The sequence below is a fragment of the Carcharodon carcharias genome, chromosome 27 (assembly GCF_017639515.1).
Source record: "Carcharodon carcharias isolate sCarCar2 chromosome 27, sCarCar2.pri, whole genome shotgun sequence".
NCBI lineage: Eukaryota > Metazoa > Chordata > Chondrichthyes > Lamniformes > Lamnidae > Carcharodon > Carcharodon carcharias.
In genome coordinates this window covers 12,951,148-13,023,236 of record NC_054493.1, presented here as the reverse complement: position 1 = coordinate 13,023,236, position 72,089 = coordinate 12,951,148, and the positions used below count along the sequence as shown (strand labels likewise).

General features: G+C 44.8%; 1 protein-coding gene and 1 pseudogene across 1 annotated transcript; both read right to left on the bottom strand.

Moving 5' to 3' along the window:
* Positions 1-13,621: 13,621 nt before the first annotated feature.
* LOC121270425 (oocyte zinc finger protein XlCOF19-like) lies at positions 13,622-17,725 on the bottom strand. Its single transcript, XM_041175749.1, has 2 exons — positions 17,676-17,725; positions 13,622-14,928 (listed from the first exon to the last, which is right to left on the bottom strand). Exon 2 carries the CDS (start codon positions 14,582-14,584, stop codon positions 13,691-13,693), a length of 894 nt encoding a protein of 297 aa, XP_041031683.1. The 5' UTR covers positions 14,585-14,928; positions 17,676-17,725; the 3' UTR covers positions 13,622-13,690.
* Positions 17,726-30,492: 12,767 nt separating this feature from the next.
* Positions 30,493-55,974, bottom strand: LOC121270392 (annotated as a pseudogene).
* Between the last annotated feature and the right edge of the window lie 16,115 nt (positions 55,975-72,089).

Sequence of the window (72,089 nt, the reverse complement as noted above, 5' to 3'; positions counted from 1 at the left end):
ATTATGAATAATGGTGTTGGATCACCACTTTGAACCTTCTTCCAATCTGAAATTGCGGGTGGATATGGTGGTGATGATTGCGTAGATTGCATCAGGGAGGAGGGTCCAGACATTCGGGTTTCCACATAATAAAGTGTTTATTTTATGCATGGTGCCTCTAGAACTGATCTTAATTGGGATGCCGAAACATTACATTCTCTGCCCGCAATGCATGCCTCAATGGCGGCTTATTTACCCAGAAGAGCCCGCGCTTCAGAAAGTCCCCTATCAATGAATATAGGAGTACAGTGCGCAGGTGCAGTGTGGGTGTGCGCTCTGAGCATGCTCAGTGTCAGTCATGGTGACAGACTGAGGAGGAGCGGACGGTTCGGGAGGAGATTGTGAGCACAGGGTAGGAATGGAAACCGTGGCTGGACTGGAAACTGGATCAACATCTAGGGTAGGCCTGAGGCCCCAAGCCCTATGTTTACCTCACGGTGACAGGCCCGGGGTCAGCGGGCTCAATGGCCACCATCTTGCGAGTCAGGGCGGATCCGGGAGGCGGGGCTTCCTCCCCAGTGACAGACCCGGGTTATTAAAACAAAAATTGCTGGGAAAACTCGGCACGTCTGGCAGCATCTGTGGAGAGAGACAGAGTTAACATTTCGAGTCCACATGACCCTTCTTCAGAACTGAAGAGAAGCAGAAATGTGGTGAAATATATATTGTTTAAGGGGGGTGTGGGACTGGTGAAGCGGGATAGGAGGCCAGTGATAGGTGAAGGCAAAGAAGAATCTGGTTACCCGGGCAACAGGCCGCAGCCATCTTGGTGAGGTACGAGGCAGTGGGCGGGGCCTCAGGGACCCATTGGCCTGTGCAGCATTTTAAGATGGAATTCACTTCCCCAGAGATCAGTGAAGACTGGGTCATTGCACATTTTCAAGGCTGAGTTAACTGCATTAATTTTTGATCCACAAGGCAGTCATGGGTTATGGGTGCGAGGAGAAATGTGGCATGAAGGCCAGAATCAAATCAGCCATGATCTTACCGAGCAGGCTTGATGGGCCGAATGGCCTCTGCTGCTGCTATTTCTCACAATCTTATGAAGGTGGGGCTGCTTCAGCAAGCGGAGTGCATGTTTGGTCAGCTTGTTGGGGAACAGAGAATTGGTGGAACTTGAGCATCCCAGTCATCAGGAGATAAGGAGGGAAAGTATGTGAGACAGGGAGTTAAACCTTCGGGGAACCAAGAGAGAAAAAATGCTTCATAGAAACTAGAATTTTTCACTCTGAATTTCTGGTCTTTCCTGACAGCGCTAACTTTTGTAAATTCCATTTACAGCATATCAGAAAGGGAGGATTTGAAAATGGAAATCTCAAACCAAACATCGCATCAAGATCTGACAGAGCCACTTATTTCATCAGGACCTGAATATTATCCGCCTTTGAGTGTAGAAGGAGAAATGTTTGTCTGTTTACCTGTGAGAAAAGATTTCAAGCATCAGTGTGACTGGAAAAGCACCAAGACACACTCACTCGTGTGAACATGTTCCAGTGAATTGACTGTGGAAAGAGTCTTAACCAGTTAAACAACCTGTAAAACATTAGCCCATTCACAGTGGAGAGAAACCACACAAATATTCTGTATGTGGATGAGGCTTCAACTGATCATCCAATCTGGAGAGACATAAAGGCACCCGCACTATGGAGAAACCGTGGAAATGTGGGGACTGTGGGAAGGGTTTCAGTTACCCTTCTGAGCTGGAAATTCATCGACGCACTCACACTGGGGAGAGACCATTTACCTGCTCCAGTTGTGGGAAGGGATTCACTCAGTCATCCAGCCTGCTGACACACCAGTATGTTCACACTGATCAGAGACCTTTTGAATGTTCTGACTGTGAGAAGAAATTTAAAAGCAAAAAATATCTTCTCAGGCACCAACACATTCACAGTGGGGAGAAGTCATTCACCTGTTCCATGTGTGGGAAGGGATTCACTGCTACATCTAACCTGCAGAAACATCAGCGAGTTCACACTGATGAAAGACCTTTTAAATGTCCAGACTGTGGGAAGTGCTTTAAAAGTTCTGGGGAAGTGACATGCCATCAACGTGTTCACACAGACGAGAGACCGTTCAGGTGCTCTCACTGTGGGACTGGGTTCAGGCGATCATCTGAACTCACTGTACACCAGCGAATTCACACTGGGGAGAGGCCATTCACCTGCTCTGCATGTGGGAAGGGATTTACTCAGTCATACAACCTGCTGAAACACCAGCGTATTCACTCTGCAATGAAACCCTTTAAATGTTCTGACTGTGAGGAGAGCTTCAAAAGCAGCAATGATTTGCTGAGACACCAGCAAATTCACACTGTGGAGAGCCCATTCACCTGCTCCGAGTGTGGGAATGGATTCACTGACTTAAAATGTCTGCTGAGACACCAGAGAATTCATGAATGTCTGCAGGAGTTGGATTCTGCTGTTTTTGCTACTGTTAGTCACATCCAGTATTAATCACTCTATTAACCTCTATTTTAATCCTGAGGTGTGTAAGAAATGTGTCCCAGCCACTCTTTTCCATAGTTCAGAGCTCCAGGCATGGAACAGAAGGCTCCTTTACAATTGTATTTGGAGTCAAGAAGAGCAATTGTGAATGCTGGAAAGTGTAAGATTTTGGTCCAGAAGTCACAGATTACCCAAAAAGGGAGCTGTTGAAGTCATTGGTGATTTTTCAGCATTTTATTAAGAGGCAACATTTAAATATGATACATCAGTTAAATATTCAGAAAAGATGCACAACCTGTAACAGCTGAGAATGGTTTACCAATCCTGATCTCTGTGGCTGGAGGTGGCAGTCTCCTCGGAATGGTTTACTGGTCCCGGATTAGGGGGATGCTGATCTCCGTGGCTGGAGGTGACAATCTCCTTGGAATGGTTTACTGGTCCTGGATTGGATGATCGGACAGATGAAGCTGATCTCTGCAGCTGGATGTGGCAGCCTTTTCTGTCCTCATTCTTCTGGATCTAGTCCAAGTGTTTGGTGTTAATCTGAAGCCAGATCATTATGGATCAGTTTGAAAAAATCTTTAATGTCCAAAGTGATGTTCCCTTTTGAGCCTGTTTAAACTTCACTCAGATAGTTGGTTTACATGTGGGTCAATAGCTGTTTCTACTAATGTTCAATGAATTTCTTCACATCTCATGAAGATTATTAGATGGTGATATTTTACCAAACAAGATGTTAAATCAGAGATTGGTGTGAAACTGTGACCTGTTACTGACTGAAAGTGAAGTTTCTAGTCTGAAAATTTCCAAGTGTTTATGTGACATTCTGGAGTCTCCCAATGCAAGGCAGTGACAACAACAACTTGGATTTACCCTTGAACAGATTAAAATGTCCTGAGACCCTTCACAGAGGATCAAAAGCTGGGTCAAAAAGGTTTAGTGAGGGAATTCAAGCCCTGAGGACCTCAGCAGGTGAAAGCGCCTCTGCCAATGGTGGAGTGATGTAGGTGTGGGGAGCTGAAGGGGTCAGAATTTTATTTTTGTTCTTTCATGGGATGTGGGGGGGTCACTGGAAAGACCAGTATTTGTTGCACATTCCTTGTTGCCCTTGAACTGATGGGTTGCTCAGCACGAGAGTCAACTACGATGCTGTGGGAGTCTGGAGTCACATGTAGGCCAGACCGGGTAAGGATGGTAGATTTCCTTCCCTAAAGGGCATTAGTGAACCAGATGGATTTTTACAACTATCGGTTACTGAGACTAGCTTTCAATTCCAGATTCATTAATTGAATTTAAACTCCACCAAATGCTGTGATGGGATTCAAACCCATGCCCCCAGAGGATTAGCCTGAATCTCAGGATTACTGATGCAGTGATATTAGCACCACACCACAGCATTGCCCCCAGCCCCTTAATTGCAGGAGCACAGGGAGGGTCGTAGGGCTGGGGGAGGTTCCAGAGACTGTTTGTCATGGAGAGAGTGGCTGCCTCCATGGAGCTTCAAGCTGAAATGGGTCCATGCAGGTCATGACCACGGCCGTGCAGGAGATGTCTGCTGCCATAAACAGGATGACAGACACTTTATATGTGACCTTACAACACGTCACTGATCTCTACCAAGCTGGTCTGCAGCAGAATGGGAGGAATGATGCGACGCTGGTCCAGGAGAGGGACGATGGAGAAAGGAGCCATGGAAGTGGGAAATCCAATCAAGGCATTCCCACTTCTCACTCTTTATCCAACTTCAAAGCCCATCACCCCCAGGCAGTACCCAACAGGCTGTCTCACCTCCCACTCGCGGAGTCTGCCCCCTCCTCCTCCATTCTGCTGTGCAATGTTCTACAGTTTGCAGTACATCACTATTATTCTGGAGTCCCTGGCTGCTGAGTATTGAAAGTCACCTCCAGACCGACCCAGACACCTGAAAACACATCATCAACATTGTGATGGTTTGCTCAATGGCATATCTGGTGGTCATGTGACCCTGGTTGCATCATTCCTGAACCTCATTGATGCAGTTCCTCACATGAGTCCAATTTGAAGGGGGTTTCCCTGATCTCTAATGATCCTTCCCTTAAACCTGGTTCCTGGAACAGACACATCTGGAATATTGGAATTTCGCAGTCCCAATCCATCAAGACAGCTCCCGACCAGTGGGCAATGTTCACTGTTTTATATTCGGGTCTGGGGGATAATGTTCACTGTTTTATATTCGGGTCTGGGGGATAACGTTCACTGTTTTATATTCGGGTCTGGGGGATAATGTTCACTGTTTTATATTCGGGTCTGGGGGATAATGTTCACTGTTTTATATTCGGGTCTGGGGGATAATGTTCACTGTTTTATATTCGGGTCCAGGGGATAATGTTCACTGTTTTATATTCGGGTCTGGGGGATAACGTTCACTGTTTTATATTCGGGTCTGGGGATAATGTTCACTGTTTTATATTCAGGTCTGGGAGATAATGTTCACCGTTTTATATTTGGATCTGGGGTATAATGTTCACAAAACAGTGTTTTACAAAAAGCTTCAACAGCGTGTCTCCTTTTTGAGCAATATTCCCTGGACAGAATTTTAAGTTCCTCCGCCGATGGGTTTGTAGTCAGGAGTGACCATCAAGTTTCTGAGATAGTCTTCCCACCGGGCTCTCGCCCAATCCGACCTCTCCACAATTTTACACTTGGACCGGCGAGGCCCAGGACGTCCTGCCTGCCCTTACATCTATTGAGGCCCTTAAATGGCCAATTATTGAACATTTGAGAGCCTTTTCCTGCACAGCATCAATTATCAGGCTGGTGGGTGGAGTTCGGGGGTGAGGCGCAAGCCTGAAAATGAACCATTTTCGGTTCTTGGGTGGGAAGTTGCAGGGGTTCACGTCCATCAGCAGCCCACTTCTAACATTGGCTTCCTCTACATTGGAGAGACCAAACGCAGACTGGGTGACTGCTTTGCAGAACACCTTCGGTCTGTCTGCAAGCATGACCCAGACCTCCCTGTCTCTTGCCATTTTAACATTCCACCCTGCTCTCATACCCACATGTCAGTCCTTGGCTTGCTGCATTGTTCCAGTGAAGCTTAACGCAAACTGGAGGAACCGCACCTCATCTTCCGACTAGGCATTTTACAGCCTTCTGGACTGAATATTGATTTCAACAACTTTTGATCTTGAACTCCCTCCTCCACCCCCACCCCCTTTCCGTTTCTTCCCCCTCCCTTTTGTTTTTTCCAATAATTTATATAGATTTTTCTTTTCCCACCTATTTCCATTATTTTTAAATGTATTCCACCCGTGGTTTATTTCACCCCACCCCCACTAGAGCTACCTTGCTTGTCCTGCTCTCCACTCTTAATTAGCACATTCTTTTAGATAATATCATCACCTTCAACACGTCTTTGTTCTTTTGTCTGTGACATCTTTTGGTTATCTCCTCCTATCGCTGCTTGCTTGTCCCAACAACCGCCCCACCACCGCCCCCCTCTCTCCCCCACCCCCTTAAACCAGCTTATATTTCACCCCTTTTCTATCTCTGCTTAGTTCTGTTGAAGGGTCATGAGGACTCGAAACGTCAACTTTGCTCTTCTCTGTCGATGCTGCCAGACCTGCTGAGTTTTTCCAGGTAATTCTGTTTCTGTTTTGGATTTCCAGCATCCGCAGTTTTTTGTTTTTATATTTATGGTTGGAGGACCTGTCGCTGCCTCTCGGGCCTCCAGACCCGCCCCCTCTTCCGATTGGTCCGAAACTGCCATCAATCACGGGCTTTGTGAGTTGAAACATGCGCAGTGCTGATGCTGGAGTGAGGCTTGTCGGCCCCAAACCTGAATAAGAAGCTTCTGGTCCCGCGTTTGTATCGAGAGGGGGAAACAGCTGCGGCTTCTCCCGGCGACAGGCCCGAGTTAACGGTCACCATCTTTATAGAGGCCGCAAACCCGCGGGAGGCAAAAAATCAGAGAGAGAGTTTGTTGTGAAATCAATGGGTTGTTGTAAATCAGGAGGTCAGGGTTACAGTCAACAACAACTTCTATTTATATAGAGCCTTTAGCATCAGGAACCATCCCAGTGCATTTCACAGGAAAATTATAAAATACAGTGTGACACCGAGACACATGAGATATGAGGGCAGATAAACAAAAGCTTGGTCAAAGAGGTAGGTTTTAAAAAGTGTCTGAAAGGAGGAAAGTGAGGTAGAGACGGAGAGACGTAGGGAGGGAATTCCAGAGCTTGAGGCTGAGGGAACTGAAGACACAGCGACCAGAGTTGAAGTTATTATAATTGGGAATGTACAAAAGGTCAGATTTAGAGCAGCACAGACATCTCACAGGGCTGTGGGACTGGAGGAGTTTATAGAGATAGGGAGGGAAGAGGCCATGGAGGGATTCAAATATAAGGTTGAGCATTTTAAAATCAAGACATTGCTCGACTGGGAGCTAATGCAAGTCAGGGGTGCATTGTACAGGGATGATAGGGGAATGGAACTTTCTGCGAGTTCAGACTCGGGCAGCAGACTTTTGGATGGCCTCAAGTTTACAGAGGGTACAATGTGGGAGACCAGCCAGTGAATTGGAACAGTCGAGTCTGGAGGTCACGAAGGTGCGGATGAGTGTTTCAGTAGCAGATATGCTGAGACAGGTCAGGCAGTTACAGACCGAGAAATGGACAGTCTTAGTGATGGCACAGATATGAGATCAGAAATTCATCTCGGGATCAATTGTGACACCAAAGTTGTGAACAGACTGGTTTAATCTCAGAGTATTGCCAGGGAGAGGATGGAGTTGGTCAGTGGGAAATGGAAGTTGGAGCAGGGACCAAAAACAGTGGCTTCAATCTTCTCAATATTTAACTGCAGTTAAGTAGTCAGCAGGGAGAGAACCAGGAGCCAGAATGGGCCCTGAGACTGATACCAGTTTTAACTTAGTTAGTGTGGGAGAGAAAGATGGAAGGAAACCCTGGGAGGTTTGGAGGGACCTCATGATTGCTCATTAAATCTCCATACAGTAAGTTCTGGACACAAGGTTAATATCTGCTATTCTGTGTGGTCGGTCAGGGTTTTTCAGATTAATGTTTTGTTCTAAGTCATGAATGAAGTGAGTTATTAAATATATAGTTATCTCTAGTTGTACAAATTTGTTGAAAGGATATGGAAAGAATTATCTAACAATTTATTCGGATTTCAGCACAGGGAGGAGGGAGAGGATGTGGGATGGAGATCTGTGGCTTTGGGAGAACATGAGAGAAAAAATGTTCCACCGGAATTAGAATTGTCTGTTCTGAGTTTTTGTCTTGGACTTACAGTGATGACTTTTGTAAACGCCTTTTACAGGATATTGGGAGAGGATTTGCAGACGGGAAACTCAAACCAAACATCACAATACCTGACAGAGTCATTTGATTCACCAGGAACTGAATATCATTGGCCTTTGACTGTGGAAGGAGAAATGTTTGATCTGTCTGTGGGAAAAGATTTCAAACGTTAGTGTGACTGGTAAATCACCGAGACGCACACACACCCAAGTGAGAGTGTTCCAGTGCACTGACTGTGGAAAGAACCTTAACCAGTTTCATAGCCTGAAAGACATCACACCATTCGGGGTGAAATTGTACACGTGTCCTGTGTGTGGATGAGGCTTCAATTGATTGTCCAACCTGGAGAGACATGAAGACACCGACACTACGGAGAAACCGTGGAAATGTGGGGACTGTGGAAAGGCATTCACTTGCCCGTCCAAGCTGGAAACTCATCGACGCATCCACACTGGGGAGAGACCATTCACCTGCTTCGTGTGTGGGAAGGAATTTACTCAGTCATCCAACCTAGCAATACACCAGCGAGTTCACACTGGGGAGACGCCATTCACCTGTTCAGTGTGTGGGAAAGGATTCATTCAGCCATACAACCTAGCTTTACACCGGTGAGTTCACACTGGGGAGAGGCCATTCACCTGCTCCATGTGTGGGAAGGGAATTCATCAATTCATCTAACCTAGTGTCACACCAGCGAGTTCACACTGAGGTGAAACCATTCAGCTGCACTTCCTGTGGAATGAATTTTAGGCTTTCATCCACCCTGCTGAAACATCAACGAGTTCACACTGGGGAGAAACCATTCAGCTACACTGACTGTGGAAAGAGCTTCAGGCATTCAGGCAGTCTCATTGTACATCAGTGAGTTCACAATGGGAAGAGGCTGTTCACCTGCTCCATGTGTGGGAAGGGATTCACTGATTCATGCCAACTGCTGAGACACGAACGAGTTCACACTGGGGAGAGACTGTTTACCTGCTCCGAGTGTGGGAAGAGATTCATTGATTCATCCCAATTGCTAAAGCACCAGCAAGGTCACAGATGACTGCAGGGACTGGATTCTGCTGTTATTGCTGTTGTTAATCACAACCAGGACTGAACCATGTTCATTCTGACAGTTGGGGTTTGTTTCTGCTGATGTTAATAATCCCTGTAACTGGACTGCAGTTTAATATTCTGGATCTATAACTAATTGGGCTGCAGTGTCCCTTTAAGAACCACTGTCTGTGATCTTTCTCCATAATTTAGGAATTCTCATCAGAAATTAGCTCACAAAAAGATCATGAACTTTTACTTCAACCCTAAATTGATCTTTGGTATGAACTGTACAATTCAGTGTCTGGAAGGTTCCACTGATTAACATCTCCAATCAGAAAGTGATGATTAATCCTTGCTGACAATTCTTACTGACTTGCACATTACTCACAGTGACACCTCCATTATCCACCAGAAAGAAGTGGAATGGGAATTGGAGAATTGAGAGTCCCCAAATGTTACCTGTCCAGTCTGGCACAGAAATCCCCTCAGCATGGGAATGGAGACAAGCCCAATCCAAGTACCAGACTGTAAGAAATTGCTATCTAATAAATGTATAAAATCTTAAGAAATTTATGGAATATTGCAGAAATCGCTCACTCTTTATGAAGAAAGCTTCCACAGCAACTTGCTGGGTAACAAACAAACAAAAGACAGGCCTATTATCTCTGCCAAGGACATTTCTCTTGCACAGGCCCTTAAAAAGATATTTCTAACCCTGATACAATTGGATCTCATGAACCAGACATAAACTGTCTGTTGTAGCAGATATCTAGTTCATGGTTCATGTGTTTTAGAGCATAGCTTTTGGTTTTTGGAATTAAAGTCTTAACTGTAGAAAATGGCATAAGTTGAATTCAAGCATGCTTGGACTCCATTACGCTTAAAAAAATAGGGGGCCATGTTGACATAAGAGGTTAACAGCTAGAAAGGTAAGATCATAAAGTAGCAGGTGGGCTTACTTAGCTAAAGAGCTGGAGACATGATGTCAGCAATGCTTGCAAGAACCAAGGCAGTCAAGTGAGTTGTTTTTGTTTTCGGGATTAGAATTAGATTAGTTTAAAAGCATTCAGTAAAGCCTGGAACTGAAAACTCATTTACTTCATCAGATCAAAGAAGAAATTGTATATGAGGGATAATTAACATAAAGGTCAGTTTCAGAACATCCCAGAAAAGGCTATGTTGTCATGGAGTTGGATGATTTTCTGGTTTCAATTTATCTGGGTGTTTGCAAAGCTAGTTACAGTTTGAACCTCATGTGGTTTGTAGCACACCAAGAAAAGATAGCCAAAGGAAATAACAGTTAAATAGACATTTGCTGTAAACAGAGTTTAAAAAGAAACTAACAATGATTCACCATGTGGAATACAGGTAAGACTTCATCTCAGTTTGAGTTTCGTGAGGGAACGGAAGCCAGAAAGTCTCATTGTTTAAAGCTAGTGGGAGAATCTACAGTGATCCTCACAGAGACTTGCGGTAAAGAAAGCAACAAGCAGATTAGCTTATCAGGACAAGGGACTGAGGCATCCACAGTCAAGAGATGGTCAATGAAAGTTTTAACTCTGAGAATAGCAGGAGTTGAAGAAAATTCTCCAGAGGACTGTGGCATGTTTATGGGTGGTCCTGATAAAAGTCAATAACTTTAAGTTTGATGTGTCTTATAAGAGAATTCTTGGGGGGGTCGTAAAAAGTAAACCTGAGTGCTTAACATGCACTCTTCAGAAAGGGCTCCAGCTGTTAGTCCGTAGTGCATTGGTCATTTTTAACACTTAAACAATGCCCTAGGATGAGTTGCACCCCCATCCCCATATAATCTGGGATCAGATCCATGGACCTGAGCACCCAGGAAGGTGACGGTAGTGGCCATCATAGGCCCATAGCCCAATCAGAAACCTGGACTATCCAGGAACTCGTTGCCAGGAAGGGATGCCTCGGTGCATTGTTATAATCATAACCGCTTGGGCCACTATGTCCGTCACTGTCACAATAGGTGCAATGTGGAGGCTGACAGTAACGGTGAGCCCTGCTTTCTCTCTGCTCCTGTACAACTGAGTCCTGACCCTGTTGAGCAGCAGCTAGAGGCAATGATAGAGGCCATGTGAATTAGGAACAGATCGGCTGGTTGCTGCAGTGAATCAGGTACCCGGACTAGCAGCTCCAGACACCCAGTGACTTCAGCTATTGGCCCTTTCAACTGACAATGTGGTTACAAATTGAACTAAAGACTTTGCCTTTTCAGGATTTGCCTTTATCCCATTTGTTACCTACCAAGACAGTGGTAGAGAAGGGGAGATATCGAAGTCACCTCGAAATTAGCACATCTGTCTCTGTTGCAAAAGCACCAGATTATGCAAATATTGAATTGGACAGTAAAGTTACTCCAGGGCTCCTGAATTAGATAGAATGGTAATTAATGGGATGTCCCATTTAGAATAAAAGATAGAGAAAATCGCATGGGAATTGGAATAATTCACCCTGGGTATAATTCAATACAATAGATCAATCTGGTATCCAGGTACACTCCAGTGAAAGTCAGAAAAATGTAGATGAGACTTGTAAATTAGTAGCTTTCTCTTGCAGATGTTTATATCCTTGCCTCTGAACCTTTTCAAAAAACTGAATTTGATAAACTGGCCACTATCTGAGACATCGCACCGTGCAGGGCGAGATAAACAAAGATCTTCAGATAGACAGCCCCACCCTGGGCTTTGGTAAGATTACCTTAAAACCCAAGAATGACCTGTATCAGCTGGCACAGGGAGCATGATTTTGGGATACCAGTGTGAGTGTGCAGATGTGATTTGTTATGTATGGAGTAACTAAAATGAAGAAATGCATGGTGAAGACTGGGTCCCAGACATGCTCAGCTACTCGACAACAGAACAATATGTGGCCATAGACTGAGTTAACATTTTAAATTATCAAAGTATTGACACAAACTCCATAGAGAATTTGACTTTAAAACAATCTGGAAAGAATTAAACACACTGGTATCTATCAGAGGGAGTAAAATTAAAGTGAAGAGGGATATAGAATCTGGATTTAGAAAATATCCACAAGGTGGGTGCCAGTGAACAAAGAGCTGGAGAATCTTTAAACTCCATGCATGAGCTTTTGTTTGAACCATATGTATTTACATTATGTCAATAATTTAGAATTGTGTGAAATGATCTGCAGGTGGGGAGGATGAATCCAAGTCGATAGTTATCACATTTCACTGAGCAGCTTTTACATCAATTCTTGGTGGCAGCTCAAAGATTTTGTGTTGCTGATTTTGCAATCAACAAATTAGGAGAACAAGCTCATAGCTTAGAAATAGCTGGGTGAGCCAGAAATAAGATGTGAGAAGTCAATAAGGATATTCACTTCTTAAGGCTGGGAGATGTGTAAGAAATCACGGTCCAATAAGCTTGTAGTTTTTAAAGAAATTTATTGACTATAGGAATCTCTCTCTCACTTATGAAGAAAGCTTCTGGGTTGACAAACACAGGACAGTGCAGGCCTGTTATCTCTGCCAAGGACATGTCTCTGGTACAGACCCTAAAACAAGACAAACTTGATTGGGTGGGGAGATCTCAACCCAAATGTTAACTAACTGTCTGAATAAAGATTAAACAGGATGTCCTGGAGAGTGACGAGCTACAAAATGACTTGATGGATTTCCGGTGGAAATAGAAGGGATTAACTTGAATATCTGTCCCTTGACAATTGAATAAGTGATTGACAAAAGACCCCCAGGAATAACGTATATAAACAGTCTTCCAAAAGGTAAAATCACTTCAGACAACAAAGAGCTTCTCAAAGTGATCCGTGCTGGCTTCGGACAAACACTTTGACTCAAGGAGACTGAGAAAGGAAGAGACAGCCACCTCCAGCCACAGAGATCAGCATCCCCCTGATCCAGGACCAGTAAACCATTCCGAGGAGACTGCCACTTCTAGCCACGGAGATTAGCATCCCCCTGCTTCTCCCCATCCACTTGTCCAATCCAGGACCAGTAAACCGTTCTCACCTGTTATAGGCCATATGTTTTTTCTGCCTATTTAACTGATGTATCGTATCTAAACTATTGCTTCTTAGTAAAATGCTTTAAGATTACCTAGGACTTCGATGTTCTTTTTGGGTAATCTGTGACTCATGGACTAAAATCTTACACTTGTCCATGAGAGTAACTGAGGGTATGAGAACTGAAATAATCTAGAGTTATGATGAGGTGTTAGTTGTGGCTCAGTGGTTGCATTCTTAGCTTTGAGTCAAGAGGTTGTGGGTTCAAATCCATATCCAGAAACATGAGCATAAAATCAAGGTTGATATTTTGATGCAGTACCGAGGGAGCACTGCTCTGTCAGAGGTCCCATCTTCCAGATGAGACCTTCAACTATGGCCCCATCTGCCCCCTCAGTTGGTGTAAAAGTTCCCATGGTGTTATTCCAGAGAGAATGGGAGTTCTCCCTGGTGTACAGTTTCATATTTATCCTCAACGTACACCACTGAACAGATTATCTGGTCACAGTCACATTTCTATTAGTGGGATCTTGCTGTGCACAATTTGGCGTTTGTATTTCTTTACAATAGTGATGACACTTCAAAAGAACTTCATTGGCTGTAAAGCACTTGGGACATCCTGAAGTTGTGAAAGGCGCTTTATAAATACAAGTCTCCATTAACAAAGGAGAAAAGGCCCAAAAATGGAACAGTCGGTAACAGGACATCAATCAGTCTCCTCCTATCTTAGAGAAATCAAGGGCTCGAACACCATGTGTTTGACACAAAGCTGATTTATTTAATCTATATCCAGAATATTAAACTCCATCACAGTTACAGAGATTATCAACTGAAACAAACTCCAACTTTCAGAACGAACATGGTTCACTCCTGGATGTGATTAACAGCAGCAATAAGAGCAGAATCCAACCCCTGCAACTTGTGAACTTGCTGGTGTGTCTGCAGGGTTGATGAATGAGAGAATCCCTTCCCACACATGGAGCAAGTGAATGGTCTCTCCCTGGTGTGAATGCGCTGGTGTTTCAGCCTGAGGGAATGCAGAATGAATCCCTTCCCACACACAGAGCAGGTGAATGGCCTCTCTCCAGTGTGAGTGCGCTGGTGAGTCAGTAGATCCATTTTGCCTTTAAAGCTCCTCTCGCAGTTGGTGCATTTAAAAGGTCTCGTGTCAGAGTGAACACGTTGGTGTGATGTAAGTTGGGCGAGCTGAGTGAATCCCTTTCCACATTTGGAGCAGGTGAATGGTCTCACCCCAGTGTGAATGCGCTTGTGTCTCAGCAAGGTGGATAACTGAGCGAATCCCTTCCCACACACAGAGCAGGTGAACGGTCTCTCTCCGGTGTGAACTCTCTGATGATCCGACAGTTTACATAACTGAGTGAATGCCATCCCACACTCAGGACAGACGAATGGTTTCTCCCCAGTGTGAACTCGCCGGTGTAACTGAAGGCTGGATAACTGAGTAAATTCCTTCCTACACTCGGAGCAGGTGAATGGCCTCTCCCCAGTGTGAACTCGCTGGTGAGTCAGCAGGTTTTGTTTTCTTTTAAAGCTCTTCTCACAGTTGGAACATTTAAAAGGTCTCATGTCAGAGTGAGCAAGTTGGTGTGCAGTGAGGTGGGTGAGTCGCGTGAATCCCTTCCCACACTCTGCGCAGGCGAATGGCCTCTCCCCAGTGTGACTGCGTTGATGAATTTCTAACACAGACGGGGATCTGAATCCCTTCCCACAGGCTCCACATTTCCATGGTTTCTCCATGGTGTTGGTGTTCTTGTATCTCTCCAGGTTGGATGATCAGTTGAAGCCTCGTCCACACACACAACACGTTCACAGTCTCTCCCCGCTGTGAATGGTGTAATGTTTTTTCAGGCTATGTAACTGGTGAAAGCTCTTTTCACAGTCAGTTCATTGGAACACTCGCATTTTGGTGTGTGTCTGTCTCGGTGCTTCTCCAGTCACACTGATGTTTGAAATCTTCCCACAACAGAACGTACAAAAAATTCTTCTTGAACATGCAAATGTCGATGATGTTCAGGTCCTGATGAATCAAGTGACTTTGTCAGATCATCAGAAAGTTTTGCAAATTATCCCCTCCTAATCCCCTGCAAAAGGAATTCACAGTGTCAGTATCATTGTCCGCCCAGGACAGTAATTCAGAATAGGCAATTCTAGTTCCTACGGAACATTCTTTCTTGTCTTGTCTCCCCAAAGATGTGGTTCAATCATAGAAATATAGAAACTAGGAGCAGGAGTAGACCATTTGGTCCTTCGAGCCTGTTCCGCTATTCAATATGGTCACAGTGATCCTCCAACTCAATGCCATGTTCCCACTTTCTCTCCATACCCCTTGATGCCCCTAATATCCAAAAATTATCAATTTCTTCCTTGAATATACTCAGTGACCCGGCCTCCACAACCTTGTGTGGTAGAGAATTCCACAGGTTGACCACCCTCTGAGTGAAGAAATTTTTCGACATCTCAGTCCTAAATGGCCTGCTCCGTATCTTGAGACTGTGGCCTCTGGTTCTAGATTCCCCAACCAGGGGAAACATCCATCCTGCATCCAGTCTGTCTAGCCCTGTTAGAATTTTATACATTTCAATCAGATCCCCCCTCATTCTTCTAAACTCTAGTGAATACAGGCCCAGTCGAACCAATGTCTCCTGATACGACAGTCCTGCCATCCCCGGTATCAGCCTAGTGAACCTTTGCTGCACTCCCTCTATGGCAAGTATATCCTTTCTTCAGTAGGGAGATGCAGTACTCCAGGTGTGGCCTCACCAAGGCCTTGTATAACTGCAGTAAGACATCCCTACTTCTGAACTCAAATCCTTTTGCAATGAAGGCCAACATACCAATTGCCTTTGTAATTGCTTGCTGCACTTGTCTATTTACTTTCACTGACTGGTGTACAAGGACACCTTTGTACATCCACATTTCCCAATACATCACCACTTAAGTAATATTCTGCCTTTCTGTTTTTCAGACCGAAGCGTATAACTTCACGTTTATCCACGTTATGCATCTGCCATGTGTTTGCCCACACGCACAACTTGTCTAAATCGTCCTGAAGCCTCCTTGCATCCTCCTCACAACTTACAGCCCCGCCCAGTTTTGTGTCATCAGCAAACTTGAAAATATTGCAATTGGTTCCCTCATCCAAGTCATTTGTATATATCATGAATAGCTGGGGCCCAAGCACTGATCCCTGCGGTACACCCAGATAAAGACCCATTTATTCCCACTCTCTGTTTCCGGTCTGTCAACCAATTCTCAATCCATGCCAATCAAACTAAAAGAACTGATAATCAGCAACAAAGTCCCAACAAGCGTTCAGAGAACCTTTCTGAATAAACAGAGAATATTCCCAGTATCTATGAAATATTCTGTCTGCTGATGTTCTACAAAGTATCAAGCAGTGGATACTGACTGCTCCCTCTTCACGGTTACCAGGCATGGATGAGACTGTGAAAGAGAGGCCGACAGCTAGTGTAACATCCCCCGACCCCCTCCTAGATGCCCCACCCATCCTGGATCGACAAATTGTTCTTTTAACGAAGAGCAGGGCCAGTTGAAGATCCTCTGACTTACCCAGCCCCTCCAGACTGGGTAGCCAAAGGTTAGGGTTTTAGGGCTGAAGCGTACCCAAAAATGGAGAAGCAGCCCCTTCAGGAACTATACAGGGGCTGCAACTTCTCCCACTGAATATAAACATGGCCCTTGGATTCCTTTCGGCTGCAATCATCAACTGGGCCCACGTGTATTTGACGGGCACTAGGATCCAGCTGGGGACAGGGAGCCTGAAGACCCGCCCACCCCATTATGTCACCAACATAGCGCATGCACTCCGCTCCCTGCTGACTCAAGATGGCGGCCATGAATCTGGGCCAAAGGACCATCCTCCGCCATTTCCGCCAACTCCAGCATGATGCCACCACCAAACACATCTTCCCTTCACCCCTCCTGTCGGCATTCCGTAGGGATCATTCCCTCTGGGACACCCTGGTCCATCACCCCCTACTCCATCACCCCCTACTCCTCAACCCCCACCTATGGCACCACCCCATGCCCACACAAAAGATGTAACACCTGCCCCTTCACTTCATCTCTCCTCACCATCCAAGAGCCCAAACACTCCTTTTAAGTGAAGCATCATTTCACTTGCATTTCCCCCAACTTAGTCTACTGCATTCGTTGCTCCCAATGCGGTCTCCTCTACATTGGAGAGACCAAACGTAAACTGGGCGACCGCTTTGCAGAACACTGTGGTCTGTCCGCAAGAATGACCCAAATCTCCCTGTGGCTTGCCATTTTAACACTCCACCCTGCTCTCTTGCCCACATGTCTGTCCTTGACTTGCTGCATTGTTCCAGTGAAGCCCAACGTAAACTGGAGGAACAGCACCTCATCTTCCGACTAGGCACTTTACAGCCTTCCGGACTGAATATTGAATTCAACAACTTTAGGTCTTGAACTCCCTCCTCCATCCCCAACCCCTTTCTGTTTCTTCCCCCTTCCTTTTGTTTTTTCCAATAAGTTATATAGATCTTTCTTTTCCCACCTATTTCCTTTATTTTTAATTTTTTCTAAATCTTTTATGCTCCCCCCACCCCCACTAGAGCTGTACCTTGAGTGCCCTACCATCCATTCTTAATTAGCACATTCGTTTAGATAATATCACCAACTTCAACACCTCTGTGTTCTTTTGTTCTTCTGTCTGTGACATCTTTTGATTACCTGCTCCTATCACTGCTTGTTTGTCCCTACAACCACACCACCCCCCTCCACTTCTCTCCCCCAACCACCCCCGCCCCCCCCACCCCCCACACACACACACACACACACACACCTTAAACCAGCTTATATTTCACCCCTTCCTTGGATTCTGTTCTGTTAAAGGGTCATGAGGACTCGAAACGTCAACTCTTTTCTTCTCCGCCGATGCTGCCAGACCTGCTGAGTTTTTCCAGGTAATTCTGTTTTTGTTTTGGATTTCCAGCATCCGCAGTTTTTTTGTTTTTATTTTTTATGAATCTGGGCAGTTTCTTGGAATACCCGAAGCTGCAAAAGCGGGAACTGCAGGTTCGATTTCGGGTTTTGAGGCCTTCACCAGTTGTTTAGAAACCCTCCCCATCCACCTGCCGACTCCATCGCTCCCTCCGCGTTTTCGCATTCTTCCCGGTTTGGAGATACGACAGACAAGAGATGTCCCAGAGCCATCACTACGCATGCTCTAATCATTGGGCGGTACCGCGCATGCACACTTCTCTCCTTTGGTGGGGATAGGGGACATTCACCATCGCGGGGAATGCTGGGTAACTCCCCCGACATGGCAAGCTCTAACCAGTGAATAGTGATTCTCGTTTGCTATGATGTCGAGGTAGGGGCGCGGTGCGATGGAAATCAATAAAATTAGGAACCAAATTAAACCGAAACTCAAGCCACATTTTGTGCATAAGCCAGCAGTTTTTCCATCCATGGCTCTTTTAATGCCTCTGGGTCAGGGAATCTGTCTTTAACTAGTTTGTGTACAAGCTGATTGTGTGGGCCCTGAGCTATTGGTGGGTTTGAACAAGACAAAGAGAATTTGAAAGGCTAAAGGCATCAGAATTTTACTCCCTACTAAAGATGAAGAATGTTACATTAACTACTGAAAGGGTAGAAAAGTGAAACATTGTCCATCTAAATGTCGGAAATAGATACAAAATAAGGGGGGTATCAATCTCTATATCTTTAACAGACATTGGCTTGGAAAGAGGGAAATGACCTGGTCCACTTGCCAATCAGTCACCACTGGCCAACATTATTACATTGTCAAGAGTTCAGGGTCTCAGAGGAAAAAGAAATATGAGGCCGTGAATCTAATTTGGGAAATACAGTGAAAGAAATACAATTCACTTTACAAATTAATATATTGAACTTCAGATCAAAATAATTGTTTCCAATTACTATATTGAGTTTGCCCAACACTGATGAGGAATCGTTGTGGATAATGTTCACTGTTTTATACTATTCTATTTTTCTATTATTGTGATGCATGAGTTTCCCCTCCATTCTATAACATATGAATGGCAAACCATTCTACCCAGAATGCTCCGTATGGGTGAATACGGCCTATCTCCATCAGAAGGGTCGTAACGCACAGGCGCAGGAAGGCCCTGCGGGATCTGCTGGACACAGCCTATCCCACCTTACAAGAATGTGGGCTTCTTCTTATTGCAACTTCCCAGCCAATTAGTAGTTGTGAGGTTGCAGCAGAGTAATGTATTTGCTTTATAATTCCATAATCCATCTGCATTATCACACTGGGGATACTCCCTTAACTTGACTCTTTATTAATAATGTCACTAGGGTAAGTGAAATGTGTAGAATTATTGGACCAAACTTGACCAGTTACTCTTTGTGCTTAACTAACCGGTGAACCCTAATATCTGTTTCTGCACACAGGTAGATCAATTTTTCCACAGCGATTAATGTGAGAGAATTATCCGCCCTGGAATTCTTAATATGGACAGGGTGGGATGTGTTTTTAGACAGGATGTCCCAGTTCTCCACCCTGGAATTCTCAGTATGGACAGGGTGGGATGTGTTTTCAGACAGAATGTCCCAGTTCTCCACCTTTAAAGGGACAAGGAGAGCACCAGCTGGACTGAATGACTTGGAATGCCTGAAACAATATGTATTATGGGATAGAGAAGTTTAGTCAGAGTTAGAAACTCAAACAGGCTCTTCACTTCAGACAGGTCACCATGGAAACACTGATAAGACATTCCATTCCACAGAATTGACTCATTGAAAACTCTAATCAGTTCAGGGAAAGGACAGAGTTTGTCTGTTAAGCACATTAGAAACTTAAACCAGAGTGAGGAATAAAATAGATTAAATTATAATGTGTGATGCTTATACATATAATTGTAATTCTATGAGAAATAACAGAGTTAATAATAGGCAAGATAGTTTAGTGTTAATGAGAAAATTACTGAAGTGAAGTAACTGCTGGGAATCAGAGAATGTGTCCTTGTAAATCACAGATTAGAGAAATTCCAGTTGTTGTTTCTTCATTTTCTACCAAAACCCAGCAGAGAAGACAAAGACTCAGGGGCCAGAGCTGGATCACGACAGGGTATAAAAGTGAAGCATTCTGATGTTAGGGGCAGTTGGGACTGGAGACACTGGAGATCAAGCTCAGGGTACCTGAGGTTCCATCCAGCAGGCTGACCTTGTGTAAGTAACGTTGGACTTGCATTTTTACTCTGATTGATTGTAAAATTAAATGCTCAACCAGGAGCCTTTGTTGGACAGGGGTGATTGTGCGAGTAAGCACCCAGGCAGCAGAGTTTTGGATGACCTCAACATTATGGGGAGATTGAATGTGGGAGGCCAGCTGGGAGTTTGTTTGGATAGTCAAGACTGGAGGTAACAAAGAAATGGGTGAGAGTTTCAGCAGATGAGCTGAGACCAGGGCAGAATTGGGTGATGTTAGTGAGGTGTAAATTGGCGGTGTTGGTGATGATCCAGATAGGTGGTTGGAAGCTCAACTTGGGATCAGATATTACATCGAACCTGTGAACTGTCTGGTTCTGGCTCAGACAGTTGGCGGGGAGAGGGATGAAATCTGTGGCTAGAGAGTGGAGTTAGTAGTGGGGACTGACAACACTGGTTTCAGTCTTCCCAATATTTAATTGGAGGAAATTTCTGTTCATTCAGTACTAGATGTCAGACAAGTCAGGACGGTGTGTGAGTTGGAGGAGAGATTGGAGGTGATGACATTCGCATATACCTGTTACCCAGGTCCTTCTTGTGGTGGAGGTTGAGGATTTAGGAAGTTCTGTTAAAATTCTCATTGAGTTGTAGATATATAAGATTCCTCTCCTTCACACCCTGCCTCTCACAACCCTCCCCCACTTATCTTTCTCTCTCTTTCTCCAGCTACCACCGCACCACTCCCCCCGCCAACCCCACAACCCCGACTATTTCTTTCCCTCTCTCCTTCCATAGAGACTAGAGTCATGTGTAGACCCAGACTGTGTGGCAGGTTCCCTTCCATAAAGGACATTAGTGAACCAGTTGGGTTTTCTGACAGTTCGGCAGTTTTCATGGTTATTTTTCCCTCATGCCGACCCCACAAATTACCAGATTCATTCAGCTCAATTTCACAACCTGCCCTTGTGTTTTTGTGGGTTCTCTCTTGCTCCCTTTTCTTTGTTTTAATCAATTTCACAGGGTATTAGAAGTGGAGGATTCGCAGTCGGGAAACTCAAACAAAATATCATGACAGGGTCTGACGGAGTTGCCAATTTATCATAACCTGAATATCATCGGATTTTGAACATGGAAGGACAAAGCACTATTCACAGTGGAGAGAAACCGTACACGTGTTCTGTGTGTGGATAAGTCTTCAGCTGATCATCTGGCCTATTGAGACACAAGCACAGTCACAACAGGGAAAAGCCATGGACATGTAAAGACTGTGGAAAGATATTCATTACCCCTTCTAAGTTGGAAACTCATCGGTGCAGACACACGGGGGAGAGACCCTTCACTTGCTGTGTGTGTCAGGAAGGATTCACTCAGTCATCCCACCTTCTGAGACACCAGCGAGTTCACACTGATGAGAGACCGTTCAGGTGCTCTCACTGCGGAACTGGGTTCAGGCAATCATCTCAACTTATGGTACACCAGCGTGTTCACACTCGGGGGAGGCCATTCCCTGCTTCGAGTGTGGCAAGGGATTCACTACCTCATCCCACCTTTTCAGACACCAGTGAGTTCACACTGGGGAGAGGCCATTCATCTGCACTGAGTGTGGGAAGGGATTCACTCAGTTTTCCAACCTGTTGGCACACCAGTGAGTTCACACTGGGAGCAGGCATTCAACTGTTCTGAATGAGGCAAGGGATTAACTCAGTCATCCACCCTGCTGTGACACTGGTGGGTTCACACTGAGGAGAGGCCTTTTAAATGCACAGACTGTGGAGATTCATTCATCCTACCAGTTCACGCTGCTCCAAGTGTGGGTAGGGATTAATTAATTTATTGTATCTGCTGTGCCACCAGCAGGTTCACAATGGGGAGAGACCTTTTGAATGCCAGTTTGTGAAAAATGCTATTAAAGTTCCTGGGAACTGTTGGTCATATTCACGCTGACGGTCTCTCACTGTGGGACTGGGTTCAGGCGATAAATTCACTGTACACTGTACACCAGCGAATTCACACTGGGGAGAGGCCATTCACCTGCTCTGAACATGGAAATGGAAATGCATATTTATCCCACTTGCTGAGATACTAGTGAGTTCACAAATGACTACGTTGATTGTATTTTGCTGTTAATCACAACAAGACTGAACCATCTCCATTGTGATCTGTTTCTGCTGATATTAATAAACTCCAGCCCAATTATAGATGTTAATATTGTGGATAAACGTCAAATAAATCAGCTTTGTTTTAAATACAGTGTGTTGAATCTTCTTAATATCTCTAACATGAGTTAGTTCCTTTTGAAGTGCTCTCCTTCTCCCCTGTCTCCTCCATCCTCATCCCCAACAAGAAGTGAGAGCAGTTCATGGAGCTTCTTTGTCTCTAAGATCCAATCAGCTGGCCCTGCTGCTTCCCTCCCTTCTGGGCCAAATTGTCTCTAAAGTTTCTTTAGTTTCATTCCTATCTCCCCTCATGCCCTCTTAGAGCTCATCTTGTCCGTGAGACCCACCTCCTGGTCCATCAACCATATTCCCACTAACCTGCCAATCACCCAATTTTCCCATTGTGAACATTGCTAATGGTTCTCTCCCTTCAGGACCCGTCCCCCTACCCTTCAAATCTGGCTTCATCACCCCCTCAAACAAACTACCATTAACCCCTCTGTCCTTGCAAACTACCACCCCATCTCTAGCCAGCTTTTCCTCTCCAAAGGACTCTCCAAAGTCCTTATCATCTCCCAAGTCCATGCCCACCTTTCCCAGAACACTATGTTACAGGGTGACCTGGACTGGGAACTGAATATTCGGGGATATTCATCATTTTGGAAGGATAGGCAGAGGGGATTTAGGAGCTGGGTAGCATTGCTAAGAAGGGGAAAGGTCAGTACATTAGTGAGAGAGGATCTTAGATAGAAGGATCAGGAAGGAATCAGTTTGGGTGCAGCTAAGAAACAGCAAAGGGCAGCAGACATTGGTGGGATGTGTTCACAGGCCACCAAACTGTCGTGATAATGTTGGGCATGGTATTAATCAGGATATTAAAGCTGCATGTTGCATGGTAAAACAATAATAATGGGCAACTTCAATTTATGTATGGACTGGGTAAACCTAATTAGCATTGATGCTGCGGAGGATGTCTTCCTGGAGTGTGTACAAGATGAGTTTGTGGAGCAGTTCATTGAGGAATTAAATAGGGATTGTGCTATTTTAGATTTAATATTATCTAATGAGAACAGGTTAATCAATAACATTGCTGTAAAGCAGCCATTAGGAAATAGTGGCAATAAGATGATAGAGTTTTACATTAAGTTTGAAAGTGTTATCACTCATTCTGCAACTAGGGTCCTAAATCTGAACAAAGGAAATTATGAAAGTATGAGGGGCAATTTGGCAATGGTGGATTGGAGAAATACATTAAAATATTTGATGGTAGACAGGCAATGGCTAGTATTTGAAGAGGTACGACATGGATAACAAGAAATATACATTCCTCTAAGACACAAAGACCCAACAGGAAATGTGAATCAAACGTGGCTAACAAAAGTTAAAGATTGCATTAAATCAAAGGAAGTGGTTTATAAATTTGCCAGGAAAAGTGGTAACCCCAAGGATTGGGAACAATTCAGAGTCCAGCAAAGGATGGCCAAGACACTGATAAAGAATGGGAAAAAAGAATATGATGCAAGCTAGGGAGTAACATGAAAGTGATGAAAGTGACTGTAAAAGCTTCTTTAGGTATGTGAAAAGGACAAACGTGGGTACATTATGGGCAGAGACAGGAGAATTTATGATGCAGAATAGGGAACTGGCAGAGAAATTAAACAATTACTTTCTGTCTGGCTTCATGGAAGAAGATACAGAAAATCTCCCAGAAATACTAGGGAACCAAGGGATGAGTGAAAATGAGGGACTGGAATAACTTAGTATTAATAAGAGATGGTACTTGAAAAATGAGTTGGATTAAAGGTTGATAAACCTCTGGACCAGATGAGCTGCATCCTAGAGATAGTTGATGCATTGATGGTTATTTTTAACAATTCTATAGATTCTTGAAAGGTTTCTGCAGGCTGGAAAGAAGCAAATATAACCCAATTATTTAAGAAGAGAAGGAGAGAGGAAACTGAGAACTACAGACATGTTAGTTTGACATCAGTTTCATGAAGATATAATAATTTCAGAATATTATTGTGATGTATTGTAAAGGTAAGTTAATAGTGGGGTTTGGATTAGTTTCTCTGTGTGGATGTGTGTATGTGTCGGGGTGGGGGGTGGATTTAATTGAACTGGTGACAGCTGGTCTGGAGGCTTTGAGTTACCTAAAGGGATACTCGGTTTGAAGTGCTAAATACGTAAACATGGCCAAAATTCTAGAATGTGACGTGAGAAAAACTTGCATTTTTAGGTAAATGACAGTAGTTTGAATTTCAAACAGATGGTAGGACGTTACACCTTGCTAAAAGAAGCTAAGCCAAACAGTGTGTTTATTTTTCCCAAAGGTTACTGATAGTATGAAAGATTTATATTATGGGAAAAGTAAAATTGCGAAGACAAATTGGAACAATGGAATTTATGTTAGAAAGGGAGAAACATGTATAAAGGAGATGAGGTTATATGTGAGGGAGAAGGCATTCTAATATGTAATGCAAGTGTGAAAAGCCTCCAACCTCTGTGCATTAAGTTGTTGTCTACAGGAAATGAAGCTAAGAAAACTCACTTTGAATATCACTGCCCAGGGTATTGTGTGTATTGCCTGGGTCTGTTTAATTCTATTTGTTTCATTGTTGCCTTAATGGAGGTGTAACTGGGAGTCAGATTAATTAGGGGATTTAGGAGTTATTACAGTAGTAATTTGTTGACTTATGCTTAAAATCTTTTCTTTTATTAATAAATGTTTAATTTACTTTTGTAACAAAAAAGCCTCTTCATCCCAGTGGACTTATTGCTACTGAATTCAAGGCATACATCTGGAAATAAAATATAAATTGCAAAACAGTTGTGGCAGCTGTTTCAAGCTTCCCCCTGGGATATGAGCAGCTCAGCATTTACCATCTAGTGTTCCAGAATAATCAGTAATAGGGAAAATGTTAGAATCTATTATAAAGGATGTGATAAGTGGACATTTGGAAAATAATAATATGATCGGGCAGGGTCAACATGGATCTATGAAAGAAAAATCACGTTTGACAAATGTATTGGAGTTTTTTTGAGGATGTTACTTGTATTATAGATAAAGGAGAACCCATGGATGATTTGGATTTTCAGAATGATTTTGATAAGATCCCACAAAAGAAGCTAGTGAACAAAGTTAGAGCACTTGGGATTGAGGGTAATATACTGCTAAGCATCGTGAATTGGTTAACAGACAGAAACCATGGGTAGGAATGAATGCGTCATCCTCAGGATGGAAGGCTGTTTCTAGTGGGGTACTGCAAGGATCAATGCTTGGGCAAGGACATGCAATATGAAGTGAATAAGAGTGAAGTTATCCACTTTGGTAGAAAAAAAGAACGGCAGAGTTTTTCTTAAATGGTGAGAGGCCGGGAAGTGTTGATGTTCAAAGGAACCTGAGTGATCTCGCTCGTGAGTCACTAAAAGCTAGCATGCAGATGCAGCAACAAATTAGGAAGGCAAATGGTATGGTGGCCCTGAGGACAGGAGTAAACATGTCTTGCTGCCATTGTATAGAGCCTGGGTGAGAGAACATCTGGAGTATTGTGCACAGTTTTGGACTCCTTATTCAGGGAAGGATGTATTTACCATAGAGGGAGTGAAATGAGGGCTCGCCAGACCACTCTCTGGGATGGTAGGATTGTGTTATTAGGAGAGATTGAAGAAAATGGGCCCGTATTCTCTAGAGTTTTGAAGGATGAAAGGTGATCTCATTGAAACTTACAAAATGCTTACAGGGCATGACAGGGTAAATGTGGATGATATGTTTTCCCTGGTTTACGAGCCTAGAACGAGGGTACACCATTTCAGAATAAAGGACAGGAGGAGGAATTTCTTCACTCAGAGGGTGGTGAACCTGTTGAATTCTCTATCCCAGAGGGCTGTGGAAGCTCAGTCATAGAGCATGTTCAAGACAGAAATTGATAGATTTCTGGATATGAATGATGCCAAGGGAAACTATTGGCAAAAATTCTGAAGGAGAAAATCTACCTCCATTTAGAGAGGCAAGGTTTGATCAGGGATAGTCAGCATGGCTTTGACAGAGGAAGGTCATGCCTAACAAATTTGATTTAATTTTTTGAAGTGGTGACCAGGTGTGTAGATGAGGGTCGTTCAGTTGATTTAGTGTATATGGATTTCAGCAAAGCCTTTGACAAGGTCCCACATGGGAGGCTTATAAAGAAGACAAATGCACATAGGATACAGGGTAATTTGATAAGGTGGATTCAAAACTGGCTTAATTGTAGGAGGTAGAGGGTGATGACAGGAGGATGCTTTAGTGACTGGAAGCCAGTGTCCAGTGGCATACCACAGGGACCTGTGCTGGGTCCCCTATTATTCGCCATTTGTATAAAAGACATAGATGACTATGTGGGGGGGTAGGATTAGTAAGTTTACAGATGACACAAAGATTGGCCGGTGGTTAACAGTGAGGTTGAGTGTCTTGAGTTACAGGAAGATATAGAAGGGACGGTCAAATGGGCAGATAAGTGGCAGATGGAATTTAATGCTGAAAAATGTGAGGTGATACACTTTGGAAGGAGTAATTTGACAAGGAAGTATTCGATAAATGAAATGATACTAGGAAGTTCTGAGGAACAAAGAGACCTTGGCATGTGTGCCCATTGATCTCTGATGGCGGAGGGGTATATTAGTGGGGTGGTGAAAAAGGCATTTGGGACACTTGCCTTTATCAATCGAGGCATAGATTACAAAAGTAGGGAGGTCATGTTGAAGTTGTATAGAACCTTGGTGAGGCGACAGCTGGAGTACTGTGTGCAGTTCTGGTCGCCACATTATAGGAAGGATGTGATTGCACTGGAGAATGTGCAGAGGAGATTCACCAGGATGTTGCCTGGGATGAAACATTTAAGTTATGAAGAGAGGTTGGATAGACTTGGGTTGTTTTCGTTGGAGCAGAGAAAACTGTGGGATGACCTGATTGAGATGTACAAGATTATGAGGGACATGGACAGGGTGGATAGGGGACAGCTGTTCCCCTTAGTTGCAGGGTCAGTCACAAGGGGACATAAGTTCAAGGTGAGGGGCAGGAAGTTTGGGGGAATGTGAGGAAAAACTTTTTTACTCAGAGGGTGGTGATGGTCTGGAATGCGCTGCCTGGCAGGGTGGTGGAGGCGGGTTGCCTCACATCCTTTAAAAAGTACCTGGATGAGCACTTGGCACATCATAACATTCAAGGCTATGGGCCAAGTGCTGGTAAATGGGATTAGGTAGGTAGTTCAGGTGTTTCTCACGTGTCAGTGCAGACTCGATGTGCCGAAGGGCCTCTTCTGCACTGTGTCATTCTGTGATTCTGAATATGCTTCTTTTTATTCTTCCTGCCAGAATGGTCAATTTCATTTTCCCACATTATACCACATTTGCCAGATGTTTGTCCACTTATTTAACCTTTCTATGTCCCTTTGTAGCCTCCTTACATCCTCTTCACAATGTACTTTCCTACCTATCTTTATATCATCAATGAAATAATTCTGATTATTAATGCATTAACTTCTGGATAATTTCAGTCATTTCCTGATTATTGAAGAAATAAGCAGCTGATTGTTAATGTAATGGAAGCCTGATTATTAATGTAATAGGATACTGATTATTTATACAATAAGATCCTGGTTGTTGATGCAATAGGCACCAGACTATTAATATAATATTATCCTGATTATTAATGTGTTGGGATCCTGAATCTTAAAGTGATTGGTCTCTGACCATTCATATAACTGGAACCTGAGCAATGATGTAATAGAATTCCAATTATTAATATGTTATGATTATGATGATGAGTGCATTTTTAATTCATTCCTGGGATGTGGGCATTGCTGGTGAGGCCAGCATTTATTGCCTATCCTTAATTACCCTTGAGAAGGTGGTGGGGAGCTGCTTTCATAAACCGCTGCAGTCCATGTGGTGCAGGTACACCCACAGCGCTGAATTGTTTTTAGCAGTTTTGATACAACTGAGTGGCTTGCCAGGCCATATCAGAGGGTATTTAAAAGTCAACCACATTGTTGTGGTCTGGAGTCACATATAGGAGAGACCAGGCAAGGACGGCAGATTTCATTCCCTGAATGTTTCATGATCATCATCAGACTTTTAATTCCAGGGATTTGTATTGAATTCAAATTCCATCATCTGCATTACCCTAGGTCTCTGGATTACTAGTCCAGTGACAATACAACTGCACCACCACCTCCCCAATGTTCTGAGGACGTGAAAGGTTCTAAATGAACACAAGAACTTTCAGCTCCACATACTGTCCACAGGGGAGTTCTCCTGGTGCAGAGGGTTCAACATTCGTATTTTAACTAACATCACCAAAAAAACTGGACTGATTGGTCACTCGGTCTGATTGGTGTTTGTGAAATCTTACTTTGTTCAACTGGCTGCCGTGAAACAGTAACAACCTGTATTTATATAACATGATTAATGTAGTAAAACATCCCAAGGTGCTTCAGGAGAGATTCATTAAAAAAATGTTGACACATAGGGCAACATTAAGGTGGATGGCCAAAACATTGATTGGAGAGGCACATTTGAACAAGAACCTTCAATCAGTAGAGAGATGGAGAATTTAGGGAAGGAATTTCAGAGCTTCCTGCCTAGACCCTGCCACCAATTGTGGAATCATTAAAATCAGGGATGTTAAAAAGACCAGGATGAGAAGAGAGCAGATACCTCAGAGGGTGTGTGACTGCAGGGAGGGAAATGGCCATGGAGGGATTTGAAAACAAGGATGTGAATTTTAAAATTGAGGTATTGCTTGACCAGGAGCCGATTGTAGGTCAGTGAGCATAGAGGGTGATGGGTGAACCGGACTTGGTGTGAGAAAACACACGGGCAGCAGAGTTTTAGAATTATCTCTTCCGTGTGGGCGTGGGGTGAATGCGAGAGGCTGGTCAGGAATGCATTAGATTTGTTAAGTCCAAAAGTAACACGAGCATGGGTTTCAGCAGCAGATGAGCTGGGGTGGGGTGGAGACAGGCGATGTTATGGAGATTGAAATAAGGGTATTAGTGATGGTGTAGATATGTGGTCAGAATCTCATCTTGGGATCAAATCTGACACGAAGATTTTGGACAGTGTGGTTCAGCCTCAGACAGTTTCCAGGAAGAGGGATGGACTCAGTAGTTAGAGAACAGAATTTGTATTGGTGACTGAAGACAATGGCTCTGGTCTTCCTAATTTTTAATTGGAGGAAATTTCTGCTCATCCAGTACTGGGTGTCAGATAAGCAGTTTGATAATTTAGTAACAGTGGAGGAATGGTGGTGAGGTAGAGCTGGACGTTGTCAGTGTACATGTGAAAACTAACACGGTGCTTTTGGATGATGTTGCCTAGTGACCGCATGTAGATGAGGAATAGAAGGGTCCAAGGATAGATCCTTGGGGGACATCAAGTTCAAGAACTTAGGAGAGGAAAGGGAGGTTGGAGATGAGTTGGTAGTTTGCAAGGTCAGTGGGTCAAGGATTTTCTTTTAGGATGATCAATATGAATTAGAAGAAGGAGGAGACCACTTGGCCCCTCGAGCCTGCTCCGCCATTCAATAAGATCATGGCTGATCCGAATGTAACCTCAACCCCACATTCCTGCCTAACCCTGGTAACCTTTCACCCCTTTGTTAATCAAGAATCGATCTAGCTCGGCATTAAAAATAGTCAAAGGCTCAGCTTCCACCACCTTTTGAGGAAGAGAGTTCCAAAGACTCCCAACCCTCTGAGAGAAAAAATCTCCTCATTTCTGTCTTAAATGAGTGACACCTTATTTTTAAACAGTGACCCACCCCCACCCCCCCCCCCCCCCCCCCCCCCCCCCAGTTCTAGATTCTCCCACAACAGGAAACCTGATGGTGGATTTCAGAGACAGAGATATCAGCTAACATGCAGAAGTTGGATGGTCAGCAGTTTAGTATGAATAGGGTCAAAGAAGCAAAAGGCAGGTCTCATGGACATGATGAGCTCCGACAGGAATTGACAGGAGATAGGAGAGAAACTGGAGAAAGATTCAAGTTCAGTGCTCATGCAAATGGGAACTTTAGAGACAGTTTGGCCCAGTGGGCTAGTGGGAGTGAGGGAAGCAGCAGAGGCAGACGATCAGATTGTTTCAATCTTAGTGACAAAGAAGTTCCAGCTTCACTTCTTGTTGGAGGTGAGGATGAAGGAGATTGGGGAGAAGGAGAGCCCTTCAAAAGGAACTAACTTGTGTTAGAGATATTAAAAAGATTCAACACACTGTGTTTAACACAAATCTGATTTATTTGACTTCTTTCCAGAATATTATCCTCTATAACTGGGCTGTTGTTTATGAACATCAGCAGAAACAGACCCAACTGAACATGACTCAGTCCTCAATGTGACTACCTGCAAAATCCAATCACTGTAATTTCTTGTGAACTTGCTGGTGCCTCAGCAGCTGGGATGACTGAGTGAATCCCTTTCCATACTCAGAGCAGGGGAAAGGTCTGTCCCCAGTGTGAATGCGCTGGTGTTTCAGCAGATTGGATGAATTATTGAATCCCTTCCCACACTTGGAGCAGTTGAGCGGTTTCTCCCCAGTGTGAATTCGCTGGTGTACAGTGAGTTGAGATGATTTCCTGAACCCAGTCCCACAGTGAGAGCACCTGAACGGTCTCTTATCAGTGTGAACACATTGATGGGTCACCAGTTCCCCGGAATTTTTAAAGCATTTCTGCAGTCTGTGCATTTGAATGGCCTCTCATCAGTGTGAACTCGTTGGTGGGACATCAGCTTGGCAGAACTTTTAAAGCACTTCTCACAGCGAAGACATTGAAAAGGCCTCTCATCGGTGTGAACTCGCTGATGTTTCAGCAGGTGAGATGACTGAGTGAATCCCTTCCCACACTCAGAGCAGGTGAATGGTCTCTCCCCAGTGTGAATTCGCTGGTGTTTCAGCAGGTCAGATAACTGAGTGAATCCATTCCCACACTCGGAGCATGTGAACGGTCTCTCTCCATTGTGAACTCGCTGGTGAGCCATCAGAGGGGATGACTGAGTGAATCCCTTCCCACACTTTGAGCAGGTGAATGGCCTCTCCCCAGTGTGAGCACGTTTGTGTCCTAACAGATTGGATAATTGAGTGAATCCTTTCCCACATTCAGAACATGTAAATGGCCTCTCCCCATTGTGATCTCGCTGGTGTTTCAGCAGGCTGGATGACTGAGTGAATCCCTTCCCACACTCAGGGCAGGTGAATGGTCTCTCCCCAGTGTGGCTGCGCCCATGCGTTTCCAGGTCAGAAGGGTAACTGAATACCTTCCTACAGTCCCCACATTTCCACGGATTCTTGCCAGTGTGACTGCGCTTGTGTCTCGACAGGCCAGATGATCGGCTGAAACCTCGTCCACACACAGAACATGTGTGCGGTTTCTCTCCACTGTGAACGGTGCTTTTTCCTTCCATGTTCAAAATCTGATGATATTCAAGTTACGATAAATTCGGCAACACTGTCAGATTCTGATGTGGTGTCTGGTTTGAAATTCCTGACCTCAAATCCTCCCCTTCTAATACCCTGTGAAACTGATTTAAAACAGAAAAAAAGGGAGTGAGAGAGAACCCAGAAAAACACAAAGGGAGTTCGTGAAATTGAGCTGAATGAATCTGGTCATTTGTGGGGTTGACACCAGGGAAAAGCGGCCATGAAAACTGCTGGATTATCAAAAAACCCAACTGGTTCACTGATATCCTTCAGGGAAGGGAACCTGTCATCCAGCCTGGACCTCCATAAGATACTGCCCGCAATGGCAAAGGAGAGATGGGAGAGAGAGAGAAAGAGAGAGATGTGCTGAGGCTGCAGCAAAGGAGAGGGATTTTACATATCTACAATTTGACCAGGACTTTGACAGAAACATTAAACCCTCAACCTCCTTACCTAGAAGGACCAGGGAAGCAGATGTATGTGAATACCACCACCTACAGGTTCTCCGCCAAGTCACACAACGTCTTTACTTGTTCTAACATTCAGTACTGGATGAGCAAATATTTCCTCCATTTAAATATTGGAAAAACCAAAGCCGTAGTCTTCAGTCCCCACTACAAACTCCACTCTCCAGCCACCGACTTCAACACTCACCCTGGTGTCATGAAACTAACATCTAATTTTCATAATATTTTTCTGGGCTATTGTGAAGTAGGTTTATGGAGGTAAGTATAGTTAGGTCTGTGTGTGTGACTTAGTTACATTTTGTAGTCAAACAGACTTTAAATCATCAAAAGAAGCTAGGTGCTTGACATGTTAATGAGTAAACATGAATGCTGGCTTAGCATGTAAGGAATGAGGGGCATTTGCATTTTTAGATAAATGAAGGGGTATCTGGATTTCAAAAGGATTTTAGTCTGTTTACAAGTAGCCAGATAAGCAAGGCTAAGGAATGTGTTTATTTTTCCCAAAGGTTACTGATAAGATATTGTCAACATTAAACTTTTGTTATGAGGAAGATACAGTTTCAAAGACATAAGGAACAACAGAATTTACATATTAAAAAGAGAGAAACATACATAAAAGAGAATGAAAGGTTAGGTGTGAGAAGGCCATGTAACATCTAACCAGAGTGCGTGAAATAGCCTTTATGAAAACTCCAGCACGTGTGCATAAGTCTGCTATGAAACAAAACGTTTTGTTTATTTTATTCATTCACGGGATATGGGCTATGTTGGCATGGACCAGCATTTATTGCCCATCCCTAATTGTCCTTAAGAAGGTGGTGGTGAGCTGCCTTGAATCACTGCAACAAAAGCTGGAGAAAGCCATTTGGAACTCCACTGTCCAGGGTATTGTGTTAACTTGCTGAGTTTGTTTTAAATCTGAAATTTATTGCGAGTGGTTGCTTTAAAGGGAGTGTACCTGGGGGTCAGGTTAATTAGGAATTTTAGGAGTTATTATAGTAGTAATTGAAGTAAATGTATGTGCTTGACATCTTTTATTTTGTTAATAACTATTTTAATGTATTTTTTTTAAATCGCTGAAGGTCTTGTTGGACCTATTACTTCTGAATTCAGTGCACACATCTCGTAATAAATACAAATTGTAAAACCATTGTGATAGTGCGACCAAGTTTCCCTTATGGATTTGGTCTGCCTGGCACACATCATCTGCCATGTCATAACACTGGCAGCAGTCTGAGGCTGAACCAAACTGTTCACAACCATATTTCACCCCAAGATGAGTTTTAAACCGCATGTCTGGACCATCACCAGCAACATCTATTTCTATGTCTCAGTTCATCTGCTGCTGAAACCGTCATCCATTCCTTTGTTACCTCTAGCCTTAATTATCCTAAGACACTCCCGACCGGCCTCCTACATATAACCTCCCTGTAATCTTGCCAATGTGCTTACTCACAGTAAGTCTTGCTCACACATCATCCCTGTGCTCGTTAAGGTACAAAGGTTCTGGGTTAAGAAGCAGCTAAATTTTAAAATTCTCATCCTTGTTTACCTGCATGGCTGTGATTATCCCTATCTCTGTAATTTCTTCCAGTCACACAACCTTTAAGATCTCTGTAAGTCATCTAACTTGAACATTCCTGATCTGAATCACTCCATCAGTGTTGGCCATTCTTTCAGTTACTAGGCCCCAAGCTCTGGAATTTCCTTCTTAAATCTCTGCTGCTGTCTATTTCACTTTCCTCCTTTGAGACACTCTTTCGAGGCACAATATAAATACAAATATGTATATTGGACATATATCACTGTTCATCATCACTGGAATTTCCTCCTTAAATCTCTGCTGCTGTCTATTTCACTTTCCTCCTTTGAGACACTCTTTAGAGGCACAATATATATACAAATATGTATATTGGACATATATCACTGTTCATCATCACTGGGTGAATAACCTGTATCTCCTGACCTAACAGAATTGTGGGAGCACCTTCACCACACGGACTGCAGTGGTTCAAGAAGGTCAAACATCATCTTCTCCACATGTAACTGGTGATTGGTAATATATGCTGCTGGTCTTGTAAGTGACACAAATCCCAAGAATAAAATTTAAAAGTATGTATATGTAAAATAGATTAAAAACATTAGAGAAATACTTCTTCCTAAAACAACACTATTTTACATGGTACAGACAGACAGGGTCCATTCAACAACCTGATCTCCCCAGAATCTATCTCGGGACGATTTTACATTGGAAATTTCTGGGCCTGACTGGGTTCCATCGTCCTCAGGGTTAAACCCAGCAGCTTCTCTTCCATTTTCACTCCAGCTCAAGCTGATGCGGCAGAGGCTTTGATAAGAAAATTGGATAAGCACCTGAGAAAAAAGTTAGGCTGCAATGAAAGGGCAGGGGAGTGGGACTAGCTGATTTGCTCTTGTAGAGAGCCAGCAAAGGAACAATGGGCTAATAGCCTCCATCTGTATTGTAATCATTCTAGGATTGCAAGAGAAAGGGAGAAAGGACCTACACTCGAGGCCAGGGAACAACCTCTGGAAGGAATACCCACACCGATATAAATCAGTTCTTAATTGATCCATCTCTGATTCTAAGCTCAATTCTGTGACCAACACCAGCAATAAAACAAAAAGTTGCAGCTGCTGGGAATCTGAAATAAACAGAGAAAATGCTGAAAATACACAGCAGTTCAGGCAGTAATTGTAGAAAGAGAAAGAGAGTTAACGTTTCAGGATGTGCAGAATGAATTACAAGGAATAAAAATGAAGCAGAGTTTGATGGTCAATATAAGCTCAGAAGCAGAAGAGAAATGATCTCTTATGCAGGAAAACAATTCCAGACCATGGGAAGATAAAGCTGGTAAATCAGCAGTGAATGGCTGGGGGATGGCTAGCAGTGGAAACCTCATTTAGACACATCTGGCAGAAATAACAGGAAAATATCAAACATGGTTAAAATAAATGCATTATTAGAGGCAGACAATGGCAGAGAGGTGATAGGGAAGGCAGAGGTGAAACAGAGCAATAGATGGACATGGATTCAGATCCATAGAGCCAGAGCCATAGAGCCAGAACACAGCACTAGAAACTCTAAGCTGTAGGTGAATGTTCAATAATACTCACCTCTGAAAGAATGTCATTGTTTTCAAATTTAAAATCTCCTCCTGGAGCCTGCGGCTGTAAAGCTATCAGAAGCACTGGAGTCAGAGCAAAATATAGTCTTCAAATCTTCTAATACCCTGTAAAAGGAGATTACAGAAGTTGTGTGTCAGTTGGGGTTAGACATTTAGACATTCAGAAGAGACAAATACTTCTCTTGATTTCCACTTGCTATGTGAAAATCCTCCCCTTCTAACCCCCTGTAAAAGGAGTTTCCAAAATCCATCACTGTCAGTCCGGGATAGAAACTCACAACATTCTCTCCCCCTCTCTTGCCCAGGATTACTTAAGCAAGGACATATGTTCATTGGATCTGCGCAGAGAAGTTTCGCTAGGCTGATTCCTGGAATGAGAGTGTTTGTTTTATGAGGAAAGGTTGAGCTATACTCATTGGAGTTTAAAAGAATGAGATGTTGGGTAACAGCAAAGCCATTGAAATATCCAAACACAGAGTAGAAAATAACCTTCTTTCGCAATTTACATACATTAAAAAAAATGTAAATCCTTGCAAATCTTAAAATGATTTAAACAACAGCTCTCCTGTGGAAATACACTGAGATTTTAAAAAAATTCCCATTGGTTTCCCTCTCACTCCCTCCCTGAAGGGGGCACAAAGCAAAAATAAAAGATCTCCCATTTAACACTGAGGGGGAGAAATTTCTTTCCGTCTGAGGATTGTCAGTCTTTGGAATTCTCTTCCCCAGTGAGCAGTGGAGGCTGGTCATTGAATATTTTCAAGGCTGATCAGCCATGATCTTATTAAGTGGGGTTGCAGACTTAATGGGCTGAATGGTCTGCTCTAATTCTGACGTTTTCATTTTTATGTTCTTCAGATAGCCACCCATGCACCCTGCAGCATATTGCCCATCCGCTAATCTCGGCCTGACATTAGCTCCTGTGCGCACAGTGGGTGCAAAATCGATGATTTAGTAGGGAGGTCATGTTGGAGTTGTATAGAACCTTGGTGAGGCCACAGCTGGAGTACTGTGTGCAGTTCTGGTCGCCACATTATAGGAAGGATGTGATTGCACTGGAGGGGGTGCAGAGGAGATTCACCAGGATGTTGCCTGGGATGAAACATATAAGTTATGAAGAGAGGTTGGAGCGACTTGCGTTGTTTTCGTTGGAACAGAGAAGACTGAGGGGTGACCTGATTGAGGTGTACAAGATTATGAAGTGCATGGACAGGTTGGATAGGGAGCAACTGTTCCCCTTAGTTGAAGGGTCAGTCACAAGGGGGCATAAGTTCAAGGTGAGGCAGGAGGTTTAGGGGGGATGTGAGGAAAAACATTTTAACCCAGAGGGTGGTGAAGGTCTGGAACGCGCTGCCTGGGAGGGTGGTGGAGGCGGGTTGCCTCACATCGTTTAAAAAGTACCTGGATAAGCACTTGGCACGTCATAACATTCAAGGCTATGGGCCAAGTGCTGGTAAATGGGATTAAGTAGGTAGGTCAGGTGTTTCTCACGTGTCGGTGCAGACTCGATTGGCCGAAGGGCCTCTTCTGCACTGATTCTCTCCTGGGCACCGACACCTTGAATCTCCGCCCACACTCTGTTACGTTACCAAGATGGACCCGCATGCGCACTGCTCCCGCTGAAACAAGATGGCGGACGTTAACCTGGGCCTGGATCCGGGGAAAAGCCGCATATGTGGGACATGCACGGTCTTATTCGGGGCTTGAGGCCTACACCGGGCGTTCATGAAGCTTCTCGCTCCAACCGCCCGGCTACATTTCTCCCTCCACCCCGCCCGCTTTCACCCATTACTAAAATCCTCTCCCTCACGCGCACTGCTCTGAGCAAAGTGAGACTGCGTATGTTAATCACTACGCATGCGCACTAGGGTCCTCCAGTGTGTGTATAGAGCATCGTCACACCCGCAGGGGATGTTGGGTAACAGCAGAGCCATTGAAATATCCAAACACAGAGTAGAAAATAACCTTGTTTCGCAATTTACATACATTAAAAAAAATGTAAATCCTTGCAAATCTTAAAATGATTTAAACAACAGCTCTCCTGTGGAAATACACTGAGATTTAAAAACATTCCCATTGGTTTCCCTCTCACTCCTTCCCTGAAGGTATTGACTCTGTCTGGTTCCAATCCCACAGTCTCTGGTTTCTCTATCTTTCTCTCTGTATCTCCTGATACTGAATATTCGCTGTTTTATTGAATAATCCAGCACAGATGGAAAGCATCTGGCCCACCATGCCTGAAGATCTGTCCACTTAATTCCACAGCCATGTTTCCACTGTGAAAACAACATCTATCTACTGTAGTAATGCAAGAGGTGAATGGAAAAGGTTTTCCAGTTGGAAACTTCTCAGGCACACTCACCCCTGTGCACAGAGCAGATATTAATGGTTCACTGAATTAAGAACAGAAAATGTGGAAAAACTCAGCAGGTCTGGCAGTATCTGTGGAGAGAGAAACAGAGTTAATGTTTCGAGTCCAGTATGACTCTTTTTCAAAACAGAACTGGACAGTCTTTTGTCCTGTGTTCTGACATTAAAACTTACTGTGTTTTGTTTCTTTATTACAAACAATAACACTCCCATTGCCCTTTGTTCCATGACATCTTTTTAATTTAATCTGTCAGACCCTCTAAACTATCCCTGACCTTCTCTTTTGTTCGCCCCATTTTTTTCAACAGCATAAAACCTGTCCTATGTCTGCCCGTCTTCCATCTGAAAAAGCCACATTAACTCTGTTTCTCGCTCCACAAATGCTGTCAGACCTGCTGCATTTTCCCAGCACCTTCCATTTTCAGTAGATTGCTTCTATTTGGGGTTCACTGGTTAGTTAAGCACACAAGAGTACCCAGTACAGTTTATTTCAACAATTCCACATGCCTGATAGACTTCTTTGACATTATTAATTAAGCTTCAAGTTAAGGTACTATTCCTGGTGTGATAGACTAATGAATAATGGAGTTACAAGTCAAAGGTATTAATACTTTGCAACCTCACAGATACCAATTGGTTGGGATGTTCCAGTATGAAAGGCCCCAGATAATTGTCAGGTGAAAGAGGTCATGTCCAACTGACCTTTTAGAGGCACATCACTGTTAAACTCACCTAGGGTTTATGTGGATTTCATGAAAGTATAAGGCTCGTGCTACATCTTTGATTCCCTATGAAAGCTGTAGTATCCTTATTAAATACCCAGCACAATGTTTAGCCCAGAACGCTGATGTTATTGTGATCACAGCTCTTCAAACCACTAATGACAGAATCACCATCTTTTCAGAAAGCTCCCTCAGTGAAAACCGAAGTCTCAAGCAAAAACAAAAAACACAGCTACTCCACAGCAGAGAGGAAACCACTCACCCACCAATCTGATCTCCGAATGATTTGGGATATTGCTGGCAAGTGTCCAGGACAAGTTGCTATTTGTAAGGTAAAGGTACATCAGCAGCAGTATTTAGTGAAGAGGGTGATGGTAATAGCCAGGCAGACTGACTCACCAGGAAAGCATCTCCAACCAAAACTCTATCATTGGCATGGGTACAACAGACTCCAGCTAAACCTGAGTTAAAAACTTGTCAGGACCCTGACCCTGATGTGACTGTGTCAAAGAGGCTGTGCACCATAAGAAAGGCTTTCCCTCATCCCTCGCAGCAAGTAAGGACTCAGTCATTCTACGTGATGAGGTTTTCTATCACTAGGATGGCTCTAATTTGATTTAGGTCACACCTCAATGATTTAGAAAATAATGAATTTTGTTTAGGGATCAAACTGGGGACATGTTTCCCTTCAGAGCCCTCGATATGTTCATAATTACTATTGTGGCTGAGGATGCACTACAGCCTGTGTATCAGGCTCTGTGCCCAGATTAATCCGGCCCTGTGAAATGAAACGTCCCAATGGACACGTCCCATATGAATGATGTTCCCTGGGAAACATTGCAGATTGATGATACAGGCCCACTATCCACAATAAAAGGATGGGACTGGTATACCCTAGTAGTTATAGGTATGTTTACCTGGTGGATTGAAGGATTACCTGTCTGTAAAAATGATGCAGTCACTACAGCCAAAATTTTGTGGGAACAGATATTTACCAGATAGGACTTTCTGAAAATGATAGAGAGTGATAATGGTTCTCATTTCGCAGCAGAAGTAATACAGCAGCTCTATCATCTTGTGAGTGTAGAACAACACTTCCAAATCCCCGACCACCCAGAATCCAGTGTGATGGTCGACAGCTTTAATCACTCTATAAAAATGACACTGAGAAAAGCTGTCATGGAGGGAGATGATGATCTGGTCAAGGCCAAAGACTGGGTTACCGTCTTTCCTGGTGTCTTAATGATCATTCACTCCCCCCCTGTTCAGTCTTTGGTCACAACCCATTTCAGCTCATGACAGGTCGGCCAATCCAGATTGTGAATCCTGCCGAGCTCCCACTCCCCATTGCTACTCGTCAGACTCATGACCAATATCTTCAGAGCCTCCAACAAACCTCAGCATCCTCCCTGCTACAGGCAGTGGAGAAGATGGTGCTGCCCATCTCAACACCTCCAGGGAGAACCACTCCACCCGTTACATTAACTGTTCAATGGGAGATGAAGTCATGTTAAAAACATTGTGAAAAGGGGTGGGGTCGGGAAGCTAATTGGGAAGGACCATATGATGTTCTAGATAGATTGGGAAAAAACATATGTTATATTAGTGAATTGGAAACGAGAGAAAGGAACACAATATCAGAGTTACCATGGAGATCAGTCTAAACTGTACAAAATGAAAAAGTCAGGTAACCAGATAGAGAATAAATGCTGTGTTTGATTTTATCCAACAGGGACAAGATATGGATGGTTATTGTGCTCCTGGACTGTGTCCAGGCTGAAGATCTGTTCCTGCTGTATGTATGATCCTCTCCCAGATTGTCCTTTCTGAGCTCCAGCCAGGTGATGCTAAACACTCAGGTGGGAACAAAAATCCAGAACAATAGTTTCCAAACAAATCTGGTTGATTTCATATTTATCCAGAATATAAAACTCCAGACAAGTTAGAGAGGCTATTACTATCAGAAACAAACACTGACTCTCAGAATGAACATGGTTATGTCCTGGATGTGATGAACAGCAGCAATGATAGCAGAAGCCAATCCCTGCAGTCACTTGTGAACGCGTTGGTGTCTCACCCAGTTGGATGTCTGAGTGAATCCCTTCCCACGCCCACAGCAGGTGAATTCTATCCTACACTGATCGTGACACTGACACTATCAACACCTTTTACAGGATAGCAGCGAGGGAGGATTTACAGATGGAAACCTCAAACTAAACATCACATCAAAATCTGACAGTCACTCAATTCATCAGGACTTGACTATTATCAGCCTTTAAATTTGGAAGGAGTAACGTTCTGTCTGTGGAAAAAAGATCTTAAAAATAAGTGTGATTGATAAACTCTGAGACACACACACAACAGAGTGAGTGTTCCAGTGTGGAAAGAGCTTTAACCAGTTACACAGTCTGAGAAAACATCACATCATTCACAGTGGGGAGAAACTGTACATGTGTTGTGTGTGTGGACGAGGCTTCAACTGACTATCCAACCTGGAAAGATACAAGGGCACCCGCAACAGTTACACAGTCTGAGAAAACATCACATTATTCACAGTGGGGAGAAACTGTACAAGTGTTCTGTGTGTGGACGAGGCTTCAACTGACCATCCAACCTGGAGAAATTGTGGAAATATGGGGACTATGGGAAGGGATTCAGAACTCAGTCTGTGCTGGAAATTCATCAGCGCAGTCACACTGGGGAGAGGCCGTTCACCTGTTCTGAGTGTGGGAGTGCCTTCACTCAGTTATCAAGTTTATATAAACACCCGCGAACTCATATCAGAGAGAGACCATTCACCTGCTCTGAGAGCAGGAATAGGTTCACTCATTCATCCATCCTGGTGACACACCAGTGAGTTCACACCAGGGAGAAACCATCCACCTCCTCCTAGCGTGGGAAGGGATTCACTCAACTCACCCACTCGCCTCACACCAACTCACCACTCTGACACAAGACCTTTTAAATGTTCTAACCGTGAGAAGAACTTTAAAAGCTAAATGGATCTGCTGATTCACTAGCGCATTCACACTGGAGAGTTCATCTGTTCCGTGTGTGGGAAGGGATTCACTAAGTCAGCCTGCTGACACGCCAGCGAGTTCACAAGAGACTCCAGGGCATGGATTCTGCTGTTATTGATACTGCAAATTACATCCAGGACAGAACCATGTTCATTCTGAGTTGGAGTTTGTTTCATTTGATGTTAATAATCTCTGCAACTGGGCTGGAGTTTAATATTCAGGATATAGGTTAAATAAATCAGCTTTGTGACAAACACACAGTGTTCTAGCCCTTGATTTTTCTAAGATAGGAGGAGACTGATTGATATCCTGTTACCGACTGTTCCATTTTTGGGCCTTTTCTCCTTTGTTAATGAAGACTTGTATTTATATAGTGCCTTTCACAACTTCAGGATGTCCCAAAGTGCTTTACAGCCAATGAAGTTCTATTGAAGTGTCATCCCTGTTGTAATGTAGGAAATGCAGTCACCAAATTGTACACAGCAAGATCCCACAAATAGAAATGTGACTTTGGCCAGACAATCTGTTCAGTGATGTTTGTTGAGGATAAAGAGCTCCCCTACTCTTTGGGATTACATCATGGAAACTTTTAGACCAACTGAGAGGGCAGATGGGGCCATAGTTGAAGGTCTCATCTGTAAGATGGGACTTCTGACAGCGTAGTATTCCCTCAGTATTGCATCAGAATATCAGCCTGGATTTTATGCTCATGTTTCTGGATGTGGATTTGAAACCACAACCTCCTGACTCAGAGATAAGGATGCAACCACTGAGCCTCAACTAACACCTCATGATTACTCCAGACTATTTCAGTTCTCATACCTTCAGTTACTCTCATGGATAAGTGTAAGATTTTAGTCCAGGAGTCACAGATTACCCAAAAAGGGGATTGAAGTTTTAGGTGATTTTAAAGCATTTTATTAAGAAACAACAGTTTGGATTTTACATCAGTTACATAAGCAGAAAAGACATCCGACTCATAACAGGTGAGAATAGTTTACTGGTGCCAGATTAGACAATTGGAGAAGTAGGCTGGGGGAGGGGGTACTGATCTCCATGGCCAGAGGTGGCAGTCTCCTCAGAATGGTTTACTGGTCCTGGATCAGGGTGATGCTGATCTCTGTGGCTGGAGGTGGCAGGTTCTTCCTTTCTCAGTCTCCTCGAATCAAAGTGTTTGGCTAAAGCCAGCATGGATCATTGAGAAATTCTTTGTTGTCTGAAGTGATTTGCCCTCTTGAAAGGCTTTTTATATCTAATTTCTTTTGTTAATCGCTTTTTCAATTGTCCATTAGCAGGGCACAGATATTCGGGTGAATCCCTCATATTGAGGGGCCATGAAGTGATTTTGTGGCTCATCCCTCTCTAGGACATCCTGTTTAACCTTTACTCAGACAGTTGGTTTACATTTGCATCATGAGACACCAGCCTTATTGACTTCTCACAAACTGATTTCTGACTAACACAGATATTTCTAAGCTACAAGCTTGTTCTCCTAATTTCTTGATTACATAGCGTCGATAACATACTAAAGCTTCTGGAATTATCAGTATCAGCAACTCAAACCCCTGAGCTACCACCAAGGATAAATGTAAAAACTTTTCCAGTAAAATGTGATAACTATTGACTTTGATTCATCCTCCCCACCTGCAGATCATCTCACATAATTCTAAATTATTGGCATATTGTATATACATATGGTTCAAATAAAAGTTCATACATGGACTTTAAAGATTCTCCAGCTCTGTTCACCTGCATCCACCTTGTGGATGTTTCTAAATCCAGATTCTATATCCCTCTTCACTTAAATTTTACTCCCTCTGATAGATACCAGTGTGATTAATTCTATCCTGATTGTTTTCCCTGTGGAGTTTGTGTCAATACCTTGATGATTTAAAATGTTCTCTTATAATAATCACTCAATGTTGTTCTGTTATTGAGCAGCTGTGCATGTCTGGGACCCAGTCTTCAATGCAGCTTCACCATGCATTTCGGCATTTTAGTTACTCCAGACGTAACGAATCACAGCTGCACACTAGTATCCTGGTATCACATATGCTCCATCTGATACAAGCCACTCTTGAACTTTCAGGTGATCTTATTGAAAGATCAAACGGGGCATCTGACTGAAGATCTTTGCTTATGGTTCTGATGCCTTATGTAGTGACCAGACTATCAAATGCAGTGTTCTTAAAAGTTCAGAGGCAAGGATATAAACATCTCTGAGAGAAAGCTATCAATTTACTCGTCCCATCTACATTTTTCTGAGTTTCACTAGAATGTACATGGATAGCAGGTTGATCTATTCTATTGAAGTGTACCCGAGGTGGGGAGAGGGGATTATTCTAATTCCCATTTGGTGGTGTGATTTAGTTTATCTTTTATCCTAAGTGGATAATTCCCATTAATTACCATTCTATCTCACTCATGAGCCATGGAAGGACTTTACCATCCAATTTAATATTCTCATAATGTGGTGTAATTGGATCAGAGACAGAAGTGCAGGTACTTGCGGTCAGTTTGGAGATAACTCCCATATCAGTCGTTCTCAAGTGCTTTGTCTTCAAAGATAACAAATGGGATAAAACCAAAATTTAGTTCAAAATATCACCATGTTGTCATTGGAAAGGGTTAACCTTTCTGCTTGTTTGCAAACGCACAGAGCAAACATTCTCACATGCACACAATTGTGTCAACGTTACATAACTTCTTTTTCAGATCAAAGATGAATCAAGCTACAATTCTTAACTTTGTTTTTCCAATTCTTTTGTTTTTTTTTAAATCTTTTTCCCAAATTTTGTTTGATTCTCTCTTCAAGTAACTGTCCAAATGACTGTGTTAAAACTGACAAAAAATTAAAATTTAAAAAGTTACCTTTTATTGTTAAAAAAAATTCAACCTTGTTGGACCAACAAGAGTTAAAGAGGGTGGAGCTTCCCACTGGTTATGTTTCAACTTGTTTGCAAAGGTCATCACTGTCATTCCAAGATAGAAATTCATAATAATCAATTCTAGTTTCTATGGAACATTTTTTCTTCTCTTGTTCCCCCAAAGCTGTAAATCCCTGTCCCACATACTCTCCCTCCTCCCTCAGCTGAAATCCAAACCCATCTCACCATTTCGTTCCTCCACTCCTGTTTTCTGCCTCCCTCTCCTCTGCCTGGGTTCAGTTCTCCAGCTCCTGTCTGCAGACTGACAATGAAATTAATGAGTCTTATTGGGGGTTTGGGGCCTCCAGCGGGTGTTTCTGAATCCTCCCCGCCCACCTCCCAGGGTTTCCTTCCTTCCCACAGATCAGAGTCCTTATTGATTTGGGCCCAAGAGGGTCCCCCCTCCCCCATCAAACTCAAAGCTTAATTGGTGAACAAAAATGTTCATCACCACATTGAGATTGGGCCTGTTTCTGTATCAAGTAGCACTTGCTTAGAAATAAACTCCTCACTAATGCTAAGCTTGGGTTTCGCCAGGGTCACTCAGCTCTTGACCTCATTACAGCCGTGGTTCAAATATGGACAAAAGAGCTGCACTCCCGAGGTGAGGTGAGAGTGACTGCCCTTGACATCCAAGCAGCATTTGACTAAGTGTGGCATCAAGGATCTCTGGCAACACTGGAGTCAATGGGAATCAGGGTTTGGAGGTGGCGGGGGGGTAACTTTATACTGGTTGGATTCATATCTAGCACGAAGGAAAATGGTTGTGGTTGTTGGAGGTCAATCATCTCATTTCCACGACATCACTGCAGGAGTTCCTCAGGGTATTGTCCTAGGCCCAACTATCTTCAGCTGTTTCATCAATGACCTTCCTCCCATCGTAAGGTCAGAAGTGGAGATGTTCACTGGTGATTGCACAATGTTCAGCACCATTCGCGATGCCTCGGCTACTGAAGCGGTGCATTTCTAAATGCAGCAGGACCTGGACAATATCCAGGCTTGTACTGACAGGTGCCAAGTAACATTCGCAACACACAAGTGCCAGTCTATGGCCATCACCAACAAGAGACAATCTACCCATCACCCCTTGACAATCAATGGCATTACCTTCACTGAATCCCCCATTATCAACATCCTGGGGGTTACCATTGAGCAGAAACAGAACTAGACCAGCCATGTAAATATTGTGGCTCCAAGAGCAGGTCAGAGGCTGGGAATCCTTCTGCAAGTAACTCACCTCTTGACTCTCCAAAGCCTGTCGACCATCTACAAGGCACAAGTCAGGATTGTGATGGAATATTCCCCACTTGCCTGGATGAGTGCAGCTCCAACAACACTCAAGAAGGTTGAAACCATCCAGGAAAATCAGCCCACTTGATTGGCAGCCCATCCACAAACATTCACTCCCTCCACCACCAACAAACAGTAGCAGCTGTGTGTACCATTTACAAGATGCACTGCAGGAACACAGCAAGGCTCCTTCGACAGCACCTTCGAACCCATGACCTCAGTCATCTCAGAGGAAAAGGGCAGCAGATAGATGGGAACACCACCCCCTGGAAGTTCCCCTCCAAACCACTCACCATCCTGACTTGGAAATATATCACTATTCCTTCAGTCACTGGATCAAAATTCTGGAGCTTCCTTCCTAACTGCACTTTGGGTGTACCTACACTGCATGGACTGCAGCAGTTCAAGAAGGCAGTTCACCACCACCTTCTCAAGGGAAACTAGGTGTGGGGAATAAATGCTGGCCCAGCCAGTGAACCCCACATTCCTTGAATGACTTTAAAAAAAAATTATATTAATATATGATATACTACTATATCATATATTAGGCAGAGGTCATGGTCCATATCGGTACCAACAACATAGGTAACAAGAGGGATGAGGGCCTGAAAGCAGAATATAGGGAGCTAGGAAATAAATTAAAAAACAGGACCTCAAAGTTAGTAATCTCAGGTTACTCCCAGTACTATGTGCTAGCGAGATGAGAAATAGGAGAATAGACCAGATGAATACATGGCTGCAGAGATGGTGTAGGAGGGAGGGATTTAGATTCCTGAGGCATGGGGACTGATTGTGGGGATGATGGGACATGTACAAGCTGGATGGGTTGCAGGACCAGGACCAGTATCCTCACAGTGGTATTTGCTAGTAATGTGGGGGAAGGTTTAAATTAGACTGGCAGGGGAATGGGAAACTGAGCGAGGAGACACAAGAGAGGGAAACAAAGATAGGAATGAAAGATAGAAAAGTAGAAAACAAAAGTGGAAGGCAGAGGAAACAAGGGCTAGCAGCAAATAGGACCATAGTACAAAAAGAGATGTATAAAAAATGTTAAAAAGACACGTCTAAAGGCTCTGTATCTGAATGCATGGAGCATTCACAATAAGGTAGATGGATTAACAGTGCAAATAGATATAGACGGGTATGATATGACTGTGATTACAGAGACATGGCTGCAGGGTGACCAAGGCTGGGAACTGAATATCCAAAGGTACTCGATATTTAGGACAGATAAGCAAAAAGGAAAAGGAGGTGGTGTGACATTGTTAGTTAAGGATGAAATCGGTGCAGCAGTGAGAGAGGATATTGGCTTAGAAAATCTAGACCTAGAATCAGTCTGGGTGGAGCTAAGAAACAACAAAGGGCAGAAAACATTAGTGGGAGTTGTCTATAAGCCTCCAAACAGTAGTGATAAGGTAGGTGACAGTGTTAAACAGGAAATTAGAGATGTATGTAAAAAGGGTGCAACGGTAATCATGGATGACTTTAAGCTGTATATAGACTGGTCAAACTAAATTAGCAATAATATTGTGGTGGATGAATTCCTGCAGTATGGTTTTTAGGCCAGAATGTCGAGGAACCGACAAGGGAACAGGCTAACCTAGATTTGGTATTGTGCAATGAAGGAGAGTCATACGGACTCAAAATGTTAACTCTATTTCTCTCTCTCCACAGGTGGTGTCAGACCTGCTGAGTTTTTCCAGCATTTCCTGTTTTTATTTCAGATATCCAGAATCCGCAATCTTTTGCTTTTATGCTAGCATCATGAGGAAATCTTTTCAGTAACAAGTGGTAAGAATTTGGAATTCACTATCTGATGGATACAGGTTCAAGAGTAAACTTCAAAAAGGAACTGGATAAATATTTGAAGGAGAAATGATGCAGGGATGAGCACAGAATGGGGGAGTGGGACTAACTGGATAGCTCGTCGAATTTGTCAGCACAGATTCAAAAGCCACCTCCTTCTCTGCTGTACTATTAGGAGTTTCTATCATCTATAATATAATGATGCATAATAAACATGATATGACAAAATCACAGAGCATGGATGGTGGCCATTCAGCCCACTGTGCCTGTACCGTCCCTGAAAATGTGACCAATCTGTCCCACTCCCCTGCTCTTTTCTGATTGCCTTCCAAATCTTTCCATATTAATTTAAATCCAAATCACTTTTGAAAGTTACAACTGAATTTGCTTCTACCAGCCACTCAGACAATGACTTCAGTCTTCCCAGTATTTAACTGGAGGAAATTTCTGCACATCCACCAAACAGTCTGATAATTTACCAAGAGTGGAGAAGTCGAGAGAGGTGGTGGTGAAGCAGAGCTGGGAGTTGTCAGTGTAAATGTGAGAACTGACAGTGTTTTCAGATGATGTCATTGTTTGGAGCAGGTAAATGAGAAATAAGAGGAGACCAAGGCTGGATCCTTTGGGGACACCAGAGATAACTGTGGGAATGATTAGAAGGAGAAGAATGGAACCAGGAGAGAGCAGCCCCACCCAGCTGGATGACAGGGGAGTGGCAAAGGTGCAGAATGATGTGGTCAACATTGTCAAAGGCTGCAGACAGGTCAAGGATGAGAACGGATAGTTTATCTTTGACACAGTCACATAGAATGTCATTTGTGACTTTGATAAGAGCTGTTTCAGCACTGTGGCAGGGGCAGAAACATGATTGGAGGGATTCAGACATGGAGCACTGGGAAAGATAGGCAGGGATTTGGGAGGTGACAACAAGAACTTTGGAGAGGAAAGAGAGGCTGGAGATGGGGCAGTAGTTTAGAAAGACAGTGGGGACAAGGATTTGTTTTTTTGAGAAGGGTATAGTGATGGCAGATTTAAAGGAGAGAGAGTCAGTATCTGAGAGAGTAAACTGTGAACACATTCAGTGAACATGAGGAAGTTGAGTGATCTGTGGTTTTGTGGGAGTAGGGTCGATGGAGTTGGAGGTGAATTTCATGGACAAGATGAGCTCTGAGAGGGCCTGAGGGGAGATGGGAGAGAAACTACAGAAAGATGTGAGTTCAGGGCTCGGGTAATGGGGAACTTTAGGGAGGGCAAGTGGAAGGAAGCAGCAGAGGCAGCTGATCGGATTGTCTCAATCTGACTGACAAAGGAGCTCCATGAGATCCTCACACCGGTTGTTAGGGGTGAGGATGGAGGAGACGGGGAGACGGAGAGCACTTCAACAGGAATGAACTTGTGTTAGAGATATTAAAAAGATTCAACACACAGTGTCTTTAACACAAAACTAATTTATTTGACATTTATCAAGAATGTTAGCCCCTCTAAGTGGTCTGTAGTTGATTAACATCAGCAGAAACAGATCCCAATGAACATGGTTCAGTCCTGGATGTGATTAACAGCAAAATCCCACCACTTTTGTTACTTGTGAACTTGCTGGTATCAGCAGGTTGGATGAAGTAGTGAATCCCTTCCCACACTGGAGGCAGGTGAATGGTCTCTCCCCAGTGTGAACTCGGTGGGTCAGCAGGTTGGATGAGGTAGTGAATCCCTTCCCACACTGGGGGCAGGTGAATGGTCTCTCCCCAGTGTGAATTTGTTGGTGTGTCAGTAGGTGCGTTGAATGACTAAATCCCTTCCCACATTGAGGGCAGGTTAATGGCCTCTCCCCAGTGTGAATTCTTTGGTGTGCCAGCAGGTTGGATGAGGTAGTGAATCCCTTCCCACACTGGGGGCAGGTGAATGGCTTCACCCCAGTGTGAACTCGCTGGTGTCTCAGCAGGTGGGATGAGGTAGTGAATCTCTTCCCATACTGAGGGCAGGTGAATGGCCTCTCCCCAGTGTGAATTTGCTGGTGTCTCAGCAGGCTAGATAACTGAGGGAATCCCTTCCCACACTTGGGGCAAGTGAATGGCCTCTCCCCAGTGTGAACTTGCTGGTGTGTAAGCAGGCTGTGTGACTCAGTGAATCCCTTCCCACAGTCAGAGCAGATGAACGGTCTCTCCCCCATGTGAACTTGCTGGTGTCTCAGCAGGTGGGATGACTGAGTGAATCCCTTCCCACACTGGGGGCAGGTGAATGGCCTCTCCCCAGTGTGAATTCGCTGGTGTACAGTGAGTTGGGATGATCCCCTGAACCCAGTCCTACATTGAGAGCACTTAAATGGTCTCCTGTCGGTGTGAACACGTTGATGGGACATCAGCTCGCAGGAACATTTAAAGCTCTTCCCGCAGTCTGGGCATTTAAAAGGTCTGTCTTCACTGTGAACTCGCTGGTGGCTCAGCAAGTGGGATGACTGAGTGAATCCCTTCCCACACGTTGAGCAAGTGAATGGCCTATCCCCTGTGTGACTGCGCCGATGCTCTTCCAGTTCAGACGGGAATCTGAATCCCTTCCCACAGTCCCCACATTTCCACGGTTTCTCCCCAGTGTGGCTGCGCTTATGTCTTGACAAGTCAGGTGATTGTCCGAAGCCTCGTCCACACACAGGACACGTGTACAATTTCTCTCCACTGTGAACGGTGCTTTTTCCTTCCATGTTCAAAATCAAATGATATTCAGGTTATGATAAATCGGGTGACTGTCAGATTCTGCTGTGATGTTTTGTTTATGTTTCCCGACTGCAAATCCTCCCCCTCTAATCCCCTGTGAAACTGATTTAAAACAGAAAAAAGGGAGTGAGAGAGAACCCACAAATATCCAAAAACAGGTTGTGAAATTGAGCTGAATGAATCTGGTAATTTGTAGGGCCGGCACAAGGGAAAAGTGACCATGAAAATTGCTGGATTGTCATAAAAACCCAACTGGTTCACTAATGTCCTTCAGGGAAGGGAACCTGTCACCTGGTCTAGGCTACACAAGATTCTGGTCTCCATGGGAGGAGAGAGAGAGGTGGGAGGTGCAGGGGGTGAAGATGTGTTTAATACATCTTCAGCTCAACCAGAACTTTGACAGAATCTCCCAAACCCTCAACCTCCACCACCTAGAAGTATGAAGGTAACAGGTGTCAGTGAAACCATCACCTCCAACTCACACACCGTCCTGACTTGTCTGACATCCAGTACTGGATGAGCAGAAATTTCCTCCACTTAAATGTTGGGAAGATGAAAGCCATTGTCTCCACTCCCCAACCAGCTCTCTGAGGCTGAACCAGAATATTCACAATCTTGTTGTCATGTTTCAGCCCAAGCTGAGCTTCTGACTACAAATCACTAAAACCATCCATTTCCACCTCAGTAACATTGCCCAGCTGTGTTCCTGCCTCAGTTCATCTGCTGCTGAAACTCATCCATTCCTTTATTCTCTCTATTCGACTATTCAAATGTGCATCTTGTCGGCCTCCCACATTCAACTCCATAGAAATTGGAGGTCACCCAAAGCTTAGCTCATGTCCTTACTCACACCAAGTCTTGTTCACCATCATCCCCTGTGCTCCCTGACGACCGTGGTCATCTCCAGCCCTTCAGCCTTCCAGGATTATCTGAGATCATCGAATTCTGTCCCACCCCCCGGCTCCAATTCCTCCTGTGCATCGACAATCTCCTCCAGCCTCCTGAGCTGCCTGTTCCACCCCAGTCCATCTCCACCAGCCGCACTGAGAATGCTCTGAGCACAGCCCGGTCCTCATGCCGGCACTCTGGGTTCCTGTTCTCATTGACGGGGGCTTTCTGACCCAAGAGGGATTCTGGGTAATACTGCCACCATTGAGGCCAATCAGTGAACAGGCAATTTTTTTCAACACCAGCTCTGAAGAAGGGTCATATGGACTCGAAACGTTAACTCTGTTTCTCTCTCCACAGGTGTTGTTAGATCTGCCGAGCTTTTCCAGCTTTTCCAATTTCTGTTTTTGTTTCAGATTTCCAGCATTTGTAGTTTTTTGCTTTTACGTTAGACAATTTTTTTCCCCAATTGGTAAAACAGAAGATCCATGGATGAGGGGGATATTGGACAGGAAGTACAATGAGAGGTTCGGACACTTTATTAAATACTCACAGCAGAAGCACATTAATCTGATTAGAGATCACTTCCTCACGAGCAGCCAGCGGTGTGGAACGTCCTGAGATTCTGTTCCCTTTCCAGTCAGTGTTTATGGGAGCTGGGACATGCAAAAGAGTCTCAGTAAAATCAGGGATTTATTTGTTCACTGTTTTACAATGGGCCTGGGCTCACACTCGAAGTTTGTGCAGCCTGTGACTCCCTGGGATTATTAACTCTCCCCCCCTCCAGACCCTTTGGGCTCTCTATTGTTGGACTGTTTATTGTTTTTCAATGTCCTCCTGACCTTGTACCTGATCCAATAAAAACCCTCCTTCCATCACACAGGGAACAGCTTTAGACATGTTCTGACTTTTCACCTCAATCTTATTCTGCTGAATGATCTTACTGACCATTCCCTTTCTCTCGATCAGTCCATCCACCATCTCTTTTCTGGATTTCGCTCCTTCTTGTTGTTCCAGGATTTCATCTCTCTGCCTTTTATTTCCTTTGCTGAAGATTCCTGTCCATTGCTGCCTCACAGCCTCGTCCTGTTCCCACATATTCTCCATGTCTAAGTGCTTCCCAAAGGCCATGCCAGCCATGGCCCCTATTCCAGCCCAGTCACTGATCCCTATCTTCTCTCCAGTCTTTTTACTGGTGTCACTACCACAGGAACGATCACAGTGTTTTGCAAAACTGCCTTAAAACTGGGGTCTTGGCTACTGGATGGTCACAGTCCACCTATCTCCAACTTCTGAAATCCCCGGATAATTCCCTTATCATCCGAACATCAAGGTGCTTGTAGATGGGATGACATAACCTTGGGGACGGGTGTATGGTATTCAGGGCACATAGTACAGGAACTATTTTAAATTTTGTGTCATTATATAGGCTTTCTGAGTATGGGTGATGATTAAACTATTTGTGGGACCAGTTTCTTATGGCAGGACAGATTGAGGGGTAGTCAGTGAAGCTTATGGGGCCTTGGGGTTCATAAACAGAGGTACTGAATACAAAAACAGGGGCATTATTTTGGCATTTATAAGGAAGGCAAATGGAATTTTGGCATTTATTGCAAAAGGAATAGAGTATAAAAATAAGGAAGTGTTGTTGCAACTGTACAAGGCATTGGTGAGACAGCACCTGGAGTACTGTGCACAGTTTTGGTGCCCTTACTTGAGGAAGGATATAGCTGCACTGGAGGCGGTTCAGAGGACGTTCACTAGATTGATTCCAGAGATGTGTGGCTTGTCTTTTGAGGAGAGATTGAGCAGTTTAGGCCTATACTCACCAGGGTTTAGAAGGATGAGAGGAGATCTAATTGAGGTATATAAGATTCTAAGGGGATAGGCAAAGTAGATGTGGAGCGGATATTTCCCCTTGTGGGGCATTGTAGAATGAGAGACCATAGTTTTAGGCTAAGGGGTGGTAGATTTAAATCAGAGATGAGGAGGAATTACTTTTCTCAAAGGGTCGTGAATCTATGAAATTCACCACCTCAGAGTGCGGTGGATGCCGGGACGCTGAATAAATTTAAGGAGGAGATAGACAGATTTTTAATTAGTAATGGGTTGAAAGGTTATGGGGAGAGGACAGGAAATTGGAGTTGAGGCCGAGAAGATGATCTGCCATGATTGTAATGAATGGCGGGGCAGGCTCGAGAGACTGAATTGCCTATTCCCGCTCCTAGTTCTTATGTTATAGAGTTTTGGTTAGATCGCAACTAGAGTATTGCATCCAGTTCTGGTCCCCAGTCTTTGGGAAGAATGTGAGGGGCCTTGATAAGGTGCAGAGGAGATTTACCAGAATGGTTTCAGGGATGAAGGATTTTAGCTACAAGGTTAGGTTGGAAAAACTGGGGTTGTTCTCCTTGGAGCAGGGGAGATTTGATAGTGGTGTACAAGGTTATGAAAGGTTTAGAATAAGATAGGCAAAGAAAATCCTTTTCCATTAGTTGATGGTAGAAGGATATAGGTTTTGGGCAAGAGATGCAGGAGGCGATACGAGATAGAACTTTTTTTGCAGCAAATAGGGTCACGTGATTTGTTCAACCAATGTGTAGCTAGCGCAGGGGAATAAATTCTAGGGGAGAAGTTTCCTAGGAGGTGGTTGTATGAGGGGCTGGCTGGATACGAGCAGCCACAGAAGCTTTTGTCTATATAAAGTTTAATCTGTTTGACTAAGAAACCTCTGAGAGCATGTTTCTACAATAATAACCTGGAACTCACAGCCCATGAGGGTGGTGGAAGTGGAGGTGATTAATCATTTCAAAAGGAAATTGGATGTTATACGCCAGGATTTTATCAAGGATTTGACAATGTTGAGCGCATGCTGGACCCCGAGGTTCCGGTCACTTATCATTTAACTTCTCCACCCCACTCCCTCTCTGTCCTTGGCCTCCTGAACTGTTCCAATGAAGCTCAAGGGGAGCTCGAGGAACAGCAGCTCATCTTTCGATTCATCACTTTACAACCATCCAGACTCAGCATCGAGTTCAGCAGTTTCTGCACTAACAGAGAGTTGTCAGGATCGGGAACTCTCTTCCTGAAAATATGCTGGAACCTGATTCTATGTTTAGCCTCCGCCCACTCGTCCTAGATTCCCCAACCAGTGGATATAGTTCCTTTCTTTCTATCTTGTCAGTTCCAATTAATATCCCAAAAATTTTAATCAAATCACTTCTTCATCTTCTAAATTCCCAGGTTTCCGAGATTACAATGCTCATTGTGAGGTGCTGGATTTTGGCAGAAGGGTTAGGGAGAGGGAAGATATAATTCACGGCTCAGTTCTAAAGAGTGTGCATGGACAGAGGGACCCGGGGTTCATGTGCTTTGATCTCTGAAGGTGACAGGATGCATTAAGAGAGAATTTAGCAAAGCCGATTGGATCTTGAGCTACATAAATAGTGATATTGAGAACAAAAACAGGAAGTTATGCTGAATCTTTACAAAGCTCTGGTTAGGCTACAGTTCGAGTATTGTTTTCACTTCTGGTCACCAGGTGTTAGGAAGGATGTGAAGGTCCTTGAGAAGGTGCAGAGGAGATTTACCAGAATAGTTGCAGTCAAGGAGGTTGAGATGGGATTTAATTGAGGTGCACAAGATTCTGACAGGTTTAGATAAGGTGGGCAAAGAAAGGCTGTTCCCATCAGCTGATTGTACAAGGACTCGGGGACACAGATGTAAAGGTTTTGGGTAAAAGGTACAGGAGATGTGAGGAAGAATGTTTGTACACAGTGAGTGGTAATGACCCAAAACTTGCTGTGGAGGTGGAAATGAACATGATGAATGATCTCAAAAGGGAACTGGACAGACACTTGAGGGAAATAAACCTGCAAGGATACGGGGATAGAACAGGGGCAGGGAAATGGGACTGACTGGATTGCTCCAGAAAAATGGCATGGACTCAATGGGCTGAATGGCCTCCTCTGTGCCATAATGACTCTTTGGTGTAATCCTCTTCTGTAATTTAGCCCTTGGAGTTTGGAGATCACTCTGTGATACTGTGATCAAAACTGTGCTACACTCCCTCCAAGGCCAATCTATCCTTCCTGATGTTTGTCCAGAACTGAACACAGTTCTCCAGGTGTGGTCTAACCAGGGTTTGTGTGTTTTGATGCTTTTACAGTCACATTGATATCTGAAATTTTCTCCCACAAACAGAACAGACAAACCTTTTTACTTTCCATCTTCAGATGCTGCTGATATTCAGTTTCTGATGAATCAAGTGACTGTCAGATCTTGATGTAATGTTTGGTTTGAGTTTCCTGTCTATCAATCCTCCAATTCCAGTGCCCTGTAAGGTTACAGAAATCATCACTGTCAGTCCAGGATAGAAATTCACAACATTCTCTACTCTAGGGTTGCCAACTCTGATTAAATGTATTCCATCATATGATTTGTCTCCATTCTCCAGCAATTAGTCGGCCAACACATCCTTCCTTATGACACACTGCCTTCTCAGGCCAATTGGAAAGCAAAATGTCTCATTCCACAATTGGATGATGATTTGTCCCACTGTCTATATTTTTGTAAAGAGAAATGGTCAAAGAAAATTACGAATTAAAACAATCTTTTTTAATGCCGTTAAGATATTTCTCCAGGGTTGCACACAGCAGTGTCCTGGAGATTGATTTTCAGCCCCTGGAGACTCCAGTATAATTCTGGAGGGTTGGCAACCGACTCTGCTCCTGTCTCCTGGTTCAGGATCACTGCGCATGCACTCTCCTGCATATTGCCGTTTTTCAAGATGGCGGCCGGTAACGTGGGCCTGTGAGCAGGAGGCTCATAGACCTTTCGGTGCTAATGCGGGACCGGTAACTTTTTATTTGGGGTTTGAAGCCTCCACGTGGTATTTATGAAGCCTCCCGCCCATTCCGCTGGCTCTAATCCTCCCCATTCCCCACCGACTCCATTACTCAAACTGCACTCGATTGTTTCAACCCCGTTCCTTGCAACTCCACTGACAGTCTGCACTGCGCATGCTCTACGCTCAGTCGGGAACTGCGCCTGCGCAGGGCCCTCCTGTCGTGTGGATAGGGCACATTCTTACTCGCAGTGAACGCTGGGTAGGAGCCACGCCATTGAGATCAGACATTGTCGAATTTGCGATCAGAATGGTGTTTGCTCCAATAACTCATCGACACCAACACCCATCTAGGACCCTCCACCCCTGCCTGTCCCTCCATCCCCACCCCATCTTCCAATCCCAGCCCCGGCCGTGTATTCACTATACCCCCTGACCTTCCCCTCTCTGACGCTGAACGTTCAGTGCTCAGCAAAGGACTTAGTTTCATACCCTTACGCCCTCATCTCAATGAATTTCGGGCTTGGCACGATGCTGAATTCTTCTTCCGCCGTCTTCGTCTCCGTGCTCACTTCTTTGGGTAGGAGGCCACTCCCCGTTCAACAGATCCTTTTACCCACCTCTAATATTCTCCCTCCACCTGGACCCCTCCCTCTGGATTCTTACCTTCTCTTGATCTTTTCATTGAGAACTGTTGGCGCGACATTAGTCGTCTCAATTTCTCTGCTCCTCTCACCCATTCTAATCTGTCTCTCTCTGAACTTACTGCACTCCGTTCTCTCAGGTCCAACCCCCAACATTGTCATCAAACCCGCTGACAAGGGTGGTCCTGTTGTTGTCTGGGGCACTGACATCTACCTTGTGGAGGCTGAGCGTCAACTCGCAGATACTTCCTCCTACCTCTCCCTGGACCATGACCCCACTACTGAACATCAAGCCATTGTTTCCAGGACTGTCACTGACCTCATCTCCTCTGGAGATCTTCCTCCCACAGCTTCCAACCTGATAGTCGCCCAACCTCGGATGGCCCGCTTCTACCTCCTACCCAAAATCCACAAACAGAACTGTCTCGGTAGACCGATCATGTCAGCTTGCTCCTGCCCCACGGAACTCATTTCTCATTATCTTGACTTCCTTCTCTCTCCCCTTGTCCAGTCCCTTCCCACCTACATCCGTGATTCCTCTGACACCTTACGTCACATCAACAATTTCCAGTTCCCTGGCCCCAACCGCTTCCTCTTCACCATGGACGTCCAATCCCTCTACACCTCCATCTCCCACCAGGATGGTCTGAGGGCCCTTAGCTTCTTCCTCGAACAGAGGCCCAAACAATCCCCATCCACCACTACTCTCCTCCGTCTGGCTGCACTTGTTCTCACACTGAACAATTTCTCCTTCAACTCCTCTCACTTCCTTCAAATAAAAGGTGTGGCTATGGGTACCCACATGGGCCCCAGCTATGCCTGTCTCTTTATGGGGTATGTGGAACATTCCTTGTTCCAGTCCTACTCCGGCCCCCTACCACAACTCTTTCTCCGGTACATCAATGATTACTTCAGTGCTGCTTCATGCTCTCGTCAGAACTTGGAAAAATTTATTAATTTTGCTTCCAATCTCCACCCCTCCATCATTTTCACATGGTCCATCTCTGACACTTCCCTTCCCTTCCTTGACCTCTCTGTCTCAATCTCTGGTGATAGACTGTCCACCAATATCCATTACAAGCCTCCCGACTCCCACAGCTACCTCGACTACAGCTCCTCACACCCCGCTTCCTGTAAGGACTCCATTCCATTCTCTCAGTTCCTTCGCCTCCGTCGCATCTATTCTGATGATGCTACCATCAAAAACAGTTCCTCTGACATGTCCTCCTTCTCCCTTAACTGTGGTTTTCCACCCACAAACGTTGACAGGGCCCTCAACCGTGTCCGGCCCATCTCCCGCGCATCCACCCTCACGCCTTCTCGCTTGTCCTCACTTATCACCCCACCAGCCTCCGCATTCAAAGGATCATCCTCCGCCATTTCCGCCAACTCCAGCGTGATGCCACCACCAAACACATCTTCCCTTCACCCCCCAGTGGCATTCCGTAGGGATCGTCCCCTCCGGGACACCCTGGTCCACTCCTTCATCACCCCCTACTCCTCAACCCCCACCTATGGCACCTCCCCATGCCCACGCAAAAGATGCAATACCTGCCCCTTCACTTCCTCTCTCCTCACCGTCCAAGGGCCCAAACACTCCTTTCAAGTGAAGCAGCATTTCACTTGCATTTCCCCCAACTTAGTCTACTGCATTCGTTGCTCTCAATGCGGTCTCCTCTACATTGGAAAGACCAAAAGTAAACTGGGTGACCGCTTTGCAGAACACCTGCTGTCTGTCCACAAGAATGACCCAAACCTCCCTGTCGCTTGCCATTTTAACACTCCACCCTGCTCTCTTGCCCACATGTCTGTCCTTGGCTTGCTGCATTGTTCCAGTGAAGCCCAACGCGAACTGGAGGAACAGCACCTCATCTTCCTGCTAGGCACTTTACAGCCTTTCGGACTGAATATTGAGTTCAACAACTTTAGATCTTGAACTCCCTCCTCCATTCCCAGCCTCTTTCTGTTTCTTCCCCCTTCCTTTTGTTTTTTTTCCAATAATTTATATAGATTTTTCTTTTCCCACCTATTTCCATTATTTTTAAATCTTTTATGCCCTGCGAGTCTTTCCACCCCACCCCCACTAGAGCTGTACCTTGAGTGCCCTGCCATCCATTCTTAATTAGCACGTGTTTAGATAATATCACCACCTTCAACGCCTCTTTGTTCTTCTGTCTGTGACATCTTTTGATTACCTGCTCCTATCACTGCTTGCTTGTCCTTATAACACCACCCCCTCCACTTCTCTCCACCCACCAGCCCCCCCCCCCCCCCCCCCCTTAAACCAGTTTATATTTCACTCCTCTCCTAATATTCACTTAGTTCTGTTGAAGGGTCATGAGGACTCGAAAGGTCAACTGTTTTCTTCTCCGCCGATGCTGCCAGACCTGCTGAGATTTTCCAGATAATTCTGTTTTTGTTTTGCCGTTGTGACTGAAGTCTGGGGCTTGCGGGAGCTGAAGGAGGAAGGATGGGGGGAAAAGATGAGAAACAGCGTAACTGAGGAGAGGAATGGAGCTGGAGGGTGGACTGGATGCTTCATAAACACTAGGTGTCGGTCTCTGGACCCAAATGAGAAGCTGCCGGACCCGCGTTTGCACCAAATCGAGCAAAGCTGCCGACCTCCTCCGGTCACAGGCCCAGATTAACAGCCGCCATCTTTCTCGGGTCAATGTGCAGCAGGGCGCATGCGCGGTCATCCCGGTCCCTGTCAGCAGGAGGAAAGAATATTGTGCATTTCTATCCTGGACTGACAGGAATGGGATTTGGAAACTCCTTTTACAGGGGGTTAGAAGGGTAGGATTTACACACAGCAAACTCAATTCAAGAGAAATGTTTGTCTCTTCTCAATTTCTTTCCTGAGTTGACAGTGATTCATTTTGTAAACCAAAACAAATGCTCCTGTTATGACAGATTGAACAGGTTGGAGCTTTCTTTTTCCTTGAGAAAAGGGAAGAGTTAGCAGTGAGCTGATAGAGATCTTTACAATGATCAATGGGTTGGACGCGGTAGATATGGAGAGAATGTTTTCACTTGAAATTTCTTGATCAGAGAGTGGTTACAATGTGAAACTCACAGGGAGCTATTGAGATAATTTTGAAAGGAAACTAGATGAGTACTTTAGGGAAATGGGGATAGAAAGATAAGTTGAAAGGACGAGATGAGGTGCATGGAATGGGAGGAGAAGCATGTGGTGTATAAAAACCAGCAGAGTAGTTGGACAGAATGGCCTTTGTTTTTTGAATATTCTGAGTGTTTCAATGTAAATTCCTTTTACAGGGTATTCAGAGGGTTCAATTTGCAGATGGGAAATTCAAACCAAACATCGTGTCAAGATCTGATAGAGTCAATCGATTCATCAGAACCTGACTATCATTGGCCTTTGAATTTGGAAGGAGAAATGTTTGTCTGTCCTTACTGTAAGGCAAGATTTCAAACAACATTGTGACTGGAATAGCACTGAGTGAGAGTGTTCCAGTGCACTGATTGGAAAGAATTTTAACCAGTAACACAGCCTGAAAAAAAAGTGCACCATTCACAGCAGGGAGGGACTGTACACTGTTCTGTGTGTGGATGAGGCTTCAACTGATTGTCAAACCTGGAGAGAAACAAGGACACCCACACCATGGAGAAACCATGGAAATATGGGGACTGTGGGAAGGGAATCAATTATCCATCTGAGTTGGAAACTCATCGACATATTCACACTGGGGAGAGGCCGTTCACCTGCTTTGTGTGTGGGAAGGGATTCTCTCAGTCATCCAGCCTCTACACACACCAGCATGTTCATATTGGTGACAGGCCATTCACCTGCCTTGAATGTGGGAAGGGATTTAATGCATTATCAACCCTCCAGACTCACCAGCAGCTTCACTCTGATCAAAGACCATTTAAATGTTCTGACTGTGAGAAGAGCTTTAAAAGTAAAAAGGATTTACTAAACCACCAAAGCACTCTGACTGGGGAGAGGCCATTCACCTGCTCTGTGTTTGGGAAGGGATTCACTTGTTCATCCCACCTTCTGAAACCCCATTTTGTTCACGCTGATCAGAGACTGTTCCATTGTACTCAGTGTGAGAAAAAAATTAAAAGCAAAAAGGATCTTCTGAAACATCAACACACTCACACTGGGGAGAGGCCGTTCACCTGCCCTGAGTGTGGGCAGGAATTCATTGATTCATCTGACCTTCTGATAAACCAGCGAGTTCACACTGGGGAGAGACCGTACACTTGCCCCTTGTGTGGGAACAGATTTACTCAGTCATCCCATCTCACTACACACCAATTTGTTCACACTGATCAGAGACCTTTTAAATGTTCTGACTGTGAGAAGAGATTTAACAGTAAAAGGAATCTGCTGACACACCAGCGCGTTCACACTAGGGAGAGACCGTTCACCTGCTCCATGTGTGGGAAGGGATTCGCTCAGTCAAAGAACCTGCTGAGACACCAGCAAGTTCACATGCGACTGCAGGGGATGGATTCTGCTGTTATTGCTGCTTTTAACCTCATCCAGGACTGAATCATGTCTGAATACCTGTTTCCAATGGGGTTCCACAGTTTTGTGGTTTATATCAATGATATAGACTTAAATTAAGAAATCTGCAGATGATACAAAAGCTGCTAGGGTGTTTAACAATGAGGAAGGAAGCTATGGACTGTGGGAAGATATCATTGGACTGGTCAGATAGGCAGGAAAATGGCAAATGGAATTCAATCTGGAGCAGTGTGAGAAAATGAATTTGGGAGGGCAACAAGACAATAATTGGTTTAATGCTGAGAAGTATAGAGGAACAGAGGGACCTTGGGGTGCATGTCCACAGATCTCTGAAGGTGACAGGAGAGGTAGATAAGGTGATTACTTTCCATTATTAACTGAGATACAGAATACAGGAACAGGGAATATTTCCAGCATTTTATGTTGATGAAAGATCACAGACCTGAAACTCCTCTCTTTCCACAGATGCTGCCAGAGCTGCTGAGTATTTCCAGCATTTTCTGTTTTTATTACAAGAACAGGGAGGTGAGACTAGAGCTGAATAAAACACTGGTTAGACCACAGCTAGATTACAGAGTACAGTTCTGGTCACTGCATTACAGGAAGGATGCATTCACACCACAGAGGAGATTTATGAGGATGTTGACAGGACTGGAGAATTTTACTTGTGAGGAAAGATCAGATAGACTGGGATTGTTTTCCTTGGAACAGAGGAGGCTGAGGGGAGATTTAACTGAGGTGTATAAAACTATGGGGGGGGGGGGGGCCCAGATAGCATGGATAGGAAGGACCTATTTCATTAAAGAAAGGTCAATAACCAGGGGGTTTCCATTTAAAGTAATTTGCAGAGGATCAGGAGGGTGATGGATTCGCTGAATCATCCCATCTGTGGAGACACCAGCCTGTTCACACTGGGAGGAGGACGTTCACCTGCTCTGTGTGTGGGAAGGGATTCCCTCGAGTGCCATCATCACGAGTGGCTCGGTGACACCATTAGTGACCGAGCTGGCTGAGTTCTAAAGGACAAAGCTGCTAGACTGGGTCTGCAGCAGGTGCTGAGAGAACCAACAAGAGGGCAAAACATACTTGACCTCATCCTCATCAACCTGCCTGCTGCAGATGCATCTGTCCATGACAGTATCAGTTGGAGTGACCATTGCACAGTTGTTGTGGAAGCAAAGTCCGGCCTTCACATTGAGGATACCCTCCGTTGTGTTATGTGGTATTATCACTGCGCTAAATAGGATAGATTTCAAACGGATCTAGCAACTCAAAACTGGGTATCCATGAGGTATTGTGGGCCATCAGCAGCAGCTGAAATGCACTCAAACAAAATCTGTGACGTCATGCTCCGACATATCCCCCCACTCTACCATTATCACCAAGCCAGAGGATCAACACCAGGTATACCCTAAAATGAGGTATCAACCTGGCCTGAACTTTCCACACCCATAAGCAAACTGTTCCAGTACAGCCACAACACTGGAATCTACCCGGCTTTGTGGAAAATTGCCCAGGTATGTCCTGTACACAAAAAACAGGACAAATCCAACCCAGCCAATTACCGCCCCATCAGTCCACCCTTGATCATCAGTAAAGTAGTGGAAGGGGTCATCAACCATGCTATCAAGCAGCACTTGCTTAGCAATAACCAGTTCACTGACGCCCAGTGTGGTTTCTGCCAAGTCCACTCAGCTCCTGACCTCATTACAGCCTTGGTTCAAACATGGACAAAACAGCTGAACTCCCAAGGTGAGGTGAGAATGACTGCCCTTGACATCAAGGCCGCATTTGACTGAATGTGGCATCAAGGAGCCCTAGAAAAACTGGAGTCAATGGGAATCAGGGGGAAAACTCTCTACTGCGTGGAGTAGACCTAGCACAAAAGAAGATGGTTGTGGTTGTTAGAGGTCAGTCATCCCTGATCCAGGACATGACTGCATTATTTCCTCAGGGTAGTGTCCTTGGCCCAACCATCTTCAGCTGCTTCATCAATGGTCAGAAGTGGGAATTTTCACTGATGATTGCACAATTTTCAGCACCATTCGCGACTTAGCTACTGAAGAAGTCAATGTCCAAATGCAGCAAGACTTGGACATTATCCAGGCTAAGGTTGACAAGTGGCAAGTAACATTTGCGCCACACAAATATCAAGCAATGACCATCTCCAGCAAGAGAGAATATAACCATCACCCCTTGATGTTCAATGGTATTACCATCACTGGATCCCCCACGATAAACATCATGGGGGTTACCATTGACCAGAAATTAAACTGGACTAGCCATATAAATAATGTGGCTACAGGAGAATGTCAGAGGCTAGGAATCCAGTGACGAGTAACTCGCCTCCTGACTTCCCAAAGCCTGTCCACCCTCTGCAAGGCGCAAGTCAGGAGTGTGATGGAACACTGCCTGCTTGCAGCTCCCAGAACACCCAAGAAGCTTGACATCACCGAGAACAAAGCAGTCCCCTTGTTTGGCACAACATCCACAAACATTCACTCCCTCCACCATTGACACACTGTCACAGCAGTGTGTACCGTCCACAAGATGCACTGCAGGAATTCAGCAAGGATCCTTTAGCAGCACCTTCCAAACCCATGACTACTCCCATCAAGAAGGACAAGGGCAGCAGATAGATGGGAACACCACCACCTGGAAGTTCCCCTCCAAGTCACTCACCATCCTGACTTGGAAATACATCACCATTCCTTCACTGTCGCTGGGTCAAAATCCTGGAATTCCCTTCCTAACAGCACTGTGGGTGTACCTACACCACATAGACTGCAGTTCAAGAAGGCAGCTCACCATCACCTTCTCAAGGGCAATTAGGGATGGGCAATAAATGCTGACCCAGCCAGTGAAGCCCACATCCCATGAATGAATAAAGAAAATGTCTTTTGTGAGGACAAAAAAGGCCAAGTACAGTGATTGATGCTATTCCTTGAATTTTTTGGGGGTTTGCTGCACAGTGCAGATTATGTCTCATTCTTCTCGATGGGGGAAAGCCGCACTGTGACTCTGGAAGGAGCTCTTTAGCCACTAAGAGAAGGTGATTGAGGAGGATCCTTGCAATTATCTTCCCAGTGGCAGGCAGCAGAGAGACTCCTCTGTAATTACCGCATTCAGACTTGTCTCCCTTCTTGAAGACAGTCACAACCAGAGGGTCCCAGAGATCCACTGGCATGCATCTTTCTTCCCAGATCAGGAATATGAGGTTGTGGAGCCGTGCCAGGAATGTAACTTCACCGTGTTTCAGAATTTCAGCAGGAATTCCACCTGCTCCAGAAGCCGTGTTGTTTCTCAGCTGTTGAATGGCTTTTTCACTTTTGCTGTGGAACGTGGGAGCACCGAGACTGAGCCAGACAGGGTATTGAGGAATGGAGTTGAATAGTAGGACCCGAGGAATTACAGAGGATCGGGGGACCTTGATGTCCATGTCCATAGATTCTTGAAGGTAGCAGGACAGGTGTATAAGGTGATTAAGAAGGCATATGGGATAATTGCCTTTATTAGTTGAGGCATACAAGAGCAGGGAGGTTATGTTGGAGCTGTATAAAATGTTAGTTAGGCCACATCTGGAGTACTGTGTGCAGTTCTGGTTGCCACACAATAGGAAGAATGTGATTGCACTGTAGGTGGTGCAGGGGAGATTCACCAAGATGTTGCCTGGGCTGGAGCATTTCAGCTATGATGAGAGACTAAATAGGCTGGGGTTGTTTTCCTTAGAGCAGAGAAGGCTGATTGAGGTGCACAAAATTATGAGGTGGGTAGATAGGAAGAAATCTTTCCCCTTAGTGGAGGGGTCAATAACCAGTGGGCATAGATTTAAGTTAAGGGGCAGGAGGTTTAGAGGGGATTTGAGGATTTTTTTTTCACCCAAAGGGTGTGGAGTATCTGGAACTCTGCTTGAGGGGGTGGTAGAAGCGGGAACCCTCACAACAATTAAGAAGTATTTAGATGACCACTTGAAATGCCATAGCATACAAGACTATGGGACAAATGCTGGAAAATTGGATTAGAGTAGATTGGGGCTTGATGGCTGGCACGGACATGATGGGCCAAAGGGCCTCTTTCCATGCTGTAAAACTCTACGACTCCATGAAGTATAAATTGTTGTTCCTTTTACATTTTGCTGTCTTGTGAATTGTCCTGATGAATACAAGATGAAAAGCTTCGACTTGTGTCTTTCTTCAGCAATACTCAAGTTCCGTAATGTCAAGTGATTATTTGCATTTTAATTATATTCTTTCTCCTTGTAACCTGTCTTAACATTCTCTCAATCAAGGAAACCAGGAGGAAAGTAGATGCTATGATTATCTCAGGATGTTGTTCTGCATTTTACACTATCTCCCACTAGGGATGATCACCCAGGGTGACAATGGCCCACTCAATTTATTGTTTGTTGTTTCCTATGTCCCAGGTGTTGTTTAATATTGATTAAAGGTTCAGAGAAAACAGTGGAATTGTATGAACAAAACCACTCACTGTTACTGGAGGATACTGCTTACCTGAATTCTTCTAACATTGTGGCCCTCACAGACACTGATACTTTATCCTCAGGCCTGTTGAGGCTGAATACAAGAGCAGCGAGGTTATGTAGGAGCTGTATAAAATGTTAGCTAGGCCACATCTGGAGTACTTAGTGTGCAGTTCTGGTTGCCACACAATAGGAAGGATGGAGAAGGTGCAGAGGAGATTCACAAAGATGTTGCCTGGGCTGGAGCATTTCAGCTATGACAAGTGACTAAATAGGTTGCGGTTATTTTTCTTCGAGCAGAGAAAGCAGTCTGCTCCTGTGCACCTGATGGGACAGGAAGTATGCCTGTGTGAACGTGGCTCTCTCTGTATGAGTATGTGGTTGTGTGTTCATGGGTGTCTGTGCTGCCTTTCGTTAGCTGTAACACAAACCTTCCTCTCTCTGAGTAGTTGATACTGGTTCTCTGAGAATCCCATTGAGTAATTTGAATGGTACCATTCAGGGATTCTTCATCCAGGGTGAAATCACATGTGCTGTGTAAAACTTGGCATCTATGCATCCAGGCCCCACTTTTTCTGGAACAGCATGAAGTGTCTGCTACTTCAAAGGTCCTTCACTTTCCCCTCAATATTATCCTCAGATTGTTCACAAATTCCTTGTGTACATCATCCTCCAACACATCTATGGTCTCCATTTTAAATACTTCCATCAGTCTTAGCAACAGATAGCAATGGAATTGCTGCTATCACAAGAATCAGTTCTGAAACACTGTCACTCTGCTCCAGATCTTCCCACATAATACCAATCCATATCCCATCTGAGTTCCACATTTTAATATGATTGTCCAATCTAGAAAACATATATAATTTAACTCTTTTAAACCTGATTCAGCATATCTGATCCACACAAACTACAAGAGATTGTATTTGAGATCAATTATTCCTTTATAGTCTGTGCTGTTCTGACTGCTGACAGTATTAATCTTCTCCCTAAGATAAAAGCAAAATACTGCAAATGTTGGAAATCTGAAATGAAAACAGAAAATGCTGGACGAACTCAGCAGGTCTGGCAGCATCTGTGGAGAGAGAAATGGAGTTAATGTTTTGAGTCCATCTGATTCTTGTTCAGAGCTAAAGGGGAATAGAAATGTGATGGATTTCATACTGTTTAAGAAGGGGTGAAGCAGGAGGAGCAAAATAGAATGTCAGGATAGGTGGGAGCCAAGGAGAAATTTGACAAGATGTCATGGACACAAAACAATGGGAGCATTAATGGTTATGTTTGAGTTTTAGTAAACACTTTGTCAAACACCAGGAGGGAAATGAAAAACAATGAAGTTGAACAGGGTCAAAGGGAAATCCCATCTGGGAGAAGAGCAGAACTTTTTTAACCTTCTCTGTAACCTTTTTTTTTTGCAAAAATATACTTTATTCATAAAACATCTTCAACAATATTCCAAACCATTTCAAAGTCACTATTACAAAAGTACAATAAGGTTCAACTTTTACAACAAGTATCACAAGGTGCATCAGTACAAACAATGAATATTACAATCATTTTCAGACGTTCATTTTGAGCTGTACATCCCGAGGGGCTCTACACAGTTCCCAGCCCCTCGGTGCACTGTGGCAGAAAGGTTTTAGGCAGCGATCCTTCCCCATTTCGCCTTTGCGGCAGCTGCCCCAAGCTTTAGTGAATCCCTCAGCACGTAGTTCTGGACTTTGGAATGTGCCAGTCTGCAACACTCGGTCAAGGATAACTCTTTGCGCTGGAAGACCAACAAGTTTCGGGCAGACCAAAGAGCGTCTTTCACTGAGTTGATGATCCTCCAGCTGCAGTTGATGTTTGTCTCAGTGTGTGTCCCTGGGAACAGCCCGTAGAGCACAGAGTCCTGTGTCACATAACTGCTCAGGATAAACCTCAACAGACACCACTGCATCTCTCTCCAGACCTTCTTTGCAAAGGCACAATCTACAAGGTGAACAACCATCTCTTTCCCACCACAGCCACCTCGAGGGCAACGTGCCGAAGGGTGTAGGAAGGATCTGATTTTTTTTTTGCAAAAATATACTTTATTCTGAAATCTTCAAAAACATTTCGAACCATTTCAAAATCACCATTACAAAAATACAATCAGGTTCAACTTTTACAACATGAATCACAAGGTGTATCAGTACAAACAATGAATATTACATCACTGGCCGACATTCATTTTAAGCTGTGCAGCCTGAGGGGCTCTTTACAGTTCCCAGCCCCTCAGTGCACTGTGGCAGAAAGGTCTTAGGCAGCGACCCTTCCCCATTGCGCCTTTGTGGCAGCTGCCCCAAACTTAACTGTGCCCCTCAGCACGTAGTCCTGGACCTTGGAATGTGCCAGTCTGCAACACTCTCTCGGGGACAACTCTTTGCACTGGAAAACCAACAAATTTCGGACAGACCAAAGAGTGTCTTTCATCGAGTTGATGATCCTCCAGCTGCAGTTTGGAAGATCTGATTTTTTTTTTTTGCAAAAATATACTTTATTCATAAATCTTCAAAAACATTTCGAACCATTTCAAAATCACCATTACAAAAATACAATCCGGTTCAAATTTTACAACATGAATCACAAGGTGTATCAGTACAAACAATGAATATTACAATCATTGGCAGACATTCATTTTAAGCTGTACAGCCTGAGGGGCTTTTCACAGTTCCCAGCCCCTCAGTGCACTGTGGCAGAAAGGTCTTAGGCAGCGACCCTTCCCCATTGCGCCTTTGTGGCGGCTGCCCCAAGCTTAACTGTGTCCCTCAGCACGTAGTCCTGGACCTTGGAATGTGCCAGTCTGCAACACTCGGTCGGGGACAACTCTTTGCGCTGGAAAACCAACAAATTTCGGGCAGACCAAAGAGCGTCTTTCACCGAGTTGATGATCCTCCAGCTGCAGTTGATGTTTGTCTCAGTGTGTGTCCCTGGGAACAGCCCGTAGAGCACAGAGTCCTCTGTCACAGAACTGCTCCGGATGAACTTCGACAGAAACCACTGCATCTCTCTCCAGACATTCTTCGCAAAGACACAATCTACAAGGAGGTGAACAACGGTCTCTTCCCCACCACAGCCACCTCGAGGGCAACGCGCAGAGGGGGTGAGACTCCTGGCATGTAGGAAGGATCTTACAGGGAGGGCCTTTCTCACCACCAGCCAAGCTACATCTTGGTGTTTGTTGGAAAGTTCTGGTGATGAGGCATTCTGCCAAATGACTTTGTCAGTCTGCTCAGGGAACCATCCAACAGGATCCACCCTCTCCTTTTCCCTCAGGGCCTTTAAGACGTTACGTGCCGACCACTGCCTGATGGACTTGTGGTCAAAGGTGTTTCTCTGCATAAATTTTTCCACGAGGGACAGGTGATACGGCACGGTCCAACTACTTGGAGCGTTCCGCGGCAGCGTGGCCAGACCCATCCTTCGCAAAACCGGGGACAGGTAGAACCTCAGCATGTAGTGACACTTGGTGTTTGCGTACTGAGAGTCTACGCACCGCTTACTGCAGCCGCACACAAAGGTGGCCATCAGTATGAGGGCGATGTTGGGCATGTTATTTCCCCCTTTATCTAGAGGCTTGTACATCGTGTCCCTGCGGACACAATCCATTTTCGACCTCCAGATAAAGCGGAAGATGGCTCGGGTGATCGCCACCACACAGGAGTGTGGAATGGGCCAGACCTGCGCCATGTACAGCAACAGCGAGAGTGCCTCACACCTGATGACCAGGTTCTTACCCACAATGGAGAGGGAGCGTCGCTCCCACATGCCCAGTTTCCTTTTCACCATAGACACTCGCTCCTTCCAGTTTCTAACGCGTGCCCTGGTCCCTCCGAACCATATCCCCAGCACCTTCAGGCCATCAGCCCTGACAGTGAAGGGGACAAAAGATCGGTCAGCCCATTTCCCAAAGAACATGGCCTCGCTCTTCCCACGATTTACCTTGGCTCCCGAGGCCAGTTCGAACTGGTCACAGATGTGGATAAGTCTGTGCACCGAGAGCAGATCCGAGCAGAAAACGGCGACATCATCCATGTACAGGGAGACTTTGATCTGAGTACCTCCACTACCTAGGATCATCACTCCTCTTATGCCCGGATCCTTCCTGATGGACTCAGCAAAGGGTTCTATGCAACACACGAAAAGAACAGGCGAGAGAGGGCAGCCCTGCCTGACTCCAAATTTAATAGGAAAGCTATCTGATTCCCACCCATTGATTGAGACTGCACTACTGATGTTAGTGTAGAGCAGTTGGACCCAATTGCGAATTCCCTCCCCAAACCCCATTTTGGAGAGCACATCCACTATGTAGGTGTGCGATATTCTGTCAAAGGCCTTCTCCTGATCCAGGCTGATGAGGCAGGTGTCCACACCCCTGTCCTGTACATAGGCAATCGTATCCCTGAGCAGCACAAGGCTGTCAGAGATCTTCCTGCCTGGCAGAGTGCAGGTCTGGTCAGGGTGAATCACCAATTCCAGAGCGAATTTGACCCGATTGGCGATGACCTTGGACAGAATCTTATAGTCCACATTCAACAGTGAAATGGGTCGCCAATTTCTAATTTCCTCCCTTTCCCCCTTGTGCTTGTAGATGAGGGTGATAATGCCTTTCCTCATGGATTCTGACATACTGCCGGCCAGGAGCATACTCTCGTACACTTCCAGCAGGTCCGGGCTGATCCAGTCCCACAGAGTCGAATACAACTCCGCCAGCAAGCCGTCACTTCCGGGAATTTTACTCTTCTCGAAGGACTCAAGGGCCTCAGTCAGTTTGTCAGGAGTTAGCACTTTGTCCAGACTTTCCCGTGTACTGTCGTCTAAGACCTCTGTGATAGGGGACAGGAAGGCCGTGCTGTCTGTGGGCTTCGCGTCATATAATCCGGCAAAGAAGGATTTGCTGATCCTCAAAATATCGGACTGCGATGACTTTACTGAGCCATCTTCTTCCTTCAGGCGGCTAATCACAGAGCTCTCTCTGTGTACCTTTTGGAAGAAGAAACGTGAGCACGTCTCGTCCTGCTCCACGGAGTGGACTCTGGAACGGAAGATGATCTTGGAGGCCTCCGAGGCAAAGACCGAGGCTTGCTGGCTCTTCACCTCTTGGAGTTCCTCCTTGACATCGACCCCCATCGACTGCAGCCGGAGCAGATTCTGCATGTTTTTCTGGAGTCAGGACATTTCCCTCTGTTCCTTTCTAGCTTTCTGGGTGCCTTTGAGGATGAAAAACCTCTTGATGTTTCCCTTGATCGCTTCCCACCAGTGTGTCAGTGACTCAAAGTGGGGTTTCATGGTTCTCCAACCTATGTAATCCCTCTTGAGCTCCTCAATGTTCTCTGGGGTCAGCAGTTTCACGTTTAGCTTCCATGCTCCCCTGCCAACCCTCTGGTCCTTCTCTAAGTGACAGTCAGCCAGTAGGAGACAGTGGTCAGAGAAGAACACCGGCTTGACGTCGGTGGATCTGACTGTGAATGCACAGGACACAAACAGGAAATCTATCCTGGAACAGACGGACCCGTCAGGCTGCGACCAGGTGTATCTACGCTGCGCTCCATCTGCAGGGTTGCTGAAGACGTCGTGCAGCTTGGCATCCTTTATTGTTTCCATCAGGGATCTGAATGTAGCATCTAATCTGCTGTCGGCCTGCCGGATCGTCCAGCCGCATCGATGATGCAGTTGAAGTCACCGCCCAGAATGACTGGCCTGGAGGTTGCCAGCAGCAGTGGGAGCTGGTGAAAAACCTCCAGCCGCTCAGCCCCTTGTGATGGGGCGTAGACGTTAATTAACCGGAGTGGAGCATTCTTGTACATTACGTCTGCTACGAGGAGGCGCCCGCCCACCACCTCCTTAACCTGGGAGACGGTGAAGCTGCCTCCCCGCAGCAGAATACCCAGGCCGGAGGAATGAGAGTCGTTTCCTCCCGACCAGATCGATGGCCCATGGGACCACCATCGTGACCATTGCCTGTAGGAGCTGAGGTGCAGTATCGCACACTCCTGCAGAAACAACAGGTCAGCTTTGACCTTGGCAAGGTAGTCCAAGGTCGCAACATATCGCTTAGTAGAGTTAATGCTACGCACATTTATGGATACAATCTTTACACCCATTTTAAAGCAATTAGTCGCTTACCAAACCTGTTGTCTCTGAGAGTTCCAGACCTTTGGTCTGCTCCTTCATGCCCGTGGTGTGCTCAAATTGCTTCACTTTGGATGGGCTGAGGAAAGCGTCCTGAACCTCCCCATTGGCAGTGTTCTGCTCGGGTGGCATCTGGGGGTCCGTGCAGAGAGCGGGGTTTGAAATGTCCTTTGTTGGAGAAGCTTCTCCAATCCTCTCCCCCTCTGGGGCGTTGTTGCTCCCGGCTTCCCGGAGCTGGGGTGCGCAGAGCGCCTCACTGTTCCCAGATTCCTGGGGTTGTGGTGCACTGGCCTCTTCGGGTTGTGGGCAAAGTTGGAGTGCGCAGGTCTCCTCATTGTCTCCAATGTTCTGGAGCTCGGGTGTCTCATCCTCCAACTCCCTAGCGTTTTGCCGCTTCTTCTGTTGGCGCCGCCCTGGCCTTTCTTCGTTTGAAGAGCTGCTGCTCTTGTTATCCGTGTCGGATAGGAGACGCCTCTTGACTCTTGTCTG

Excerpts from the sequence above, each read along its gene's own strand:
- LOC121270425 (XM_041175749.1), bottom strand. The coding sequence starts at position 14,584 with ATGGAGAAACCATGGAAATGTGGAGCCTGTGGGAAGGGATTCAGATCC.